The sequence below is a fragment of the Triticum aestivum genome, chromosome 6D (assembly GCF_018294505.1).
Source record: "Triticum aestivum cultivar Chinese Spring chromosome 6D, IWGSC CS RefSeq v2.1, whole genome shotgun sequence".
Lineage (NCBI taxonomy): Eukaryota > Viridiplantae > Streptophyta > Magnoliopsida > Poales > Poaceae > Triticum > Triticum aestivum.
This window is the reverse complement of record NC_057811.1, coordinates 48,737,748-48,809,836: the sequence shown is the minus strand read 5'-3', so window position 1 is coordinate 48,809,836 and position 72,089 is coordinate 48,737,748. Positions and strand designations below refer to the sequence as shown.

The 72,089-nt window shown below is 44.9% G+C and overlaps 3 protein-coding genes and 1 pseudogene across 6 annotated transcripts; 1 reads left to right on the top strand and 3 right to left on the bottom strand.

The window, feature by feature from the left end:
* Positions 1 to 17,691: 17,691 nt before the first annotated feature.
* LOC123143453 (uncharacterized) lies at positions 17,692 to 22,757 on the bottom strand. Of its 4 annotated transcripts, none has more exons than XR_006470844.1 (4): positions 21,551 to 22,757; positions 21,039 to 21,144; positions 19,390 to 19,488; positions 17,692 to 18,143 (listed from the first exon to the last, which is right to left on the bottom strand). XR_006470844.1 is itself a non-coding variant. In XM_044562383.1 (3 exons), exons 1-2 carry the CDS (start codon positions 22,686 to 22,688, stop codon positions 19,436 to 19,438), a joined length of 1,191 nt encoding a protein of 396 aa, XP_044418318.1. In that variant the 5' UTR covers positions 22,689 to 22,757; the 3' UTR covers positions 17,692 to 18,143; positions 19,390 to 19,435. The 4 variants fall into 4 exon arrangements, 1 of the variants encoding a protein (XP_044418318.1); XR_006470845.1 differs by having other exon boundaries at positions 21,039 to 21,138; XR_006470846.1 differs by lacking the exon at positions 21,551 to 22,757 and having other exon boundaries at positions 21,039 to 21,539.
* Positions 22,758 to 40,003: 17,246 nt separating this feature from the next.
* On the bottom strand, positions 40,004 to 42,235 carry LOC123141025 (beta-1,4-mannosyl-glycoprotein 4-beta-N-acetylglucosaminyltransferase-like). Its single transcript, XM_044560274.1, has 2 exons — positions 42,000 to 42,235; positions 40,004 to 41,491 (listed from the first exon to the last, which is right to left on the bottom strand). Exon 2 carries the CDS (start codon positions 41,357 to 41,359, stop codon positions 40,223 to 40,225), a length of 1,137 nt encoding a protein of 378 aa, XP_044416209.1. The 5' UTR covers positions 41,360 to 41,491; positions 42,000 to 42,235; the 3' UTR covers positions 40,004 to 40,222.
* A 6,525-nt stretch (positions 42,236 to 48,760) lies between these two features.
* LOC123141024 (xylanase inhibitor protein 1-like) lies at positions 48,761 to 49,927 on the top strand. Its single transcript, XM_044560273.1, has one exon. The coding sequence runs from the start codon at positions 48,856 to 48,858 to the stop codon at positions 49,771 to 49,773; it is 918 nt and encodes a 305-aa protein (XP_044416208.1). The 5' UTR covers positions 48,761 to 48,855; the 3' UTR covers positions 49,774 to 49,927.
* Positions 49,928 to 66,948: 17,021 nt separating this feature from the next.
* LOC123141023 (uncharacterized) lies at positions 66,949 to 69,069 on the bottom strand (annotated as a pseudogene).
* Between the last annotated feature and the right edge of the window lie 3,020 nt (positions 69,070 to 72,089).

The window sequence follows — 72,089 nt, the reverse complement described above, 5'->3', positions numbered from 1 at the left end:
TATATATAATTTTTGGCCTCGCGAAGGAGAAAGCATCGCTCAAGCTTAGTGGAGGCTTAAATCAATGTTATATTCATGCCCCAATCATGAGCTCTCAAGAGAAATGATTATTCAAAAAATTTATGCTCGGCTTTCTGATAACAATCGCACCATGCTCGATACTTCTTGTGCTGGCTCTTTTATGATGAAGACTATTGAATTCAAATGGGATTTATTGGATAGAATTAAACGCAACTCTGAAGATTGGGATCTCGACGAAGGTAAGGAGTCAGGTATGACACCTAAGTTTGATTGTGTTAAATCTTTTATGGATACCGATGTTTTCCGTAAATTTAGCACTAAATATGGACTTGACTCTGAGATAGTAGCTTCTTTCTGTGAATCTTTTGCTGCTCATGTTGACCTCCCTAAGGAGAAGTGGTTTAAATATCATCCTCCCATAGATGTAAAAGTAGCTGCACCTATTAAAGTTGAAGAAAAGACTATCACTTATAATGATCCTATTGTTCCAACTACTTATGTTGAGAAACCACATTTCCCTGTTAGAATAAAGGATCATGCTAAAGCTTCAACTGTGGTCCGAAAAAGCAATATTAGAACTTATACACCTCCTGAGCAAATTAAAGTTGAACCTAATATTGCTATTGTTAAAGATCTCTTGTCTGATAATATTGATGGGCATGTTATTTATTTCTGTGATGAAACTGCTAGAATTGCTAAACCTTGTGCTAAAGATAAACATAGACCTGTGGTAGGCATGCCTGTTATTTCTGTTAAAATAGGAGATCATTGTTATCATGGATTATGCGATATGGGTGCCAGTGCTAGTGCTAGACCTCATGACTTATACAAAGAAATTATGCATGAAATTGCACCTGCTGAGATAGAAGGTATTGATGTTACCATCAAACTTGCTAATAGAGATACAATATCACCCATTGGAATTGTTAGAGATGTTGAAGTATTGTGTGGGAAAACTAAATATCCTGCTGATTTTCTTGTTCTTGGCTCCCCACAAGATAGCTTTTGTCCCATTATGTTTGGTAGACCCTTCTTGAACACAGTTAATGCTAGGATAGACTGCGAAAAGGATGTCGTTACTATTGGCTTGGGTGATATGTCTCATGAGTTTAATTTCTCTAAATTTAGTAGACAACACCGTGAAGAGGAATTGCCTAGTAAGGATGAAATAATTGGTCTTGCTTCTATTGCCGTACCTCCTAGTGATCCTTTAGAACAATATTTGCTAGACCATGAAAATGATATGTTTATGAACGAAAGAAGGGAAATAGATGATGTATTCTTTAAACAGGAACCTATCCTGAAACACAATTTGCATCTTGAAATCCTAGGGGATCCTCCTCCACCCAAGGGTGATCCCGTGTTTGAGCTTAAACCGTTACCTGATACTCTTAAATATGCTTATCTTGATGAGAAGAAGATATATCATGTTATTCTTAGTGCTAACCTTTCAGAGCATGAAGAAGAGAGATTATCGAAAACTCTGAAGAAGCACCGTGCTGCTATTGGATATACTCTTGATGATCTTAAGGGCATTAGTCCCACTCTATGTCAACACAAAATAAATTTGGAGAAAGATGCCAAACCAGTTCGTGATCATCAACGACGGCTGAATCTTAAGATGAAAGAAGTGGTAAGAAAGGAAATACTAAAGCTCCTTGAGGCAGGTATAATTTACCATGTTGCTGATAGTCAGTGGGTAAGTCCTGTCCATTGTGTTCCTAAGAAGGGAGGTATTACTGTTGTTCCTAATGATAAAGATGAATTGATCCCGCAAAGAATTATTACAGGTTATAGGATGGTAATTGATTTCCGCGAATTAAATAAAGCTACTAAAAAGGATCATTGCCCCTTACCTTTTATCGATCAAATGCTAGAAAGATTATCCAAACATACACATTTTTGCTTTCTAGATGGTTATTCTGGTTTCTCTCAAATACCTGTGTCGGCTGATGATCAATCAAAGGCCACTTTTACTTGCCCTTTCGGTACTTTTGCTTATAGATGTATGCCTTTTGGTTTATGTAATGCACCTGCTACCTTTCAAAGATGCATGATGGCTATATTCTCTGACTTTTGTGAAAAGATTTGTGAGGTTTTCATGGACGATTTTTCCGTCTACGGATCCTCTTTTGATGATTGCTTGAGCAACCTTGATCGAGTTTTGCAGAGATGTGAAGAAAGTAACCTTGTCTTGAATTGGGAGAAGTGCCACTTTATGGTTAATGAAGGTATTGTCTTGGGGCATAAAGTTTCTGAAAGAGGTATTGAAGTTGATAAAGCCAAGGTTGATGCTATTGAAAAGATGCCATGTCCCAAGGACATCAAAGGTATAAGAAGTTTCCTTGGTCACGCCGGTTTTTATAGGAGGTTCATTAAGGACTTCTCAAAAATTTCTCGGCCTCTGACTAATTTATTACAAAAAGATATACCATTTGTCTTTGATGATGATTGTGTAGAAGCATTTGAAATACTTAAGAAAGCATTGATCTCTGCACCTATTGTTCAGCCACCTGATTGGAATTTACCTTTTGAAATTATGTGTGATGCTAGTGATTACGCTGTAGGTGCTGTTCTAGGGCAAAGAGTTGATAAGAAATTAAATATTATCCAATATGCTAGCAAAACTCTAGACAATGCTCAAAGAAATTATGCTACTACTGAAAAAGAGTTCTTAGCAATTGTATTTGCTTGTGATAAGTTCAGACCTTATATTGTTGATTCTAAAGTAACTATTCACACTGATCATGCTGCTATTAAATATCTTATGGAAAAGAAATATGTTAAACCTAGACTTATTAGATGGGTTCTCTTGTTACAAGAATTTGATTTGCATATTATTGATAAAAAGGTTGCTGAGAACCCCGTTGCAGACAACTTGTCTAGGTTAGAAAATGTTCTTGATGACCCACTACCTATCGATGATAGCTTTCCTGATGAGCAATTAAATGTCATAAATACCTCTCGTACTGCTCCATGGTATGCTGATTATGCTAATTACATTGTTGCTAAATTCATACCACCTAGTTTCACATACCAGCAAAAGAAAAAGTTTTCTATGATTTGAGACATTACTTCTGGGATGACCCACATCTTTATAAAGAAGGAGTAGATGGTGTTATTAGACATTGTGTACCTGAGCATGAACAGGAAGAGATCGTACGCAAGTGTCACTCCGAGGCTTATGGAGGACACCACGCTGGAGACAGAACTGCACATAAGGTACTGCAATCCGGTTTTTATTGGCCTACTCTCTTCAAGGATGCCTGTAAGTTTGTCTTTTCTTGTGATGAATGTCAAAGAATAGGTAATATTAGTAGACGTCAAGAAATGCCTATGAATTATTCACTTGTTATTGAACCATTTGATGTTTGGGGCTTTGATTATATGGGACCTTTTCCTGCCTCTAATGGATACACACATATTTTAGTTGCTGTTGATTACGTTACTAAGTGGGTAGAAGCTATTCCAACTAGCAGTGCTGATCATAACACTTCTATTAAAATGCTTAAAGAAGTTATTTTTCCGAGGTTTGGAGTCCCTAGATATTTAATGACTGATGGTGGTTCACACTTTATTCATGGTGCTTTCCGTAAAATGCTTGCTAAATATGATGTTAATCATAGAATTGCATCTCCTTATCACCCACAGTCTAGTGGTCAAGTAGAATTGAGTAATAGAGAGCTCAAATTAATTTTGCAAAAGACTGTTAATAGATCTAGAAAGAATTGGTCCAAGAAACTGGATGATGCATTATGGGCTTATAGAACTGCATATAAAAATCCTATGGGTATGTCTCCGTATAAAATGGTTTATGGAAAAGCATGTCACTTACCTCTCGAACTAGAACATAAGGCTTATTGGGCTATTAAAGAGCTCAACTATGATTTCAAACTTGCCGGTGAGAAGAGGTTATTTGACATTAGCTCACTTGATGAATGGAGAACCCAAGCCTATGAGAATGCCAAATTGTTTAAAGAAAAAGTTAAAAGATGGCACGACAAAAGGATACAAAAGCGTGAGTTTAATGTAGGTGATTATGTATTGCTATACAACTCTCGTTTAAGATTTTTTGCAGGAAAACTTCTCTCTAAATGGGAAGGTCCTTACGTTATCGAGGAGGTCTATCGTTCCGGTGCCATAAAAATCAACAAATTCGAAGGCACAAATCCGAAGGTGGTAAACGATCAAAGAATTAAACACTATATCTCAGGTAATCCTATAAATGTTGAAACCAATGTTATTGAAACCGTAACCCCGGAGGAATACATAAGGGACACTTTCCGGAACGTTTCAGACTCCGAAAAGGAATAGGTATGTGGTACAGTAAGTAAACCGACTCCAAAACAGTTCTAAAGGCAATTTTTCTCCGTTTTGGAATATTTAGAAAAATAGAAAAATAAGAAGCAGCCCGGGAAGGACACGAGGGCTCCACGAGGGTGGAGGGCGCGCCCTACCCTACTGGGCGCGCCCCCTGCCTCGTGGGCACCTCGTGCGCTCTCCGGACTCCGTTTTCTTGCACGTTACGTATTTTGGTCGGTAAAAATTCATTATATAATCTCCCGAAGGTTTTGACTCCTGTATCACGCAATTGTCCTCTGTTCTTGTTTCGAGCTGTTTTCTGTTAGGGTTGTCAAGGCCAGGCATCATGTCGTCCCCCTCCTCCAACATTGGTGACAATGATGCATGGCTAATGAAGATAGAGCTGAAGAGGGAAGAACCCGTGGAGATCAACAAGGATTAAGGGATCAAGAAGGCCACGGAGGACCAAGTTTCGGCCGCAGGAGACACCCTTCAACTTGATCACAATCTTCTTTCCCCAACTGAGATCGAAGCTTTCAAGATGATTGAGTTAGCTCGTATACAAAACAAGTATCTCACCCGTGAAAATATTTTGTTGAAGGAGCATATCGTCGCACTCAAAGGCATTATCCGCAAGTTGGAGGATCTCTTACGCTCGATGTGCGATTACCCATCATCAACAACTCCATCCTCTTCACCAACAAAGGAGACATAATCACATGGGTATGGGCACTCCCCTTGGCAACTGCCAAGCTTGGGGGAGGTGCCCCGGTATCGTATCACCACCACATCTCCTATCTTTACCCTTTTTTTAGTTCGATCCTATTAGTAGTATCTTGATCTAGTAGAATAAAGTTTTGGTATGATCTAGTTTTGAGTTTTGCTTTATGATCCTTCTATGTAATCGAGTCCATGAGCTATATATAATAAAGATTAGTGTGGAGTCAAGGGCTTGATTATCTTGCTATGATCTTGAGGGAATAGAAGAAAAAGAAAATAATAAAAAGAAACAAAGAGATCATATTGATCTTATTGAGAGTAATGACTTCACATAGAAAGAGTATGATGATTAAAAATTGTTGAGAGTTGACAAACATAGCTTTGGTCATGCTGCAATTAATAGGAAGTAACAAAGAAAGAGAGGTTTCACATATAAATATACTATCTTGGACATCTTTTATGATTGGGAGCACTCATTAAAATATGACATGCTAAAGAGTTGATGTTGGACAAGGAAGACAACGTAATGGGTTATGTTTTCTTATATCTGAAATAAAGTATATTGTCATGGATCATCCAACATGTTGAGCTTGCCTTTCCCCCTCATGCTAGCCAAATTCTTTGCACCAAGTAGAGATACTACTTGTGCTTCCTAAAACCCATAAACCATTTTTGCCATGAGAGTCCACCATATCTACCTATGGATTGAGTAAGATCCTTCAAGTAAGTTGTCATCGGTGCAAGCAATAAAAATTGCTCTCTAAATATGTATGATTGATTGGTGTGGAGGAAATAAGCTTACGATCTTGTGATGTGGAAGAAATAAAAGCGATGGACTGCATAATAAAGGTTCATATCACAAGTGGCAATATAAAGTGACGATCGTTCGCATTAAGATTTTGTGCATCCAACCCTGAAAGCGCATGGCAACCTCTGCTTCCCTCTGCGAAGGGCCTATCTTTTATTATTATCTTCTACCTTATGCAAGAGTCATGGTGATCTTCACCTTTCCTTTTTATATTTTATCCTTTGGCAAGCACAGGATGTTGGAAAGATCCTGATATATATATATATATATATATATATATATATATATATATATATATATAATTGGATGTGGGTTAGCATGAACTATTATTGTTGACATTACCCTTGAGGTAAAAGGTTGGGAGGCGAAACTATAAGCCCCTATCTTTCTCTGTGTCCGATTAAAACTCCATAACCACAAGTATTGCGTGAGTGTTAGCAATTATGAAAGACTAAATGATAGTTGAGTATGTGGACTTGCTAGAAAGCTCTGACATAGACTCTTTCTGATGTTATGATAAATTGCAATTGCTCCAATGACTGAGATTATAGTTTGTTAGTTCTCAATAAAGTTTCTGATTCATACTTTGCATTGTGAATAGATTATTACTTGAGCATAAGAAATCATATGACAATATCCATATATGTTGCTGTTATGAGAATGATCATGATGCCCTCATGTCCGTATTTTATTTTATCGACACCTCTACCTCTAAACATGTGGACATATTTATCGTTATCGGCTTTCGCTTGAGGACAAGCGAGGTCTAAGCTTGGGGGAGTTGATACGTCCATTTTGCATCATGCTTTTATATCGATATTTATTGCATTATGGGCTGTCATTACACATTATGTCACAATACTTATGCCTATTCTCTCTTATTTTACAAGGTTTACATAAGGAGGGAGAATGCCGGCAGCTAGAATTCTGGGCTGGAAAAGGAGCAAATATTAGAGACCTATTCTGCACAACTCCAAAAGTCCTGAAACTCCACGAAATTTATTTTTGGAAATAATAAAAAATAATGAGCGGAAGAAATACGTCAGGGGGGCCTCCACCTGTCCACGAGGGTGGGGGCGCGCCCTACCCCCCTAGGCGCGCCCCCTGCCTCGTGGGCCCCCTGTTGGCTCTCCGGTGCCCATCTTCTGCTATATGAAGTCTTTCGTCCGAAGAAAAATCATAAGCAAGATTTTGGGACGAGACTCCCCCGCCACGAGGCGGAACCTTGGCGGAACCAATCTAGGGCTCCGGCAGAGCTGTTCTGCCGGGGACACTTCCCTCCGGGAGGGGGAAATCATCGCCATCGTCATCACCAACGCTCCTCTCATCGGGAGAGGGCAATCTCCATCAACATCTTCACCGGCACCATCTCCTCTCAAACCCTAGTTCATCTCTTTTATCCAATTCTTGTCTCATAGTCCGGGATTGGTACCTATAGGTTGCTAGTAGTGTTGATTACTCCTTGTAGTTGATGCTAGTTGGTTTATTTGGTGGAAGATCATATGTTCAGATCCTTTATGCATATTAATACTCCTCTGATTATGAACATGAATATGCTTTGTGAGTAGTTACGTTTGTTCCTGAGGACATGGGAGAAGTCTTGCTATTAGTAGTCATGTGAATTTGGTATTCGTTCGATATTTTGATGAGATGTATGTTGTCTCTCCTCTAGTGGTGTTATGTGAACGTCGACTACATGACACTTCACCATTATTTGGGCCTAGAGGAAGGCATTGGGAAGTAATAAGTAGATGATGGGTTGCTAGAGTGACAGAAGCTTAAACCCTAGTTTATGCGTTGCTTCGTAAGGGGTTGATTTGGATCCATGTGTTTCATGCTATGGTTAGGTTTACCTTAATACTTTTGTTGTAGTTGCGGATGCTTGCAATAGAGGTTAATCATAAGTGGGATGCTTGTCCAAGTAAGGACAGCACCCAAGCACCGGTCCACCCACATATCAAATTATCAAAGTACCGAACGCGAATCATATGATCGTGATGAAAACTAGCTTGATGATAATTCCCATGTGTCCTCGGGAGCGCTTTTCTTTATATAAGAGTTTGTCCAGGCTTGTCCTTTGCTACAAAAAGGATTGGGCCACCTTGCTGCACTTTATTTACTTTTGTTACTTGTCACTCGTTACCAATTATCTTATCACAAAACTATCTGTTACCTATAATTTCAGTGCTTGCAGAGAATACCTTGTTGAAAACCGCTTATCATTTCCTTCTGCTCCTCGTTGGATTCGACACTCTTACTTATCGAAAGGACTACGATAGATCCCCTATACTTGTGGGCCATCAACCACTAAGGGAATCACAACATACATACTATCAAAATATCAAACACATATCAAGTTCACATGGTTACTTGCAACATGATTTCTCCCGTGACATCAAGAACAAAGGTACCTACTCACAAATGATAAAAATGCTCATGATCAGAGGAGTATTAAATAGCATATTGGATCTGAACATATAATCTTCCACCAAATAAACCATATAGTAATCAACTACAAGATGTAATCAACACTACTAGTCACCCACAAGCACCAATCTATAGACCCGGTAACAAGATTGAACACAAGAGATGAACTAGGGTTTGAGATGAGATGGTGTTGTTGAAGATGTTGATGGAGATTGCCCTCCCCAAGATGGGAGAGTTGTTGGTGATGATGATGACAATGATTTCCCCCTCCGGGAGGGAAGTTCCCCCGGCATAATCGCTCCGCCGGAGGGCAAAAGTGCTCCTGCCCAAGTTCCGCCTCGAGGCGGCAGCGCTCCGTCCCGAAAGTCCTCTCCTTATTTTTTATAGGTCAAAATGACATATATACCAGAAGATGGGCACCGGAGGTGGGCCTGGGTGAGCACAACCCACCAGGGCGTGCCCAGGTGGGTTGTGCCCACCTGGTGGGCCCCCTCTGGTAGTTATTTGCTACAACAATTCTCAAATATTCCATAAAAATTCCTCGTGAAGTTTCCGCTCATTTGGAGTTGTGCAGAATAGGTAGCCCGACGTAGCTTTTTCAGGTCCAGATTTCCAGCTGCCGGAATTCTCCCTCTTTGTGTATACCTTGCATATTATGAGAGAAAGGGCATTAGAATTACTCCAAAAAGCCTTATTATGGATAAAAACATTACAAATAACAGTAAGAAAACATGAGGCAAAATGGATGTATCAGGTGTCCCTTTGCGCCGTAACCATGGACAATCTTCATCATTTAACTGGATGCTCGGGTCAATATTCACTGTGAAGGGAGCAATTTCATCAAACTTTTCATAATCTTCTCACATGTCTGTCTTATCATCCACTCCCACGATGTTTCTTTTCCTTGAAAGAACTATGTGGTGCTTTGGCTCATCATATGATGTATTCGCTTCCTTATCTTTTCTTGTTCTTGGCTTGGTAGACATGTCCTTCACATAGAAAACCTGCGCCACATCATTGGCTAGGACGAATGGTTCGTCTGTGTACGCAAGATTGTTGAGATCCACCATTGTCATTCCGTACTGCGGGTTTTTCGTTACCCCGCCTCGTGTCATATTGACCCATTTGCACCGAAACAAAGGGACCTTCAGACCACGTCCATAGTCAAGTTCCCATATGTCCTCTATGTAACCATAATATGTATCCTTTCCCCTGTTGGTTGCTGCATCAAAGCGGACACCACTGTTTTGGTTGGTGCTCTTCTTATCTTGGGCGATCGTGTAAAATGTATTCCCGTTTATCTCGTACCCTTTGAAAGTCATTATATTCGAAGATGGTAACTGGGACAGCCAGTACAAGTCATCTTCAACAGTGGCGTCATGCATGGCACGTGTCTCCAACCAACCGGTGAAAGTCCCCGTTTGTTCACGTGTAATCCAGTCGTCAGACTGCTCCGGGTGTTTGGAGCGTAGAATATTCTTGTGTTCCTCCATATACGGAGGCACCAAGGCGGAATTTTGTAGAATTGTGTAGTGTGCTTGAGTGAGATAATGCCCGTCCATACATATTATTTGTTCCGGTCCTAGCGTACCATTTCCACCCAGTCTGCCCTTTGCCGTGATTCAGGAACACCAATCGGCTTAAGGTCAGGAATAAAGTCAATACAAAACTCAATGACCTCCTCATTTTCATGGCCCTTGGAGATGCTTCCTTCTGGCCTAGCATGGTTATGAACATATTTCTTTAAGACTCCCATGAACCTCTCAAAGGGGGAACATATTGTGTAGAAATACAGGACCCAGAACGTTAATCTCTTCGCATAGGTGAACTAGGACGTGCGTCCTGATGTTGAAGAAGGATGGTGGGAACACCAACTCGAAACTGACAAGACATTGCACCAAATCATTCTTTAACCTTGGTATGATTTCATTGAGGAATGCACATAGCTTCACAATGGCTAATCAAACGTTTTCCGGTAGAAGCCCCCTCAATGCAACCGGAAGCAATTGCGTCATAATCACGTGGCAGTCATGAGACTTTAGGTTCTAAAACTTTTTCTCTGCCATATTTATTATTCCCTTTATATTCGACGAGAAGCCAAACGGTACCTTCATACTGAGCAGGCATTCAAAGAAGATTTCCTTCTCTTCTTTGGTAAGAGCGTAGCTCGCATGACCCTAATGTATGCCGTCTTTTCCGTGCATACGTTGCTTGTCCTCCTGTGCCTCCGGTGTATCTTTTGACTTCCCATACATGCCCAAGAAGCCAAGCAGGGTCATGCAAAAATTCTTCGTCACGTGCATCACGTCGATTGCAGAGTGGACCTCTAGGTCTTTCCAATAGGGCAGGTCCCAAAATATAGATTTCTTCTTCCACATGGGTTCACGTCCGTCAACGTCATTCGGAACAGATTGTCCGCCAGGACCCTTTCCAAAGATTACCTTCGAATCCTTGACCATATCATGTACATCATCACCAGTATGGTGGTGAGGCTTCGTATGGTGATCTGCCTCACCTTTGAAATGCTTGCCTTTCTTTTGTACGGGATGCCTGCTCAGAAGAAATCGACGATGTCCCAGGTACACATTCTTCCTACAATTATCCAAATATATACTGTCGGTATCATCCAAACAGTGCGTGCGTGCACGGTATCCCTTGTTTGTCTGTCCTGAAAGGTTACTGAGAGCAGGCCAATCATTGATGGTCACAAACAGCAAAGCATGTAGGTCAAATCCTTCCTGTTTGTGCTCATCCCATGCACGTACACCTTTTCCATTCCACAGCTGTAAGAGTTCTTCAACTAATGGCCTTAGGTAGACTTCAATGTCGTTGTCGGGTTGCTTAGGGCCTTGGATGAGCACTGGCATCATAATGAACTCCCGCTTCATGCACAACCAAGGAGGAAGGTTATACATACATAGAGTCACAGGCCAGGTGCTATGGCTGCTGCTCTGCTCCCCAAAAGGATTAATGCCATATGCGCTTAGACCAAACCAGATGTTCCTTGCGTCAACTGCAAAGTCCTCCCAGTACTTTCTCTCAATTTTTCTCCACTGCGACCCGTCAGCGGGTACTCTCAACTTCCCGTCTTTCTTACGGTCTTCTCTGTGCCATCGCATCGACTTGGCATGCTCTTTGTTTTGGAACAAACATTTCAACCGTGGTATTATAGGAGCATACCACATCACCTTGGCAGGAATCTTCTTCCTGGGGCGCTCGCTGTAAGTGCATCTAGTGCCACCCCTAGTTGGTTTTGGAGTATTGACGACAAACTTGGTTGGGGGACTAATGTGTTTGTGAGAATTGCAGGATAACACAGGTAGTAGTCCCTTATTGATTCGTTTTACCTACCAGAGATGACCCCTAAAAATGTGTGAAGACATTGAAGACAATGGTGGTTCGTGAAGACATTCACAGTGAAGATTATGACATGAGAAGACATTCATGTGAAGACTATGGAGTGCGAAGACATAGTTGTTTCGTAGTTTCCTTTTCTTCTTTGTTGAGTCATAGGAACCACCGTACTGTTAAGTGGGGTCCAAGTGAACAAAGTCAGAGTGACTGAAGTGATGCTCAACCAAAATCCTCTGTCTTCGAGCGAAGACAATGAGAGCAAATCTTATCCAGAGCTCGATGAGTTAGCTTTACTTGTAGCCCAAGTCAAGCCGTCGCGTGTGTTTGAAATCCGACCGTTGGACACGTGTCGGTTCCTTAATGACCCAGGATCATTTCGGACAAATCAGGTCGGGTTGCCTCCTGGCTATAAATAGCCCACCCCCTACACCATAAATTAGTGGCTGCTCAGTGTTAGTGCACGACTTTTGTCGTTTGAGAGCAACCCACCTCCGAAGCATTTGAGCGAGAGAGATCCTTGCGAGGACAAAGCCCAAAACACCCAGAGCCAAAGAGGGTTAGGCATCACTGAAGTCTTTCTGTCCGCGTGACCTGAAGACTTGTTACACTTGAGGACTGTGTATCCTCCAACCGGTTAGGCATTACGTTCTGAGCATCCAAGAGCCATTGTGGATCACCGGTGAACAAAGTCTGTGAAGGTTTGGAAGTCTACCTTGAAGACTTACCAGAGTGATTGGGCGAGGACTGGGTGTCCTTAGCTCAACGGGAATAAGGTGAAGACGCAGTCTTCTGAGTTAAATCTCAGCCTCCCTAACCAGACGTACAGTTGTCACAGCAACTGGAACTGGTCTACCAAATCCTTGTCTTCACCAAGCAACTGGTTCTATCCTCCACTACTCTTTTACTTTACAGTTTGTCTTCGTGAAGTCATTGCCTGCCTATCTGATCTGATTGACTTCACTGAGTGAAGAATGTTTACTGTTTGGCTTCATATTGTCTTCCATCCTCATCCATACTACCTAGCTGCTGATAGTCCTCATGCTTTCACTTCATTGCTTACTTGACTATGGCTTGTCTAGTGTAGTCTACCTTCCGCTGCATATCAATAGGTTCATTTCTACTGTTTGTCTTCAAAGACCTTGTGTTTTGAAGACTTTCATAAAAATCGCCTATTCACCCCCCTCTAGTCGATAACTAGCACTTTCACCCTCGACATCACCAGGGTCATCGCGACTGATCTTATAGCGCAATGCACCGCATACCGGGCACGCGTTCAAATCCTCGTACTCACTGCGGTAGAGGATGCAGTCATTAGGGCATGCATGTATCTTCTGCACCTCTAATCCTAGAGGGCAGACAACCTTCTTTGCTTCGTACGTACTCTCGGGCAATTCGTTGTCATATGGAAGCATCTTCTTTAACATTATCAGCAACTTTCCAAATCCCTTATCAGATACACCATTCTCTGCCTTCCATTGCAGCAATTCCAGTGTGGTGCCCAGCTTTTTCTTGCCAGCTTCGCAATTTGGGTACAACAATTTCTTGTGATCCTCTAACATGCGCTGCAACTTCTTCTTCTCCTTTTCACTTGCGCAGTTTCTCTTTGCATCGGCAATGGCCCAATCTAGATCATCAGCGGGCTCATCTGATGCCTCTTCTTCAGCTTCTTCCCGCATTCCCGGCTCAGCTTCTTCCCCATTGTTGTACCATCGTATTCAGGGAACCCATGGCCTGGATAGCTATCGTCATCCTCTTCTTCTTCATTGTCTTCCATCATAACCCCTCTTTCTCCATGCTTGGTCCAAACATTATAGTGGGGCATGAAACCGGACTCAAACAGGTGGACGTGAATGGTTCTTGACTTAGAGTAATTCTGATCATTCTTACAACCAGCACATGGACAAGGCATAAAACCATCTGCATGCTTGTTTGCCTCAGCCGCAAGCAGAAAAGTTTGCACGCCATTAATGAACTAGGGAGAGCATCGGTCATCATACATCCATTGCCGGCTCATCTTCATTACACAGCACCGAATAGAACAAATTAATACAAGTTCATACATAAAGTTCATACAACACTTAAATGCAACATACAAATAACTCACTAGCTAAAGCATTTAAATGCAACAACAAATGTGATCAAGATCGCAACTAAGGTAACAATTGATCCAACAGCATAATGATACCAAGCCTCACTATCAATGGCATATTTTCTAATCTTTCTAATCTTCAAGTGCATTTTCTCCATCTTGATCTTGTGATCATCGACGACATCGGCAACATGCAACTCCAATTCCTTCTTCTTCCCCTCAATTCTTTTCAATTTTTCTTTCAAATACTCGTTTTCTCTTTCAACTAAATTTAACCCCTCGACAATAGGGTCGGTTGGAATTTCCAGTTCACATAACTCCTAGATAAAAATATCTATGTCAGCTTGATGGGCATAATTTGTCATAAACACGAAATGCAACAAATAGTTATAAAAGAGAATATACCACATCCGAATCATAACCCGGATGAGGGCCGACGGGGACGAATATCAAAACCATGGCACTATGTATAACAAACAACGTACGGGTAAGATAATTATACGAGTAACTATATATCTAAATCACACAAACATGATTTTTTTATACAAAAAAATAAGAACAAGAGGCTCACCACAAGGTGGTGCCGGCGACGGGACAGTGCGGGCGATCGACGGTGGTTAGGACGGAGATGGGAAGGCACTAAGTAAACCACACCTACATATGCAAACTAAGAGTTATTTTGACCTCAAATTGCATATAAATCTAATACTACTACATATAATTCCTCCCAAAATAAAACCCACAAATCACTATACTTATAGAGCATTGCAAGAGCTAATCTAGCAAATGAGAGATGAAAGGACAAAGTTGCTAACCTTTGTGATCACTTGGATGGATGGGGTGCCTTCAAATCTTCACAAATTTTGCCAAAAATGGAGTGTGCGCTCGAGAGGAAGAGGAAGAAAACAGAGGAGAGGGGAAAGGGGAAGAACAGAGCGCTCGGACTCGACGAAGGGGTTTATATAGGATGACCTTTAGTACCGATTGGTTATACGAACCCGGACTAACCAACCGGTACTAAAGGTGCTGGTGGGGCCCCAGCCTAACACAAGCCTGCCACCACGTCTTTAGTACCGGTTCGTGGTACTAAAGGTTCGCCACGAACCGGTACTAATGATCGCCGCCGCCTAGCTGTTGGAACCGGCACTAATGAGCACATTAGTGCTAGTTCAGTTACAAACCGGGACTAATGTGCTTCACATTAGGCCCTTTTTTCTACTAGTGCAACAAAACCAGATTGGAGATGGAAGAAACCATCCATAGCCACGCATGCACGCCTCAGCAAAACCTCGCACGAGAAAAAGAAAGTGGATTTTCATCTTATGCCGAGATAAAGACATCTTAGGATTAACCACATTCAAATGTTTTGTAATTGTGCGAGCATTGAAGTCATTGTCGACAAGAGTGGGAAGGAGATAAGAAGAAACATAGATGCGATGTCATGTTGAAATAAAAGATATCTATCTATTAAGGTCTCGGATCAGACGCCCGTAGCCCCTGCCCCCGCGTCGCCTAACCTAGGCGACACGGGGGGCGAGATCCGCCGCAGGCCCAAAGGCCTCCTCCCACTTCCTCTCTCCCCTGCCGTCGCCAGAGGCCATGCCTGTAGCCTGGCCGGTGATGGCGGCGGAGGGGCTTTCCCCCTCGCTTGGTGGCTGCGTCTTCCCCTGACGGCGGCGGCACACGGAACTGCAGGGCACTGGCGGCGTGGAGCGATGGGTTCCCGGCGGCGAGTGTGACAGCGGCGTTAGCGCTGACGTGATACCGTGGCAGAGGAGCCCCTGTGGCGGCGGCCCAGATCCCGGATCTCGCCGTACCCAGATGGGTTTTGGCGGGTCGGTGGATCTGGTGAGCGTCTACAGGCAGGCATGGTGGGCCTGACGACGCCGGCCTAGGCACCATGATGGTGCCATGGCCGGTCAGGCGGCGGCGGCCTGGATTCTCCATCCAGTCCCCGGCAGCGATGGCGGCGGTTCGTGTACAAGTGGCTTGATGGAGGTCCTCTGTTCAGATCGGGGTGGAAACCTGGCCAAGGCCGGCGGTGACGGCGCTGGTATGCGGCGTTTCCTTCTTGAAGGCATCGCCATGGAGAAGTTCAAGACAACTATCTGCTACCTCTGGGGGAAACCCTAGATCAGTAGATCGGATGACGGCGGTGCGTTGGTGTCGTTTCCTCCTTGGGGGCGTCATTCTTGGAGGCGTACACGGGATCGAGGGACCAGTGGGCGGCTTTCTTGGTGGAGCTGTGCTTCATCCTACACATTGGTGACGGCAGATCTCGGCGGCGTGGTGCAGTGGAGCCTCGGCGCCCGATGTACGAGGATGGACTCGCGCAGGAGGACGACGCTGTCTGGCGTCGTGGTGGCGTCGATGGCAGAGAGACCTGGCACGGTAGATGCAACAGTACAGCTCTGAAGATGGACTGGTGGCAGGTGGCTGCGGCGGCCTCATACCCGGCAGGCGTCCTGGTTGAGAAGTGCGCCGGACTGGTGGGTGCCCCATACCCGGCAGGCGTCCTGGTTGGGACCTCAGGTCTTAGATGTTAAGTTTGGCTGCGAGATATGATTGGTATTAGGCCCAGACTATCAGCATCCCTAAATCAACTGGATAGGAGTAGCGACAGATATTGCCTAGATGATGACTTTAGGCTTACTGTTGTATGACTTTATAAGGTTTTATGTGAATTTTTAGTAAAGTGGTTGCATGCATCGTCCAGATGCAGAGGCCGGGGTCCTCATCCATTTCTAAAAAAAATCTATTAAGGTCTAGACTCATAGTTATTGGGCTACGAACGTGACGCACACTCTTTTGCGAGTATAACTGAAGCAAGTTAGCTAATAATCGTATAAAAGAAATAGATAGCAGAACGAAGGTAGGAAGCCACCAGCTCCCCCGTTGGATGCGTCCACGAACAATGACTGGTCACATCTTATATTTAGTGCTATGCATATGAATACCTCATATTTCATTCTCTTAATCCATACAAACCGTGCAAAAGATTTCCTACATAGTACGTACTCCAGGCTAGCCTAAACTAAGTCGGAGATGTCCACGACGTCCGTGTCGGGCGACGGGTATATGGGCGTGTAGGAGGGCTCTGGCTCCTCCTCCTCCCCCTCATCCATAAATGCGAGCATCACGTCAACGTCTGCGGCGTGCTCCGCCTCCGTCTCCTGCAGATGGCGGCGCTTGGCCTTCGCCCCCGATTTCGACCGGAGGGAATCGAGGATCCCCTGCTACTCCGCCTACAGATCCGCGCCCCAACGTCCCCCCACATCCTCCTCCTACTCCGTGTCCGAAGGTAGCCTCGTGGCGATCCGGGCTTCGCGCCTTGCCTGGATCTGCTCAAGGAGCTACAGTCGGCACTCCGGCGTTAGATACGGGTAGCTCCTTACTCGGCGGTGTGTGGGCATGGCTACTACTGGTGGCGGAGGGCGAGTAGAAAGTGGCGGCGACAACGGACGGGAGGAAGGAAATGTGGATGGGTAGGGTTTCAACGTAAATAGCCATCCTAGGGCACTAACGGTCTGCCGGAGCGGCGCCACGCGACGACGGAGGGAACAAGCTTCGGACTACCGGGTTTCGAAGTGTTTTCGTGTGGGACCCGACCGTCAGCCCGACATGATGAATGCGCCCGGGCGACCCCATATCTGCCCTACATTTGGGCTGGATACGAGGGAACAAGCTCGACAACGGACAACCTCAGACGACCCCATATCCGCCCTACATTTGGGATGGATATGAGAGGTGCCGGTCAGCCCGGGCGTTTGAGGCCCGTTGCTACTTTTGGATTGGATATGAGAGGTGCCGGTCAGCCCGGGCGTTTGAGGCCCGTTGAAGGCGCCCGTCTAGGTTGGTTTTTCTGTCCGCCTGAACGTATGAGGGGGGTTTAGGGTGCCTAGTTGTAGATGCTCTTGCCAACCCATCAAAGCCCTTCCGACCATCGCCAGCACCAGGTACGCACCTGCGCTTCAACATATAGGAACATCTTCCAAATCCCAGGTCAAACTGATGCTGTTCAACATTCAGTAGTCAGAACTAAGCGAACTGAGCTCGGAACCAGCAGGCAGAAATTCAGCAAAACACACACAAAATGAGCTTCTAAATACTGAGCTCGGAACCAGCAGGTAGAAATTCAGCAAAACACACACAAAATGCGACGCCATGCTTGCCTCACAAGGCAAATTAAGCGAACCACAAGTTAATCGAAGCAGGCCAATGCACCTTCATGCCAGACTGCCAGTTGATGAATGTCTACGGGAATGAGCAAATCAAGCGACGGATTCCTACAAGTTCACTTCAGAGCTGAAGAGTGTGCATGCTACATATGGGTTCAATCTCGGCGCCAAGCATAAATGTGGAATAAACTGCACTTGACAACCCATTTCTGCATCCAAGCCAACAGAATGTAACTGTAGATTCCTGCAGAGCAAGCAATATCATCAGTCAACAAACTTCTACTACTATTCAATCAGGAAATTCTATTGGAGTTGCTCTCATAATTTTCTATTACAGAAACAGAAAACATGAGCTACAGAATTGTGGAAACTGTCAAAAAACTCCAAAGTTGAAGCATCTCGGCATTATTAGACAGAACTAACATTTATGACATTATGAGTTTTTGGCTACATTTGGTCTGCCTAGAGGCTCATGGAGTAAGATAGCATAGCCGTCTGGTTTCTAGCTCATAGGCATAGCCGTCTGGCTACTAACAAATCAAATTTCATCAAATTCCTGCAGTACAAGCCTTCTTTTTACTATACAAGAAACTTCTTTCGATCCAAAATCACTTTTTTTACACTATACAGTATCAATCAATACTTTCACCACTATTTTAATGATAACATGCTAGTAAAAAATGGCATTATTGATAACAGGCAGTTTTTAGGGTGAATTAGTCATTTTATTTTGATCATGTGTTTCTTATGAAGTACTCACAATACTTGAAGTATTAATTATTAAACATCAGTAGTGGCCAAAATTGGAAAAAAAAAATACTCCACACAAAGCGCACTACCTATAGTGGTATAGTTTAAAGCTGCCAAATTATAATACTAGTAGCTAATGGCCAGTTACATGTTTACGCAAGTTTGGCAGACACCAAGTGGCATGCTGAGAAAATGTTTAACGAAACAGACCAAAACTAGAATGGTCATCGATAAAACTCCTCTATAAGCAGCAGTATAAGATTTAATGAAGGTATACTCTTCAAGTATTGTGACAACTGACAATCATAGTTCTGTTGGTATCACAATGATCTAAAATAAGCAGCAACATGAAATGGCAATTCGATAAGTCCATATAAGAAAAAGTTGAAACCAGATGCTCCGGTATTGTTGGTATAAATCACTTGTGTAGACTGGACAACATTCAAATCAAACTAGGATATGACAGAACCACGGCCTCAGAAAGAGAAGTTACAGGTAATGCAGCAACGAGTAAAAACAAGCAGAAATATCTTGCGGAAGCACAGCAGAGGGTTAGTAGTTCATTTGCTACTACCTGCATGAAAGAATTCTAATCTCTGGGAAGGCATAGTTGTAGAAATCTAAGAGTCCTCTGTTGCAATTTGGTACTTGAGAAATGACAGTAAAAGACAAAGCAGCACATTTTTAAGAACCATTCAGATACCTCAACAGGTTAACATACATGCAGAAGATATGCTTACCCACTCAACCAGTACATCACATATCACATATAACTGGTCAATCATCTTATGTACTGTGCCAAAGATTAGCTCCATCATGTCCACCAGCGATGTCAGTTTCTGCAAGCATAAGAAGTCAAACAACCAATAACATGCCATGTAGTTCAAATAAAAAAGGAAACAATTTCAAAACAACATTAGGAATAAATTAAAAAAGCATATCTGCTATCATAATTAATGAATATTAAAAAAAAGGTATAAACTGATTAGTACCATAAAAATGAAGATGCACACTCAGACCATTAGCTGCTCAGAAGAGACATAATTTTTAAGATCATTCCATGCCATATAGGAAAAAATCATAAAAACATACAACAGAGGTGATCAAGCCTATTCAGATTTAGATTAATATTTGCATAAATTTAGCCTGAAAAAGATTACACTAATAAATCCTAGCAACAAAAGTGATCTAGACTATTCAGATCTAGATTATCTTCAAACAAATTCAGCCCAAAAAAAATTTAAATCAACGTATTAGTTTTCTCTAGTACAAATGGAGTTGCTACTGGCTCGTAGCAGGACTCTCCTAAAAGTGGTAAACTACAGTGGCAGGCTGGCAGCAGACACTTCAGGTCAAGCAATATGCAAGAAACTGAAGCCGAAACTGGCACCCAGATTGATTAGATCAATGTTCACACTAGCAACTCCCAGATACCCTCTCAGGAACGTAACGAGCAACAGATTTGGTGCCACCCGACCATTGTGGTTTTTTCTGCTTTTCAACTCGATATTCGACTTCTTAGATGTAGCCAAAGCCTGCACTTGATATAGGCCTTACGCACACCCTGCCAACTTGTTCTCGAAGCCTTGTCCACGTAACAACATCAGAGACCTACCAGAAATCTAAATCCCCAAATGGACGCTCATCAAAAACCAAGATGGCCATGACTTAATCAATCAATTGTTTGGGAACTTTGATCATCTAGATCCTTCAATAACCAACTAAGACTCATCGAACAAAAAAAGGTGATCCAGCAACGTTGATCACCTAGATCCTGCAGCAAGCAACTAGGACTCACTGAACAAAAAAAAGGTGATCCAGCCGCTGTATGTCCTGGCACGGAACATGTTCGAACAAAAAGAAAAGAAGAACAGCTGGGACTCTCCAACTACAACGACACAATCCGAATGACACGTCTCCTACCAGGATCTATCGGCAAGGTGCCCGGAAGGTAGGATCCACCTCTTTTGCAGGTAGAACTATAATCTTGATTGGAATTGTACCTACCAAAAAAGTTATAGACTCGTTTCTCTTTCAGTTCGAGTATCAGTAAACATGCTATTTATCACTGGTTTCAGAACAATAGAACGTTGGCAATTGTCACAAGCGAACATCCTGACTTGATTAGTAGCTAAGGCATGTCTAGCTGCATCATGTTTGCAGATATCAAAATGAAGCAACAGCGAAATTTAGTTAAACTATCACAGATTCTTTCCAACCAAGTAGTTATTATGGAATTTTTTTTATTTGTTTTGCCAATCAACAGCGAGTACCAGGTGTCCATTTTTTTTCTCGAACACGCACAAAATATAAAATCAAGTAGTTATTATTGATTTAAGACCATAAACAACGCCAGCAGAGATAATAATACTGAATGAAAGAAATATACCTAGCTGGTTCAAACTGAATGAAAGAAATATAGGTGGTTTTTCATGTAGTCGACTTCCAAGTTCCAACTGTTGTGCATCACATCAGTGAAAAAAATGGGACTGCAGCTATGCACAAACACAGTTAACGATATGTCAATATCACTTAGTTCAGTTATTCTACAAAAAATTGCCAATTTTGCTAATCATTGTTCATTTTCTCAAACACAGGTAATGATTGTTTTATTGTATGGATATCCTCATATTCATATGATAGGAACTGCCAGGTTACAGAACATAAATTAAATTAGATACCACTATAATAGACTTTCTAGATCATAATCATTACATTAAAAACCACCACGCAAGCATCAGAACATAACACTGCAGGTCATGAAGCAGCAAAATAAACAAATGGCATGACACTACTTAAAACTGTCAGCTTAACACAAAATGATATGAACATAATTTCATCAGCCACTTATCGAAACAAAACTTGGTCTTGTCCTAACGGCAACTTAAGACACGGTATTACCTGCAGCAGTGTAGACACCTTCGAAAGCATGATACTGAAAAAACGTATTAGTTCTGAAAAGCTTCTTGAACTTCAACGACTCAAGATGGATCACGACGAGGCCGGTAATTGTCCAAAGCAACAACAAATTATTGTCTTCTGCAAGCCCTAATATTGCAGTGGCCCCTGCAAAGGTCCCTTTCAGCTCTGGTTTCACGGAAAGTATCCTGTCCAGATCAATAGTCCTTCCTAGCACCCATGGAGCAACACCATCACAATTGGACTCCCTCTTCCATAACTGGGTCATGCAGTTTGTGACTGACCTCCCGAGGAGACCAAGCCCACCACCCTCTGCCCGCACAAGCTTCAAGCAGTTGACCTCCTCTGGCAGCCGTATCACAGCTAGCCTCTGCTTCTCCAAATCGAACTCGAGAATGCCATTGAAATTCCCAGCAAGCAGCCAGTGAAGGGAATCTCCAGCCAGCACAGCGTCATCCGCAAAAACGAGAGTAGGAACACTGATTGCATCAGCCTGGACTGCCCGGTATGGAAGGGGTGTTGAGATGGGATCTCCCCATAAGCCGGTCTTCGACGAGTAAACGCAGGCGAGCGCTCGTCTATGTTGATGGTCATCACCATATGCCATTACCGAGACCACCTGGAAGTGCTGGACGTCTCCCGCAGCGCGAAACACCGCCCCGTTGATCCGAGCCTTCCCCGGGCATGCCGCAACCGCAGGGGGAATGGCGATGTAGTGCTGGTCGGCGGTGACGGGGTCCCACACCAGGATCTGAAGACGCGCAGGAATGTAGATGAGCACGAGGCCATGGCGGCATCCAAGGGGCACAAAGCGGTCGTCGTCGTCGTCGTCGCGCTGCAAGGAGAAGCGGCCGGGAGGGACACGGTTGGGGGCCTCCAGAGTAGGTGAGAAGGAGAGGTCCCTGTCGAAGAAGCCGAGGAGAGGAGGGTTGCGGCGGTGGCGGAGGCGGAAGCGGCGGGAGAATCCGGTGTCGGAGACGAGGCGGCGCCAGCGCTTGCAGACGAGGGAGGCGCGCGGGAGGGAGGAGGGCTGCGGGGGGAGGCGTAGGAGGATCTCGCAGAGCAGGTCGTCGTCGTCCAGCGGGGACGCCGCCGGCGAGCGGCGGAGGCGGGCCGTCATCTCGCTCTCCTCGCTCACTGATGCGGCGGCGGAGGCTGGAGTGGAAGTGAAGTACAGGTGCAGACCGTAGCGTGACAATGAAGATATGGATCGAGAGCCCAAACAGTTAGGGTTAGGTGTAGTGGGCTGGACGATTCAAAGCCCACGCTGGGTGCTAAATAAAAATGATGCTGAAACTACTGTGATTCTAGAATCTCTCAACAGCGACAAAAGTAAGTCATTTGTTATTTGCAGATCATAGCTTAGTTTTTATGAAAGCTAATGTACAGGCAGCCCAGAAAATAGTTTCAGCATTGGAGTTACTCACTTCGTCTCACACACGTACATCTATATCTAAATAAATTTAAGACAAATAATTTGGAACGGAGGTAATATATTACAGAGCCTCAAGGCAAAAAAAAAATTTAGACAAGTCCTCAGTTTATTTCAGCAAGGGGTGTCCGAATGAGTTGAAAGGACAAGTTAAGTAAGTACTGAATCTCTTTGATGAAGCTCTGGCAGATAAGTATCTGGGTTTGTCAAATGAAGCGGGGAAATAAAAAATGAAGTGTGTTTTTGATTTGTTTGCATGTTGTTTATCTCTTAAAACGCTCTAGGGGGATAAAATTTCAGTTTAAAGGAATAAACCGGACCTTTCCTATCCTTTCAAGGCTATAGTGGAGTATATTTTTTACTCCACGTGTCGGCAACCCTTCCCCTCCCCCACACCACAGCCGCTTCGATGGTACTCAAATCCACCCCTTGCACCACTTCCTCTCCGTTGTTGCCCAAATCTACCCCCACCTCCGACAATGCTTCCAATCGGCCGGCGCCACCCCGAAATGGCAGGATCGAACAATCATAGGTCGTCATGGTTGATTCAAAGCACATACCTACGCCAACACAGCCGACCCGAGGCTGACACGGCGCCCCTCCCCCCAATTCTGTTCCTTCGGAGTCGACCTGTCAATGCTGCCACCGCCAAAGAAGTAGTACCACGGCGTGCGGCAGCGGCCATGTGGGACATGGGTGCCCGAATCAAAGACATTGACACCGGCGTCCGGTACTAGCTTGGCTCCCACTAGTCGGTGGAGCTCGCGGCGAAGGCGTACGACATCAGGCAGTAGCGCTCTATGGCTGCAAAGCGAAGCTCAACTTCCCCCTTGACACACGCAACGTCCCGGCGTCCATCCAAATCAACCCCCGAGTGGTCTGCAGCCGCCAAGTACGGGAGAACCTGGAGGCGTTCGAGCAGCTCGAGGTAGCGCATTCCGATGAAGAGTACATGACCGACCTCCATCAGATGCATCCGGAGCTCGTGACCGGGGAACACCGGTGGATCAAGCTATACCAGAAGGGAGCCCAAGGCGGAAGTGATCGAGCTTTCGTCAGACGTTTAAATTCGTAATGTGCAATGTATTCTGAACTTAATTATGCTATCTATAGTTATACGCGTGTTTGCAATGTAGTCTGAATCAAACTGAGCTATCGATCGATGTTCAAATTTGTGTCCATACAAGGGATGAGGGTCCATATAACACCAGTTGCCTGCAAAGGTTAGAGGCAGGAACAGAAAAAAGTATTGTAGTACTGAGCGCCGCACTATTTAATTGAAGCAAGTTGGCTAATCGTGCCAGAAATTAGATAACAGATCAAAGTTACATGGGAGCTCACCCATGAATGCATCAAAAACATCTTCAGGCTTTTAGGCCGCTACTCACTTTTGAAGAGCTGTTTCTTCAAAAAAAAAAATGGTAGCCATTTCTGTTTCCGTGAGCAAACAAGCCCTTCCCAGCATCGCCAGCACCAGCTGTGTTTCATTCGCAAAAAAAGAAAAAAAAAACACCAGCTGCGTTTCGACATACAGGAGCTCGGAACTAATTAAGCTTCTAGATACTGAGCTCGGAACCAGGTAGAGATTAGGTAAAAGAAAAGAAGAACAGACAAATCGGACGTCGAAATCTCTCCCTGCTGATACAACACAGAAGATAATAAAATGCAAGCAAGATCAGTTGATAGTTAAGCTCACGACAACATGCTTGCCTCACAAGGCAAATTAAGCAAACCACGAGGCAAGTACCAGTCGACGAATGTCTACGGAAATTAGCAAATCACAAGCGATTAATTCCTACAGGTTCACTCCAGAGCTGTAAGAGTGCATGCTACATAGAGGCTCAATCTCGGCGTCAAGCATACAGATGGAAGAAACTACACTTGACAACCAACTTCTGCATCTCAGCCAACAAAATGTAACTGTAGATTCCTGCAGAGCAAGCAATATCATCAGTCAAACAAAATGTATCATTCAATCAGGAAAAACTATTGGAGTTGATCTCATAATTTTCTATGGCTAGAAACAGAAAAACATCAGCTTCAGAATTTTGGAAACCATGTCAAAAAGCCCCAAAGTAGAACCCTCAGCATTATTAGATAGAAGCAACAATTGAACCAGAGAACAGGTAATCTGTAGTGCAGTAGCACACCTTAGATGTGACTTGTGAGATAGCATAGATGTCTGGTTTTTGGCTACATTTGGTCTGCGTAGAGGCTCATGTAGCACTAGTAGAAAAAGGGTCATCTGTCCCGGTTGGTAAGGGCCTTTTGTCCCGGTTGTTGAACCAGGATTAAAGGATCGTTACTAATGCCCTAACCCTTTAGTCCCGGTTCTTACACCAACTGGGACAGATGGGCCTCCACGCGGCCGCTACGGCCAGCCCAGGCAGGAGGGCCTTTGGTCCCGGTTGGTGACACCAACCGGGACCAAAAGGCATCCACGCGTCAGCATTTCAGTGGCTGGGGTTTTTGTTTTTTTTAAAGGGGGAGGGTTTAGGGGGTAATTTAGGGTGTGTAAGCTAGTTAGGAGAGAGAACTGTCCTCTCTTATTTCCGTGCTTGATTTACCAACGCTACTGCTATGCCTAAACATGGCTTAGATTAAAGTGAAGGCACCATGTGGTGCATGTCGAAAGTAATATTAATCCTAACTTGATCAAGTTTGGATTAGTACTACTTTCGACATGCACCACATGCTTGTTGCCTTCACTTCATTCCAATCCATGTTCATTTCACCCACTGATATATAATAACTCTTCATGCCCACATCATGCATCATCATAATAACAAGTCCTACTAATCATCATCATACAACTTCTACTCGTTATTAATAACAAGTCATACGATCATCGTCCTCATAGTCATCGAACCAACCCTACTTAATTGTTCTTAGCACATGATCATCAGTATTAGGTAGGACCTAAATACCCTCTTTAAGGTAAAATAGCATAAAACAATATAGACCCCGACTCTCCATTATGGAGAATGGAGATCATCCTGTCTCCAATTTTTGCGCTTCGCTTCCTTTTGCTTCCAAGAACCTCCTTGCGACTGTCCATACATTTTTTCCATTCTTTGATTTTCATGTCTCCACTTCTTTTAGAAATTCGGTATGGACAGTTGAGATTCGTAGGATGACCTGGTTGTATGTTCAAAACATCAAGCCTACCATTCTGATACATCAAATGAGGCACACAATCTTTGGGATTATCTGTTGAAAAACATAGTAATAACTTCATAGTTAGCAATGATGTACTAGTTTAGAAGTATGCAAAAGATGTACGGATGTCGTAATAGTAAGAAATCTTACCAGGGTATCTCCATAGTAGTTACCGTAGTTCAACACGTGCACTAGTGGCACGTATTGACCATAATGTGGAGGAGTTTTACAATAGATATTGTAATTCTCAAGATCAGTACAAAATCCGACCAGATGAGTTTTCTCCTTATAAGTTAACTCAGAGCCATCGGTGTAGTAGGTTCTGTCTACCATGTTTCGCACATTGTTTGAACAATCAAAATAAGCTATCAATGAAAATAAGATGTCAACTATTTTGAAATGAACAATATAAATTAGCTAATAACTATGTTTGAGAAACTCACATAGCGGTAGAATTGGAGACGTATCAACAAGGACCCAAATGTCCATATTGTCTTGCTTGATGTCAGGATCACCAAGATCCATGGTGACAAGCATACCCTCATCAAAACCATACATCTTGCAAAATGCTTCCCAATTTTTGCAACCAAAATGGGTTACGCTCTCAGAATTATACAGATTTACTTCAAAATCTATATCATGATGGGTCCTTAGGTGAATTTTCTCTGTGTTCATACTTTCATGGTCTTCAAAACCCATCCTCTCCAAGATGTAGCGTCTTGCATTGATTTGGATTTTGGAATCATTTCAAATGGACTTGTCACTTGGGCATACCCTTGAATTTCACCCAAGTGGCCCATCTACTTCTCATTCAACTTTATTTCTCTGTTAAATCCCCAAAATAATCAAATGAATATTTTTCATAAAAGAAAAATATTCATTTTCCTCTCTGAAACTCTATTCAGAAACTTGTGCTCCAAAGCAACCCTTATTTTTATTGCTCCCAAAAATCTGAGATAATTCCCGAATATTCTTTGGACCTTGGCACACCTTCCCAAGCAAAAATATTGCATGACTTTTTGCAATATTTTTGCTATAGAAAATAATTTCTCTTCTGGCCCAAAATTCCAGTTTGTACAACAAGTACATTTTGTCTTGATCTTTTGGCCCTGAGCTTTCTTGAGCTTAACTACTCTCCTAAGAAAACGTAAACCCCAGGAGATCAGCCCTAATGGCCATCTGGAAGCTAGCCAAACTTGGCGACCAAGTTTCTGGTCAGAAACTTGCCAACTTGGTTGCGTCAAGTCTGGTCGGCCTGGCTATGTATTCTCAACGTTCCTAGACTAAACACTACATGGACTAAAGCGTAGACAAGGTTTGACAGCGTTTGGACGTCGACTTGACCATGCCAGGGCGGTGACCGCGTGAGCACATGGCGCCTGGCATCCGTTCGACGCGCTCTGGGTAGCGCCAATGCTTCTGTTTGGCGCGTGCTCGAGCCAGCGCTCGCCGACGACTGCCGCGCCGCGCCACCAGCCCCGACCCATCGCCCTTGACCTCTCCCTGCCGCTCGCCGACGCCGGAGACGCCGCAGCGAGCACGGGCACGTCGCGGCCAAAAGCCACAGTGCGCGCGTGCCCTTGTCCTCTTTCCCCCCTGCGTCCTGTGCTCGTCCCCGAGCGTGGGCAGCTCCCACAGTGACGCTGCACGCTTGCCCCCTCGCACTGGAGCGCTTCGTCGCCGTTCGCCGGCTTCCAGAGAGCTCCGGCGGCGACACGATACCCCCCTCGCTCCGGCTATATATAGGGCCTCCCTCCTCATTTCCTAGCCACGCACCACTGCTCACCACCTCCACGAACACGTAGAAGAGCCACAGCCCGGTCGGGCAGGCCTCTGGCCGTCTGCCCCGACCGAAGAACTCCGCAGCTCGGCCACCTCGCTCCGGTGCCTCTCGAGCTCGACCAACTGCTCGGGCGTGGCATTGGAGGTCCCTTGGTGCTGTTTGATGCTGTTGAGCCCCCGGAGCCGGCTCTAGCCGTCGTCTTCTTCCACTCCGGCGAATCCCGTCCGCCACCACAGCTTGCGAGCTTGACCGCGAGCAGCTCCGGCCATCCCACGGCAAGCCACAGGTACGGGCAGGTGCGCCGTGAACCCCGCTTCATTTCTATCCCTCTCATCTAGCCCCAAACCCCCTCCTCGCCGGCGTGAGCTCCGGCGAAGCGCCGTCGCCCTCTGATCTCGCTCCCCCTCCCTCTCTCCTGACGTGCGGGGCCCGCCCGTCAGCCTCACCACTCCCGCCCGAAGCGGTACGAGTGGAGTCGTATTTCTCTTTTACGCCTTCGACGTCACCCCCCAGGATTTTCTGTTTAATTCAAATTTATTCAGAAATTGACCCATACTTTGACCAGCCACCATTTCTAAACCATAAGTCCAAATGATTTGATTCTTTTTGCATTGTCTTTGTTTCAGAAAGCTCTAGCAGCACACCAAAAGGTGGATTTTTCCTTGCTGCCTAAAATTTCTGGTGATATTCAGATTGGTTTTTGATATTTGTTTTTGTGGTTTTAAATTATTTTCAGAAGGAGAAGCTTGTCTTGAAGCAAACCAAGAGGGTGTGATCCTCCTCTACACTAAGGCAAGCCACACCAGCATTTGGATGGTGTTATTTCAATTAAATATGAGTTTTTAATTGCATTTAAAATTTGAAAAATAAATTTTGTTAATTGATAGTTACTTTATCATGCTTGATATGCTTGTTTTAGTTACTGGTAAATTGCATGAACTTGTTTGATCAAGTAGAAAATTTTGCATTAGTTATATTGCTATGGTAGAAAATGATAGTTCTTTTATTAAGTGATATTTTTCATATAAGTGATGATTTAATAAAAATATTGCTTGATAATAAAAAATGAACTAGAACCAGTGAAGTTTTTGACCCTTAGTATTGCAAGATAATTATGTTGATAAGTTTGATCCATATCCATGTGTTGTTTGCTTTGCATGTCGATTAGTTTCTTGATTATGGCAAAGTATCATTGTTATTTATAAAAAGTTTTTTTTGTCCAAGTTAAACATGATTAAGTTCAACTTGAATATGATGTTGATCACATCATGGTGCCACTGAATCGGGTTTTTATTCAGTGCGACCACATTTACCTTATGGGAAGGTCTTGATTCGGTCCTTTGTTGTGCCTCTCACTGGTGCCTCCCGCGAGGGAAGGTTATGGGCGTGCATACCCTGGCCCGGTAGGCAGACATAACCTTGTGTGCTCGTTTTTGTTTTTATGGTACCTTGTCCCCGTTTGGGACCGTTTTGCCACGACGGTGGCCGTTGGTGCCTTTGGTAGGCACGGGGCCACCCAAGACCTAGCCCTGAGAGGGAGTTGGTCGGAGTGGCCGGGAGAGTGCCAAGACAAAGGGAGGGTTTTGTCGGAACGCTTTGGTCCACCCGAATGGGAGTGCGAGGCCAGGTGTTCCGTAGTGTGGGTAAGTGCGCTACCTCTGCAGAGTGTATTTAATCTGTCGATAGCCGCGTCCTCGGTTATGGGCATAGCTCGGAAGTAAGTCACACCATGGATCAACTTTTATAATTAATCTTGTAAACTAAATGATTGTTGCGATGCTTTGTGTTTCATGAACTCTCGAGTTGTTCATGAGCGGTTGGTTTTCAGTTGTGACCCCGGTATGGTCACCGCTTGGTTACGAGGTAACCGTCTGGTAAGCGAGTCTGTGAGACTCGGTGCGCGTATTGGTTTCATTGCATCTTTAGTAGTTCTTGCTTTGCATTAATTTGATTAATTATCATGATATTGTCTGTCATCGTGCTTATGTTTGTTGTGAGCTTGCAAGTACATTCAATGTACTGACCCGGCGTGTCATGCCAGCTTTCAGGCAAGTCGGTTCGCATCGGAGCGCATCTCGCGTCTAGGCCGTGTCCACGTCGGTGTCCATGTGCTATGGAGTTCCACTTCGTCGTTCTTCCGCTGCCGCGTAGTTCGTCTGATCGAGGCCCTCGTCATGTTCATTAAATAATGTACATATTGTTCAGCAGCACCGTGTGTGCCGCTTGGCCTCGTATCTCGATGTAATGTTAGACTTATATAATCCGCTAGCATCAATAAAATGGTTGTTTTTTGTATCATGTTGTTGTGTATTGCCAGAAGACTTGATCTGTGGGCTGGCAATGCAAAGTAAACCGGTTGCTCTGAGCCGGGGTGCCCCATATAATATTGACAAAAGATCTTTAATAAACATGTTGTTGATGAGAAACTCTTCCTAAAGCCCGGTGTTGCCTTAAGGCGCCACGGGTGGACAGACCCTAGTGCCGACCAACCTCCACCTCCTACATCACCGTTGTTGGCCAACACCGCCTCTTGTGGACAATGCATGGTGATGCACTAGTAGGAAAAGGGGCTTTTACCCCGGTTTGTAAGGGCCTTTTGTCCCGGTTTTCGAACTGGGACTAAAGGGTCGTTACTAAAGCCCTAACCCTTTAGTCCCGGTTCTTACACGAACCGGGACAGAAGGTCCTCCACGTGGCCGCTGCTGCCAGCCCAGGCAGGGGGGCCTTTGGTCCCGGTTGGTGCCACCAACCGGGACTAATAGGCATGGCCTTTTGTCCCGGTTGGTGGCACCAACCGGGACCAATAGGCATCCACGCGTCAGCATTTCAGGGGCTGGGGTTTTTGTTTTTTTTGAAAGGGGGGAGGTTGGGGGGTTTTGGGGGTTAATTTAGGTGTTTCATATATTGTGTTAGCTAGCTAATTAATAGAGAGAAGTGCCCTCTCTTATCTTCGTGCTTGGTCGACGCTACGTACTATATACGTATGGAGAGGACTAGACACGCTAGCTAGTAAGCAAATGAAGGAAACAGAAGATCGTCATGAACATATGGATACAGAGAGAAGTGATATCGACCACCTCTCCTTCTCCGAGAGATTGGTCGAACAACAAGTTCTCGTATATCTATCTGACACTACCGGCTACATATATACAATAATTATCTCTTACAATATAATCTCCTAATTAAATTGTAAGAACACAGGGTCCACATAGTATTCTCCGTTTTCAGCGATCACGTGGTCAAGGAAGAATGCTGCCAATTCCTCTTGAATTCCTCGCATACGATCTGGTGCTAGGAGTTCATCACGCATCTGAAAGATCTAATTTGAAGAAGGGGGTCAATACATATATATATGAATAAATGAAACTCGACACAAATGATGGTAATAAAATAAAATTGTGAATATTATTGCTTACGCACTTCATATTGTTCGTCAGTGTAGCCCCGCTCTCAGGTCGTGTGGCGGATAGACTCGCAAACGTAGTATCCACAGAAATCATTCCCTCGTTCCTGCCACAACCACTTTACAAGAAATAGAGGTCAATCTAACTGATAAGCAAGCATGCTAAATGGTATTGATGAAACTAGCGCTTGAATCACTAGGAGATGTGCGGAACATGCTACTATAGTACTTACTTTCGGGTGTCTAAATTGCAGCTTTTTCGGCAGTCCCGGAGCTTTTGTGGTGAATTTTCTCCAAACCCTGCCAGACAAAGAAAACAATTACTTGATATCAGGAAATGAACAAAGTTGCTAATATGGTGGATAATGATCGATTTAACTTACTTCTCGAGCATTTGAGTCATGTTCGCATAGTCCTCGGGATCTTTTCGTCTCGAGTCTAAGACGGTTACTACTCCCTGCTCAAGCTTAATCTCTAGGAGAATATAGTGGAAGCTGCGCATGCATGCATAAGTCATCAATTACATTACCATAACCTGGACTAATAAGGGAAACCGAATATGCACAAGACAGTAACACTCACTTGAAGTTGTAAGGAAAGAGTATTATATCTTTGTTTTGATTTAATACCAACGATCGTAGCAAGTTGGCCTCGCCTTCTTTGGCATGTTTTTCAACCGTATATGCATCTATGAGATTTGTGTTAATGAACCTAATATCACCGATTTGTCTTTTCTTCAATTCGGCGATCTTCAATCTGCATAATATAGTGAAGATAATTATAAATACATGCAATGAAAGAGCTGACCTATATAGAGAGACTTAATGACAGAAGTAGTACTACTTACAGACAGTAGCAAGTGATCGTTGTTTTATCGAGGGCCTTTTGATTGAAAAACTGGAAGAAGTCCTCAAATGGAACATTCAGCAGTTCAATTCCAACGAGGTCATGCTCCGGTTTAACTCTCAGCGTCAAAGTATTCATCCCATCAGACTCTCTGCAGGTTTTCATGTACCAATCATGTAATCTTCACATCATCGTTGTTAGAGATCTTTCATCTTTGACGAGAGGCTTCCCGTAATGGTATTTGTGTTCGTCCACCTCCATGATTTCATAATGTACATCGTCGGGCAGGTAATCTCCAAGATTGCTACAACCGGCCACCATCCTCGGATCATTAGCGACGATGTCTTTTGACACCTTGAGCGGGGGGCACGATTGGTTCGCTTGTTCGTCGAGCTGGGCAATTTTTTTCCCAGCTCGTCGTTCTTTTAACCTTTGATCACTGACAGTACTTCCCGACCGCTCCGCTTTGGCATATGTCTTTGCAAGAATGCGCTCATAGTTGCCTCTCGGCGGAGACTATGGTGGTTTTGTCACGGCAGCCAGAGTGCGCTTTGCTTTCACCGGATCTACCTTCTCCTCCGGAGGTGGATGTTTCTTTGCTTTCACCCCTTCAAAGAAGTTTGTCACTTCGGCTCGCACGATCTTCCTGGTTTCCTCCTCGGTCCTCTCGTATGGTAACTTCTCTGGAGTCTTCAGAGAAGGACCGAATCTGTATTGCCTCCCGCCTCTGGCAGCTGTACTGCTAGACGCCGGCAGAGCAGACGGAGCGGTTGCGGCTGTCTTCTTTCCTTGCTTACGAGGCGGAGGAGAAGGACTACGACGCGCCGGAGCAGCCGGAGCGGCGGCGGGTCTCTTCCGCCCTTGCTGACGAGGCGGAGAAGGAGGAGGTTGGCTGCTCTGGCGCGCCGGCGCAGGCGGAGAAGGAGGCGGAGTGCCGCCACGCGTCGGAGAAGGAGGCTGAGTGCCCTGATCACTCGCCGGAGGAGGAGACGGAGGAGGAGGCGGAGTGCCCTTACTCGCCGGAGCCGTCCAGTTCGGAAGGTTGATGAGCTCCTTCCGCCATAGGCATGGAGTCTTCAGAGCAGAACCCAGCCGAGTCTCCCCTTCACCGGTAGGGTGGTCAAGCTGGAGGTCCTCAAATCCCTCCGTTATTTCATCCACCATCACCCTAGCATATCCTTCTGGAATCGGCCGGCAGTGGTAGGTTGCGCCGGGTTCAGGAGGTAAAACAGAGCCAACAGCCGCCTTGACTTTGAAGTTCTGCCATTGCGCCATAAGGTGGCAATGTTGAGACTCCGTGATAGCATCCACGGGGTAGCTAGCAGGAGCCGTCAAGACATGCTCCAGCTGAAGCAGCTCGGTGGAAGACACGCCGCTTCTCCGTTGAGATGGCGGTGTAGCTTTGGGGGTAGTTTCGGCATGTCGATTGCCGTCTCGTTCCTCTAGCGCTTGAACCCTTTCGTGCAGCTTCTGAATTTGGATCTGCTCCACTTTTTTCCTCCTCTCCTGGCTTTTGTAACCGCCCGCGTCCGGAAAACCAGCCTTCCACGGAACGGAGCCTGGCGTGCCTCGTGTCCGTCTAGGGTGCTCAGGATTCCCGAGGGCCATTATGAGCTCGTCGTTCTCTCTGTCTGGAACGAACGTCCCTTGCTGCGCTGCATCGATATAGTGCTGAAGCCTCTTGACTGGTATTCTCAAAAGCCCGTCCGTCCAAACGCACCTCCCTGATACAGGGTCCAATTTTCCGCCAGCCCCGAAGAACCAAGTCCGGCAACGGTCTGGCCAGTTCATTGTCTGTGGTTCGATCCCTTTATCAAGCAGACCATTCTCAGCCTTGGCCCACTTAGGCCGGGCTTTGAGGTAGCCACCTGACCCCGTGCGATGGTGAAGCTTCTTCTTCGCAGCATTCTTCTTGTTTGTCGCTGACATCTTCTTACTCTTTTCCGATGTCTTGTGGGCCACAAATGCGGGCCAGTGATCTCTGATCTTCTCATACCGGCCGATGAATTCTGGTGTCTCTTCTTTGTCGACAAACGTTTTCAGCTCATTCTTCCACCTCCTGAATAGGTCTGCCATCTTCTTAAGAGCATGAGACTTGATTAATTGCTCTTTAACTGGCTTCTCCGGATCCTCCTCTGGCGGTAGGGTGAAATTTGCCTTCAGCTCAGTCCAAAGATCATCTTTCTGCATATCATTGACATAAGACACCTCAGGGTCTTCCTTCTTAGGCTTATACCATTGCTGGATGCTGATCGGGATCTTGTCCCTAACTAGAACCGCACACTGAGCAGCAAATGCATCCTTTGTCCGGATGGGTTCAATCGGTTGGCCATCGCGCGCGATTGCTGTGATCTCAAACCTTTCATCCGAGCGCAACTTTCTCTTCGGGCCTCGTCTCTTTACCGAAGTTGTGCTTGATCCGGAGGGCTAGAAAAAAGAAGAAAGACGAGTGTTAATTAATATGTGTACATACCAAAACAATGAATGCATCAATTAGCTAGTCAGCACAGGCTTAACTAATATATTTACCTATCCGGACTCTGTTCGGTCACCGGAGCCGTCACCTCGGGCTCCTTCTTGCACCAGCATTGGGTCACCGGAGCCATCATAATCATGTCTTTCCTCCTCCACTCTTCGATCACCGTAGCCTGCTTCTTCACCCTGTTCTTCTAGACCATCATTGTCGTTAAGATACGACAAGATATCACCTCCGGCTAAGATTATGTCCCCCAACACCTCTTCTGCTTGCTCGTCTCGTCCGTGCTCCATTGTTTATGCAAATATTACAACATGGCAATTATTACACAAACATGACAGCAGGTGGATATATTAGTGCAAACGTAGACCTAGCTTATTCCGGGTTTGGGGTGGCCTCGGCAACGCTTCAAGGGTAGGGGCGCGGCAGGAGGGGGTAGGATACCGACATCGTTTTTTTCTAGGGTTTGGGTGTCCTCGAGAGTTTTGGTCGAGCGAGAGGGCCGGGGGGGTGCTCCCGTGGTATAAGTTATCATGGTCGAGAGGGGGTATAAATATCGACCGTCCATCATGTCGAAGTTATCTGGGAGGGAGTTATATATATCGACAACGACGACATACATACATGGCAAAATAATGTTATCGGGGAGGGGGTATATCGACCCCCCCCCCCACGTGTTGAAGTTATCGGCAGGGGGTTATATCGACAACGACAATGAACGTACATGGGAAAATAATATTATCGGGGAGGGGGTATATCGACCCCCCCTCGTGTTGAAGTTATCGGGAGAGGCCTAGCAGGTTCACGCAAAGGTTCTTCGTCACGTGCATCACGTCGATTGAAGAGCGGACCTCTAGCTCTTTCCAGCAGGGTAGGTCCCAAAATATAGATTTCTTCTTCCGCATGGGTGCGTGTCCCTCAGCTTCATTCAGAACAGCTAGTCCACCGGGACCCTTTCCAAAGATTACGTGTAAATCATTGACCATAGCAAGTACGTGATCACCGGTACGCATGGCGGGCTTCTTCCGGTGATCTGCCTCGCCTTTGAAATGCTTGCCTTTCTTTCGACATTGATGGTTGGTCGGAAGAAATCGATGATGGCCCAGTTACACATTCTTCCTGCATTTGTCCAGGTATATACTTTCAGTGTCATCTAAACAGTGCGTGCATGCGTGGTATCCCTTGTTTGTCTGTCCTGAAAGGTTACTGAGAGCGGGCCAATCGTTGATGGTTACAAACAGCAACGCGTGCAGGTTAAATTCCTCCTGTTTGTGCTCATCCCACGTACGTACACCGTTTTCATTCCACAGCTGTAAAAGTTCTTCAACTAATGGCCTTAGGTACACATCAATGTCGTTGCCGGGTTGCTTAGGGCCTTGCATGAGAACTGGCATCATAATGAACTTCCGCTTCATGCACATCCAAGGAGGAAGGTTATACATACATAGAGTCACGGGCCAGGTGCTGTGATTGCTGCTCTGCTCCCCGAAAGGATTAATGCCATCCGCGCTTAAACCAAACCATACGTTCCTTGGGTCAGCTGCAAACTCAGCCCGGTACTTTCTCTAGATTTTTCTCCACTGCGACCCGTCAGCGGGTGCTCTCAACTTCCCGTCTTTCTTACGGTCCTCACTGTGCCATCGCATCAACTTGGCATGCTCTTCGTTTCTGAACAGACGTTTCAACCGTGGTATTATAGGAGCATACCACATCACCTTCGCAGGAACCCTCTTCCTGGGGGGCTGGCCCTCAACATCACCAGGGTCATCTCGTCTGATCTTATACCGCAATGCACCGCATACCGGGCATGCGTTCAGATCCTTGTACGCACCGCGGTAGAGGATGCAGTCATTAGGGCATGCATGTATCTTCTGCACCTCCAATCCTAGAGGGCATACGACCTTCTTTGCTGCGTATGTACTGTCGGGCAATTCGTTATCCTTTGGAAGCTTCTTCTTCAATATTTTCAATAGCTTCTCAAATCCTTTGTCAGGCACAGCATTCTCTGCCTTCCACTGCAGCAATTCTAGTACAGTACCGAGCTTTGTGTTGCCATCTTCGCAATTGGGGTACAACCCTTTTTTGTGATCCTCTAACATGCGATCGAACTTCAACTTCTCCTTTTGACTTTCGCATTGCGTCCTTGCATCGACAATGACCCGACGGAGATCATCATCATCGGGCACTGGTTCCTCTTGATCTTCAGCAGCTTCCCCCCTTGCAGCATCATTGGGCACATCGTCTGGTTCCTCTTGATCTTCAGCAGCTTCCCCCGTTGCAGCATCACCGTATTCAGGGGGCACATAGTTGTCATCGTCCTCTTCTTCTTCGTCGTCTTCCATCATAACCCCTATTTCTCCGTGCCTCGTCCAAACATTATAGTGTGGCATGAAACCCTTGTAAAGCAGGTGGGTGTGAAGGATTTTCCGGTCAGAGTAAGACTTCGTATTCCCACATATAGGGCATGGACAACACATAAAACCATTCTGCTTGTTTGCCTCGGCCACTTCGAGAAAATCATGCACGCCCTTAATGTACTCGGAGGTGTGTCTGTCATCGTACATCCATTGCCGGTTCATCTGCGTGCATTATATATAATTAAGTGTGTCAAAAACCATTACAGAACATCATGAATAGATAATTAAGTGACCAAATTAATAGAAGTTCATCATCACATTAAAACCAAAGTACATACATAGTTCTCATCTAACAACATATATATAGCTCTCCAGAGCATCTAATTAATTAAACCATACATTGAAACTATGTAAAACATTTCAATGCGAAAACAAATGCGATCATAATCGCAACCAAGGTAACAATTGATCCAACGGCATAATGATACCAAGCCTCGGTATGAATGGCATATTTTCTAATCTTTCTAATCTTCAAGCGCATTGCATCCATCTTGATCTTGTGATCATCGACGACATCCGCAACATGCAACTCCAATATCATCTTCTCCTCCTCAATTTTTTTTTATTTTTTCCTTCAAGTAATTGTTTTCTTCTTCAAATAAATTTAACCTCTCGATAATAGGGTCGGTTAGAATTTCCGGTTCAACCACCTCCTGGATAAATAAAATCTATGTCACGTTGGTCGGTATATTTGTCATAAACAATAAATGAACCAAATAGTTATAAAAAGATAATATATACCATATCCGAATCATAGACAGGACGAGGGCCGACGGGGGCGGATACCAAAACCATCGCACTATGTAATAAGAAGGAATAATAAAAGTAACAAAATTAGACAAGTATCTATCTAAAGTAAGAATTTTTTTCTTTCAGAAAGAAGATAAGAACAAGAGGCTCACCACGGTGGTGCTGGCGACGAGATCGGCGCGGGCGATCGACGGCGGTGAAGACGGGGACGGGACGTGACGGACCGCTAAACCTAGACAAATCTCGGGGAAAATGGAGCTCGGAGGTCGAGTTTCGAGAGGAGAAAGATTAACTAGTGTGGCTCAGACATTTCATCGAACACCTCATGTGCATAGGAGGTGAGCTAGAGCACCCAAATGCCCTCCCCTCGTCGGCCAGAAAAAACAGAGCACTGTGGAGTGCTCTGCTGTGGCGATGGGGTATATATAGGGAACTCATTGGTCCCGGTTCGTGGCACCAACCGGGACTAAAGGCCTTTGGTCCCGGTTGGTGCCACGAACCGGGACCAATGACCCCCTTTAGTCCCGGTTGATGGCACCAACCGGGACCAAAGGCCTTGTGCTTCCCCGCGTCAAAAGTTTAGTCCCACCTCGCTAGTTGAGAGGGCTCGAGAGTGGTTTATAAGTGCTGCTGCGCCCACCCTCTCGAGCTCCTCTCAACCGCAGGCTTTCGGGCCTAACCGTTCTCTTTGCCTGTGGGGCCTACTGGGCCTTATGCGGGCCTGAATCCTGGCCCATGGATGGGTTTCAAGTCGTATTCAGGCCGTGGTGGCCCAGTAGGTGGCATATTTTTTTTTCTCTGTTTTTTGTTTTCTCTTTTGCTTTATTTGTTTTGTTTTATTTCTACTTACAACAAAAAACTTATTTATTTTATTTCTAATTACTTATGTATTTTACTTTAATTATTTTATTTTTATTTATTTTACTGCTGCTATTTTTATTTAATTTATTAAGGTTTATTTATTTTAGTTACTATACTTTATTTTATTTTATTTTATTAAGGTTTATTTATTTTTATTTATTTTATTAAGGTTTATTTATTTATTTACTATAAAAAAATGAACATAGATGCGCCTATAGAGAAAATTCAGCCTAAATTCATAATAAATTTCTATGAAATTCAAAGAAATTTACTGTGAATTTAGGTCAAGTTCCCTGTATAAGGGCATCTATTTTCACTTTGAGAGGAGCTCAACAAGGCAGAGAGGGACGGGCTTATAAACTGGTGTGAGCGCCCTTCGGTTGGCGAGGTGGGACTAAACACTGGCCGCAACTAGGACCAGCCCTTTAGTCCCGGTTTGTGGTATGAACCAGGACTAAAGGGTTGTGGGCCAGGAGCGTGGCCCATTGGTCCCGGTTTGTCCCACCAACCGGGACCAAAGGGTCCGGACGAACCGGGACCAATGCCCCCACGAGGCCCGGCAGGCCCCTGGCCGCACGAACCGGGACCAATGCTCACATTAGTCCCGGTTCGTGACTGAACCGGGACTAATGTGAATATTGCCCTGTGACCAAACCCCAGTTTTCTACTAGTGATGGGTTCTCATCCTCCTCTTGTTGGTTTTGGTCGTTATCTACGAATGCTAGCAGGGACCTCACTGATCGGCGGCTTTGGCAGATGTGGCGGTGGCGGTGCACAAGCTATTTGAATCTTTCACGAATTTTGAATTCGCACATGTTGATTCTAGACATAATACATGTGCAACCCGAGGCCGAAGACATGGGCGACATGATGAGCGGTAGCAAGGAGTGTCGACCTACCCAAGACCTCGTCGTAGACAAGGATGACGCTGCGAGTGATAGCGAGTTGCGACATCAGCGGTGGAAGCAGGGAAGAGGCTTGATTGGTGCGAGTGGGGGTGTGCGGGCTCGTTGGTGTAATCTGGCGCCTAGGGAGGTTTAGAGAGATGGTCAGGGGCACCAGTAGCATGACAGTGGGGAGGGCGTTGCAACAACGCGAGTGCAGTAGCTCCGCCGGTCGCGGGTGGCAACAGCATGCAGCCCGACATGTAATAGATCGGGCTGCTCATGTGGAAGAAGAAGAAACACAACAGTTACTCCCATAAAGATCCGATGGCGGAAAAAATGACTTTTTTCCAAGTGCCAAAAAAATTGACTTACGCCCAAAAAAAAAATTTAGGCGACTTACAAATACTTGCCCCATTTATCATCGATAGAATAGACTGCAATCTTACCCATTCAGTTCCTCAAACTAAACAAAAATGTATTGCCTAAAAAAATGTAAACTGTATATCATGTCTAGATTAATACTGTTTCACATCAAACGAGATACACTTTGCACATTTAGAAACAACAGCATATCGGTGACATCTATCAGTGAGTAAGGTTTGCCGGGTGACAGAAACTCACAAACAAAACAGTGATTGTTTTAACCTGATCTCAAGCATCCACCAGGAAGCAAGAAGCTGAACCTGTGTGCGTTCTTGATCAAATAGGAAGGCAGATGCATGGCCGACGCCGACCTGGGTATTGGCCCCATCTTCTTCAAGAGATCCCTGAAGGTGTACTCCTCCGGGAGCATGTCGAACAGGTCGTCGCCGGCGCAGACGACCCGCTGGATCCTCGCCGGGTCCAGGAAGCTCTGCCGCCTCACCCGGTCCGCGTGGCTGTACGCCTTCATCTTGAACGCGAACTCCGCGATCTCCCTGAAGCAGAAGCTGCAGTGCCACCCGGCGTCCGCCAGCATTAGGTCGCTCTGCCGGGAGTGCTGGTACGCCGTGCGCTCGCTGAAGACGTGCGCCGTCGCCCTCCAGCTGCCGCGGTCCACGGGGAACTCGAAGGAGTAGACGTAGTTCTCCAGCTGCAGGTGCATCACCGGCGGCACCCCCTCGCACCACCGCAGCAGCTGCACCGTCTCCGGGCTCGGGATCTCGTCCGCGTCCGCCATGATCACCACGTCCCCGCCCGCGACGCCCGACCGCCGCAGCAGCGCGTTCAGCGCGCGCCGGTGCCCGGCCTCCACGTCGAACGGCTCTTCCCGCCGACCTGGTGACCCCGGTGTGGCGATGGGGAGCCTGTCGTAGACGATCTTGGACCTCGCAAACGCGAAGCGCTCCAGGTTCTCGGCGAAGGAGAGCGGCTTGGGGATGCCGGTGAAGGTGGCGTTGGCCTCCAGGATGACCAGCTTGTGGACGTAGGGGAGCAGCTCGCGGTAGCGGATCTCCAGGATGTCGAGCTCGTTGTTGAAGAGGACGGCGTCGAAGACGCGGCGAGGGGAGGCGCGGGCGCGCCAGCCGTGGAGCGCGCACAGCTCCGCCATGGAGGTGTTGGGGGCGTAGTAGTGCGGGATGACGGTGAATGGCTTGGGCGGCGTGTCCCACAGTGGGCGCAGGAAGTAGGTGATCCGGTGGTGCTGGGTTATGACACCAACAATGGTCACGGCCGACAGAACCAGAGCAATGGCGGGTATCGCTGACTTCAACTTGGCAGGTAGTATGAGTCGTCGTCTCTTTCCTACGACTCTTGCTGCCAGGTTAAAAGGCCGATAATCCGAGCTTCCGGCCATGATGATGATGATGACACAAATACTCCACAACAAAAGGAAATGAAATTAAGTTTCTTTCAGTAGCATAATATGACAGTTGTCCAATTCATGAAGCAATCTCCCCCTCTCACTCTCTTACTCCTGTGGAGTAACCTGCATGATTTGATGCAATAAGAGAGCAGGAATGAGCAATAAAGTGGTACAATTAATTAAGAAGGGCTGCCATGCAGCATTAGTCTGTTAGACAAAAATGGAAAGCACATATACAGGTAAGATTTGTTTTTGTTTTTGTTTGGGAAGGCAGCTTATTAGAAAGCCAGATTCAGAAAAAGAGATCATGTTCCTGGTCGCGTTAGATGGAGGAAAAGAAGCAGATATGTACAAGCAAGCAAGAAAGCAGAAAAGTAAAGCAAAAGAGGAAAACCGAAGCAATACAACTTGAGGAGATAAACAGAAGCAGATATGTGGCCTATCTCTATTATTCAGAAGGAGAGATTCTTCAGACCACAAAACCTTACGGAGAATCGGAGATAACCAACCTTGAAATTCGACCACGCAACACACAAGCAGTCAGGCAAGATTGAGGCTGGGGAAGCACAGGCAGAGAGGGAGGGGGGAACGATTGGCACCAATTCAAAACTCGCAAAGTACAGGTACGTACCTGATGCCCAAGGAAGAATTCCCCAACGCCAACGGAGGACCGGACCGCCGGACGGGAGGAAGACGAAGAAGATATCTGGAGTAGAATGGAGTACTACTCCACTCCACGCCTTGGCTTTGGAGGATCCGTCAGCTCTTTCAGGTTTGAACCGACCGAAATGCTCTGACTTGATCTCCCGGCCCGGGACCGGCACCTATTTTATTTTCGTTCTTTCTCGTCGTCCATGCAAAATTCCAAGCTCGCTTCGACAGGGACTGCCCGGCCAGCACACGTCATTTACTTCTTCCTATGTATGCACTCTCACGTGTGGGACTGTGGGCACCAATTTCTCACGGTCACGGTGGAGTGCAAAACAGCCGCGTCAGCCAGCCGGCCGTTTCTGCTGCTGATTGGTTCCGCCGGCCCACTCGAAACGGCGGATAAGACAAATTCTGTTTTTTGAGGGGGAAAGACGAGACAAATTCAGCCAGGGCCTCTTTACGAATCTAATCATCGTTCCTTCTCGTTCATTGCCCGGGTTTAGAGCACCTGCAGCCCGACATACTCCCTCCGATTCCGTTCCTAAATATAAGTCTTTTTACACATTTCAATATAGACATACGGATGTATATAAACGTATTTTAAAGCGTAAATTCACCCATTTTACCCCGTATGTAGTCATATTGGAATCTCTAAAAATATTTATATTTAGGAACGGATGGGGTAGCAAATTCAGGCTCTTAAATGTTTGTGGACGCGTCCGGACATTGACCGCTTACCCCTCAAATGTCCTCTTCCACAATCGAATACCTCATTAGCAAATCCTCAAATTCAAAGTTACATGCAACGTAAAATCTAGTCTACTCTTCGCCGGCGTCCGTCCTTGTTCCCTTCTGTGCCCATGTCCGATGGCCGTGAGACCCGCAAAGTGAAGGCCCAGTCACCAGTGAGGAAGAGTATAACATAGGACACGGGCTGGCCCACAAGGAACAGGAGGCACCGCCATCTCCTATGCCCCACTCTTCCTCGTCGAAGGTCGCGCCCTGGCCGTCGCTCGTGGAGGTGAGATCAATGATAGACCCTTGGTGCTCGGAGGTCGACACCCCCAACACATGGTTGCGTCGCCAAGGGGTGCCTGTCACCTGTTGCGACACCGCGGCGGCGTGCAACTCCGTCTCCGTGGCCTCGGCCGCAAGGTTTGTCGTAGCATCCCTCGCCCTCTGCCTTGCACGACGGGTACATCGCTCCATAACACCGAACAGCCCATAATGCATGTCATTGTGTACCTCCGACTCGAAGCCCGACGCAACGGGAAAGACGCGCCAGCGAAGTGGTTGCGCCGCCACCCCGGTGTCGGGGCGCCAGACGGACCGCACAGCGTCCGACAAGGCCGCCAAGACGCGCATCCCACCACCAGGCCCGACAGATCCAAGCGCCATTTGCGCAAACACAATGGATTCCTGGCTTCCTGCCAGATCGAGCCTGTCCTTGATTGTGCGCGGAAAGCGAATAACTAGGGAGTATTTTTAGAGAAAGTTGATTATAAATAGGTCAATGAACCGCCTAACTTTGGTCCCTAGCTTTGTTGTTAGGTAAAACCAGACATAACTGTTACTTAAGTTCAAAAAAAATTAACTGTTACTTGATGGTAATGAAGTAACAAAGGCTTATTACATAACAGGCTTTCTGATATGCAGTAAAAAAACATATGTTACTACAATAGTACTACATGTCACTGATAATCTCACCTTGAAAAGGGGCAACTGATGATCCATACCATAGAACAGATGGCAACTGGAGCTCTCCTTTTTTCCGGACCATGGGATTAGGCAGCCATCGATGTGTAAATGCAAATATTGTTCTGGCTTCGATTTACCTATCCCTGTCCTGATCACAGCAAACATACATTTTATGACTAAACTCATAAAACCCCAAAATTTACACAATTCATCCTAGCCTTCGCAGCATCTCAACAAGAGCAAAGTAGCACCGATTGACCTATTTATGCATTAGCAAATACTAGTAGTGCCAGATAAGCAAGTGGAATTCAACGAACAGGAGCTTCTCCAAGCATTCATTAGCCAGAACTAAGATTTGAAATACTCAAACTTCAAACCAGACAGAAATTAAACAAAAACACACACAGAGAATGTGACATCATGGGATATAACTACATAAGCAGAAATCGGACGTAGAAACACCCCAACCCCCCTGCCTGATACTACACGGAAGATAACCAAAAGCTTGCACACATGCGCACACCCTGAAATGCAAGCAGGATCGATTGACAAGCGAGCCTGCCACAACATGCTTGCTTGAAAAATAAAGCAAAACAAATTGAATGAAACACAAGTCGAGTACTCATTAACCAGTGCAAGTCAATGTGCATTCATCATTCATGCCAGGAGTTACCAAAGTAAGCGACTAATTCTTACAAGTCCATTTAACAGCTGATCAGTGCATATGCTACATAGATGGTCAATCTCCTTGGTTGAACACACAAAATGCAAATACCTACACCCAACAAGCCCTTTCAGCATTTCAGTCGCAAGAATATGTAAAGAGACCTGTGGAGCAAGCAATATCATCAACCAAACAATTTTCTACTATTCATTCAGGAGTATCCGTTGGGAATTATTCTCATGACTTCTGTATGACTCGAATAAAAAAGTTAGCTTCGCCACTGTGGAAGTTAAATCATCTCAGCGTTATTAGGAAATAACAACATTAGAAAAAGAAAACAATACATAATTTGTAGCGTAGTATCACACATTCAACCTCAAATTTAGCAGTTTTTTTGCTACATTTGATATAAGTAGAAGCTAAAAGAACAATGGGCATCTGAGGGGCTCATGGTCTTATGGAGTAGAAAAGAAGGGGCAGGTTTCTAGCTAAAGGGATACTTTTTAGAAATGCAAGACCCAGCTAGACACTAACAAATCGAAGCAAGGGATCATGTGTCTCGTCTTATTAACTGAAATTTCCTTAGATCCAAAATGACTGCCTTTACTTTTTTGTACTCTTCACAGCATCAAGCAATAATTTCAACACTACACCAAAGATAATATGCTAGTGAAAGTAAAAATTAGGGATGAAGCAGTTTTATCTGACGAATCTAGTCATGATTATGAAGTGCTATTAAATATCCATGATGGCCAAAATTGAAGAACTTAACTCCAGATAAAGCACGGCCAATGTATGTCGAACCAACCAAATTATTTAAGTGGCCAATGGCCAATTACATATATACGCAAGTTTAGCGGACACTGAGTGACGTGCTGAGAAAATGTTTAACAAAACCGTCTGAAACTATGATAATTGCCCAAAACTATACTACTACAATAACTCAAAGCAAAACGATGATTAGCAATATAAGATTTAACAAAACCGCCTACAGTAACACCTTCCAGGAATGAACAATCATTAGTTCACTAGGTATCACAATGACCCAAAATAAGCATCAATGTAAAATGGCATACCTATACAACCGTATAAATAAAGGAAATCTGAAACCAGATACACGGGTATTGTTCGCTATCAATTACTTATTGATAGACCCACAACCACAGGAAAAAAATGTAGAAGGCAGCCGCGACAAGTAAAACAAAAACAAAACTATAACCCTAAAGCAATAAGGGTTAGTGCTTCATTTGCTACTACTTAGTATAACAACATGCACATTTCCAAGCAGGCACAAACATAAGCACAATATAGAAAGAGGAAGGTCCTAAGCCATTAGTCATCGGAGGGGCTAGAGGGAGAAGAACCCACACTACCAGAAGAAACTTGGGAGTACTAAGGAGGAGGTAAACTGAAAGCAGGGAAGCTGGATGGAAGGGAGGGCAACCAAAGGAGCATATCCAGTAGAGGAGGTAGAAACTAGAACATCAGTTGGAGATAAGCTTACCTGCTCAACCAGCAGGTCTAATAGCATGTCCAACCGGACAATCATCTTACATATCAACCAAAAGCTCAGCCCCATCGTGTCCAACATCAACACATGTTCCTACAAACATAAAAAGTCAAACAATGTGTCATGTGGGCAGAGAATATCGCCACCACAACAAGGATAAGGTGAAGGAGCTCAAAGCTTGATCCTCAAGTAAGTCCCCCTGATTTCCATATCAAGTAGTATATTAGATTGTTACTGCACCATATCCATATGATACATCTGAAGCTTTCACATTTACTAACTCACTATATAATGGGAGCTCTACTCTGTAACCAATATCAGCGATCAATAAACCAGAAACGTGAGTTTAGGCTCAAAACCCTAAGCACACGACGCCACGACATTCCAACAAAAGATAAATAGAAACGAGGACATGTCAAGTAGGTATTAGATAAATCCATTGCTGTAAATTCAAGGAAAGCAACTCAATTTTGATTCAGTAATACTCTACTTTCTCTAACAGATAAACATTAACACACCTATGTCAAATATTTTATTCTTCCTCTATCTCTTCTACTTACAAAGGTTGGAGTTGGTAGTGAGTTCACATGTAGGACCAGCAAACTTCACAAATAAGCAAATGCACTTCTACCCACATGCTGGACCAGCAAACTTCAGAAATAAACAAATGCACTGCTTGCTACCCCCACGCAGGACGAGCGGCCTTCCAAGAAAAAATGCACTTTTACTCACATGTGGGGCCTAACACAAAATGTTGGATCATGATTTAAATCATCTTTAAGTAAATTTTAGCACGAAAAGATGAAAATGAACTCCGCTTATTAGCGTTTCCTGGTACAAATAGACTTGCCACATGGAGGGCAATCCTACAAATGATAAATGAATAATTACTCATAATTCAAATGAAGTGGTTATTTTTCATTTGAACTCTGTTAGAAATATCAGCAGAGGTAACATACAGAACAAAATAAATATAAGTATATAACTAAGCTTAAGCTTCAAAAGGGTTCAAGCCAGTTTTCATGTAGTCAACTTCCAGCTGTTGTGTATCTCCTCTTCAGAAAAAAAAATGGCATGTGAGATATGCACTAACACTAACATTAGAGAGTTATATCATCCTTCAATAGGCAGGAAACAATAAAATGGTTAAATTATTCTATAAAGGATTTGCCCATCTTGTTAATCATTGTTTATTTTCTCGAACACATACACAGGTAAGCATTATTTTATTGTATGGATATTCATATAGTAAACCGATGATGAAAGTTTGCTAGTTCTAACTTAAACCACAAAACATAAATAGAAGAGGCTAACCAATTGTAGCCCAGTGCCTGGCTACAGAACATAAAGAAGATGAAATACCACAAACATATTTTTGTTAGTCAATCATAATCATTACATAAAAGCCACCACATACACATCATAACAGAACATGGCAGAACATCATCGATGTACATGAGGGCATGAAGCAGCAAAAGAAACAAATGATATGATAGTAATTCAAATTATTAGCTAACACGAAATGACGTGAGCATAATTTCATCAGCCAATTGTTGAATAATAATTTGTTTTTTGTATTGACAATGTAATCCATGCTATTACCTGCAGTGTAGACACTTTCGAATGGATGATAGTGAGAACGGGTTATGGTGGTTTCAGCAAGCTTCTTGAAATTCAACGACTCAAGGTGGATCATGAAGATGCCATTAACTATCCAAATTAACACAGCATTATTCTGCTCGGCAAACCCTAGTATCAATAGGGCTATGGGGGTTTTATCCTCCGAGTTCAGAGAAAGTAGCTTGTCCAGTTCAGTAGTTCTTCCAAGCTCCCATGAAGCAACACCATCACAATCTGTCTTCCTCTTCCATAATTGGGCGGTGTAGTCTGACACTGACATGAAGAGGAAACCCAGCCCACCGCCCTTGGCCCTCATAACCTGGAAGTAGTTGCCTTTGCCATACATATCCCCTGGCACTCGTATCACAGCTAGGCTCTGCTTCTCCAAATCAAACTCAAGAATTCCAACATTCCCAGAAAGCATCCAGTAAGGGGAATCTCCGACCAGCACAGCATCGGGCTTATAAAGCAGGGTGGAATAACTACTTCTATGAGCGTGGTATGGAAGCGGTGTTGAGATAAGATCTTCCCATAAGCCGGTCTTTGAGGAGTAAACACAGACGAGCGCTCGTCTGTGTTGCTCCTCATCCTTATCCCAAACTGCCACTGCCAAGACCACCTGGAAGTGTTGGACCTCTCCTGCAATGTGAAGCACCGCCCCGTGTGTCCCCTCGAACTCCGGGGGGCGGCAATGCGGTGCTGGTCGTCGGTGACGGGGTCCCACACCACGACCTGGAAAGGCTTCAAAGACCGGAAGAGTAAGAGACCATGACGGCATCCAAGGGAAAAGCAGTAATCGTTGACGTCGAACGGCAAGGAGAAGTGCCCAGGAGGGACACGGTTGGGGGCCTCCAGAGTAGGTAGGAAGTTGAGATACTCGTCGAAGAAACAGAGGAGAGGAGGGTTGCGGCGGTGGCGGAGGAGGAAGCGGTGGCGGAATCGGGGGTCGGATACGAATTGGCGCCGGCGCCAGCACTTGCAGCCAAAACTTAGTGGAGTATCTATACCCCGCTAAGCCTTTTAGTCCCTTAGCTTTTAGGGGAGTTAGAAATGCCCTTAGGATTCACTCCTGCGTGCGACACGCCGAAGCGAGCAACCAAAAGCAACCTGAAATGTTACTCTTGCTTGCCCAACTCAAGTCAACCATAGCTAGCTAAAATGGTGCTCCACTCAGCTATAGCTGCCTAGCAAGCTCAGTTCCACGTCTCGATCTACCTCTCTATATTTAATTTGCCTCCAAAATCCATCTATATATATATCGTTTTCGAGCTAAACAACACTTCATCCAAACAAGCAAAGGCAAATACCCAAGCGGAGCTGCGAATAGAAGGCTAGAAGCCAACAATGGCGCCGCTCGCACCCGGGAGGCCACCAGCCTGCCTCCTAACCCTTCTCTCCGTCGTCGCGGCCCTATCCCTGGCCGCGCCGGGCCTGGCGGCGGGGAAGACCGGCCAGGTGACGGTGTTCTGGGGACGGAACAAGGCCGAGGGGTCCCTGCGCGAGGCCTGCGACTCCGGCATGTACACCATGGTCACCATCTCTTTCCTCGACGTCTTCGGCGCCAACGGAAAGTACCACCTTGACCTCTCCGGCCACGACCTCTCCGCCGTCGGCGCCGACATCAAGCACTGCCAGTCCAAGGGCGTCCCCGTCTCCCTCTCCATCGGCGGCTACGGCGCCCGCTACTCGCTCCCGTCCAACCGCTCCGCGCTCGACCTCTTCGACCACCTCTGGGACTCCTACTTCGGCGGGTCCAAGCCGGGCGTGCCCCGCCCCTTGGGCGACGCGTGGCTCGACGGCGTCGACCTCTTCCTGGAGCACGGCACGCCGGCGGACCGCTACGACGTGCTGGCGCTGGAGCTGGCGAAGCACAACATCCGCGGCGGCCCGGGGAAGCCGCTGCACCTGACGGCGACGGTCCGGTGCGGGTACCCGCCGGCGGCGCACGTGGGGCGAGCGCTGGCGACGGGGATCTTCGAGCGCGTCCACGTGAGGATCTACGAGGAGAGCGACAAGGCGTGCAACCAGTACGGGGCGTGGGAGGAGGCGTGGGACAGGTGGACGGCGGCGTACCCGGCCACCCGGTTCTTCATCGGGCTCACGGCGGACGACAAGTCGTACCAGTGGATACACCCCAAGAACGTCTACTACGGCATCACGCCGGTGGTGCAGAAGAAGGAGAACTATGGCGGGGTCATGCTCTGGGACCGATACTTCGACAAGCAGAGCGACTACAGTAGCTACATCAAGTACTACGCCTGATCGGAGCTATACTTCCACAAGCCACGCTGCATGTTGCATCACCGTCGATTTGATTTTGATGTGTTGTTGCATACTTGCAAGCGAGAATAAAGTGAGGCTTGTACTTGGATAAATAATTGAACAGATTGGTCGCACAGTTATGGTTTAGTTATCAGCTCCATGACTCTCTTTTTTTTTTGAGAATCGCTCCATGACTTTAATGTTTGTGCTTTTATCTGTACTTAGGTAGTCTTTCAACAAACATGATAGTTGCACAGCAGCAAATGCAAGACAAGATTTGAAGAGATTGGATCACCAAGAATTCCTCTAGTCAGTTTAAAATTCTCAAACTGATCATCATTGAAGAGAACTGAGAACTAGAAAAGACAAACATCGCCACCGATAAAATCCAAGCAGAACAAAAAACTCAGTTTCATCATGGTAGCCTCCAGGGCAGATAATCCCAATCCAAACGGTCATTCAATTTTCAACGCATAACGCATGTTCTTTTTTGCTTTACTAGTGTATAAGCACTCAAAAAAAGAATAACATTAAGTTTGCCCGAGACAAAAACAGACTGTTCCACAGAATTGACCTCCAGTAATAAGACTTTGAGCCCATTAGCACGCACCTTTGTGACACCAGCTTATAAATCACATCACACAAGCTAATGGGTCTCAATTGCGACAAAAGAGTTGGTTAGTAACCTTCGGGGTGAGTACAGTAATATTTGTTTTAATTACCTTCAAACTATCCTCTCCCCTTAGTATCTTTTAAGGCCAAAATCACTATTTTGACCCTTTAATCAAAGATAGCGTGATTTGACCCTAACTCAAACTATGGCGTCTCGGGTGCAACACAAACACCACGGTGAATAGCATAAGCAAAAGGGTTAAATCCTGAAAAAGATTTCTTATTAGGAACAAATTATGCTATGATAAACAGATGGTTAAAACGGTGGTTTTTGCCACCGTATCTTTTCGTATCTCTGAAAAAAATGCGGCGCCGTGCGTAGGTCAACCAAGGCTGCTGCGCGCGGGTGGGCCGGTCCAAGCTGGTGGGCTAGTGCGGTCCATGTGCGGGCAGGCTGGCTCAGGCGTGTGGGGTGTGGGGTTGCGGAACAAGCACCTCCGACTCAAGCGGCACATGCAGATTTGTTGATTTTTTTTTTACAAAAAATCCCAATAGGAAAGGAGCACACATGCACGAGAACTTTGAGGCTTCGGCAAGAAACATATGCATGTGTGTCATGCCTGACGTGTGCTTTCGCTTGGAAGATGATATTTGCGTTATTTGCTAGCGAACACAAGAAAGGCTGCACGGTTTAATTTGCTATGTGCTTGTTCAATGTTTTGTTGCAATGAAGTGATCTGGGAGCAGAGCAGGTGCGTATGTGGCTGATTCTGCACATGGCCAATGCCAGCTGGCTTGGGGCTTTTTTTTCCTGATACCAGGTTTCTGGGTGAAGGAGTGGGTTTTGCAAAATTTGGACCAAACCATCACAGGCCGAATAAGTTTGTGTGCCTCTGATGCATTTACCTCTCAGCAAATCAGTGAATGTTACAAAAAAAAGGTAATCATTGAATGATCGATCAATTATTATTATTATTTCATATTCTTGGAAAAAAATTGTTATTTCATATGCATCCCAGCTCACATCTACTACTATAAAAATCTGAGTTGGTGGTGATGGTGTGTCTGCCATCGTGCATTCACAACCGTCCGATCGATCTGATCTAACGGACATGGTGAAATCTGGTCAATTTTGCAAACAGACGCCCGCCACTTCCATCACATATTTGCAGGTAACCCCCTGCCTTTCCGTTCAGCCCCATGGCCCCCATCTCTTCCCCACGCCCACCTTATCCAATCATCTCAGGAAAGGCATGCCGCCGGTAGCGCTGGAACCGATCTGGCGCGGTGGCTGCCGTCGACACCGTGTGCCCCCGGAACCTCTCATGCATCCTCTCAGCCACACGGCCCACCAACACCATGGCCCTCTCGTCCATCTCTTCCACCCCATCCCCATCTTCTCCGATGCCGACCTCGGCAAGCATGCCGGCGACGCATCTCCTGCCCCTCCTCTGCGCATTAGTCCCAGCGCCCAACATCTCCACACCCCCTCCTCCTCGCCATCTCCTCCACCCCCTTCCCCGTCTCCTGCCGCTGACCGCCGCCGGCTATGTGTTGCTTCCTTGGCGGCGGCGCTTCCGCATAGTCCTCCTCCTCCTTCCCCACTGTTACTGAAGCGCCCCATGTGGAGGTGCTATGCTTCGCTACTGCCTCTCCTTCCCAATCCTCATCCCTCCCACCCGTGCCGCCTCCAAAATTCATTTTTTTTGTTACCCAGAGTTCAATTCGTTTGTTACCCAGAGTTCAATTCGTGCGCCCAAGTCGAACTCTCTAGAAGGGACGAGGATCTAGAAGCCAGTCTTGCAGAGTTGCAGTCCAATATAAATCAAATGGGTAGGCAGATGGGACTCAAGCTGCTTGCACTACACCTCAAGAGCCACACGCTCGTCACGCCTATCTGGAGGTGAATCTAGCTGCTTGGCTACCCGTTTTCCCATGGGATTGGTATACTACAGGCCGTTATGTTTAAGTAGTGATTGTCTAAGCAAATATTGTTTTTCACATATGTTCTAAGCAAACAACTAAAAGAAGGGCATACTATGAATAAAAGGATGGATATTGAAGGAAATATGCCCTAGAGGCAATAATAAAGTTATTATTTATTTCCTTATATCATGATAAATGTTTATTATTCATGCTAGAATTGTATTAACCGGAAACATAATACATGTGTGAATACATAGACAAACAGAGTGTCACTAGTATGCCTCTACTTGACTAGCTCGTTGATCAAAGATGGTTATGTTTCCTAGCCATAGACATGAGTTGTCATTTGATTAACGGGATCACATCATTAGGAGAATGATGTGATTGACTTGACCCATTCCGTTAGCTTAGCACTCGATCGTTTAGTATGTTGCTATTGCTTTCTTCATGACTTATACATGTTCCTATGACTATGAGATTATGCAACTCCCGTTTACCGGAGAAACACTTTGTGTGCTACCAAACGTCACAATGTAACTGGGGATTATAAAGGTGCTCTACAGGTGCCTCCGAAGGTACTTGTTGGGTTGGCGTATTTCGAGATTAGGATTTGTCACTCCGATTGTCGGAGAGGTATCTCTGGGCCCTCTCGGTAATGCACATCACTTAAGCCTTGCAAGCATTGCAACTAATGAGTTTGTTGCGAGATGATGTATTACGGAACGAGTAAAGAGACTTGCCGGTAATGAGATTGAACTAGGTATTGAGATACCGACGATCGAATCTCGGGCACGTAACATACCGATGACAAAGGGAACAACGTATGTTGTTATGCGGTCTGACCGATAAAGATCTTCGTAGAATATGTAGGAACCAATATGAGCATCCAGGTTCCGCTATTGGTTATTGACCGGAGAGGTGTCTCGGTCATGTCTACATAGTTCTCGAACCCGTAGGGTCCGCACGCTTAACGTTACGATGACAGTTATATTATGAGTTTATATGTTTTGATGTACCGAAGGTTGTTCGGAGTCCCGGATGTGATCACTGACATGACGAGGAGTCTCGAAATGGTCGAGACATAAAGATTGATATATTGGAAGCCTATGTTTGGACATCGGAAGTGTTCCGGGTGAAATCCGGATTTTTCCGGAGTACCGGGAGGTTACCGGAACCCCCCCGGTAACTTAATGGGCCTTAGTGGGCCTAGGTGGAAGAGAGGAGAGGAGGCCAGGGCAGGGCCGCGCACCCCTCCCCCCCAGTCCGAATAGGACAAGGAGAGGGGGGCGGTGCCCCCCCTTCCTTCCTCCCCTCCACCTTTTCCCCCTTTCTCTCCTAGTCCAACATGGAAAAGGGGGGAGTCCTACTCCCGGTAGGAGTAGGACTCCTCCTGGCGCGCCTCTCCCTTAGGCCAGCCGAAACCCCCCTTGCACCTTTATATACGGGGGCAGGAGGGCACCTCTAGACACACAATTGATCAACGATCTTTTAGCCGTGTGCGGTGCCCCCTCCACCATATTACACCTCGATAATATCGTAGCGGTGCTTAGGCGAAGCCCTGCGTCGGTAGAACATCATCATTGTCACCACTCCGTCGTGCTGACGAAACACTCCCTCAACACTCGGCTGGATCGGAGTTCGAGGGACGTCATCGAGCTGAACGTGTGCTGAACTCGAAGGTGCCGTACGTTCGGTACTTGATCGGTCGGATCGTGAAGACGTACGACTACATCAACCGCGTTGTGTTAACGCTTCCGCTTTCGGTCTACGAGGGTACGTGGACAACACTCTCCCCTCTCGTTGCTATGCATCACCATGTTCTTGCGTGTGCGTAGGAAATTTTTTGAAATTACTACGTTCCCCAACAGTGGCATCCGAGCCAGGTTTTATGCGTTGATGTTATATGCACGAGTAGAACACAAGTGAGTTGTGGGCGATATAAGTCATACTGCTTACCACCATGTCATATTTTGGTTCAGCGGTATTGTGAGATGAAGCGGCCCGGACTGACATTACGCGTATGCTTACGCGAGACTGGTTTCACCGTTGCGAGCACTCGTTGCTTAAAGGTGACTGGCGGGTGTCTGTCTCTCTCACTTTAGTTGGACCGAGTGTGGCTACGCCCGGTCCTTGCGAAGGTTAAAACAGCACCAACTTGACAAACTATCGTTGTGGTTTTGATGCGTAGGTAAAAACGGTTCTTGCTAAGCCCGTAGCAGCCACGTAAAACTTGCAACAACAAAGTAGAGGACGTCCAACTTGTTTTTGCAGGGCATGTTGTGATGTGATATGGTCTAGACATGATGCTATATTTTATTGTATGAGGTGATCATGTTTTGTAACCGAGTTATCGGCAACTGGTAGGAGCCATATGGTTGTCGCTTTATTGTATGAAATGCAATCGCCATGTAATCGTTTTACTTTATCACTAAGCGGTAGCGATAGTCGTAAAAGCAATAGTTGGCGAGACGACAACGATGCTACGATGGAGATCAAGGTGTCGCGCCGGTGACGATGGTGATCATGACGGTGCTTCGGAGATGGAGATCACAAGCATAAGATGATGATGGCCATATCATATCACTTATATTGATTGCATGTGTTGTTTATCTTTTATGCATCTTATCTTGCTTTGATTGACGGTAGCATTATAAGATGATCTCTCACTAAAATTTCAAGATAAAAGTGTTCTCCCTGAGTATGAACCGTTGCGAAAGTTTTTCGTGCTGAGACACCACATGATGATCGGGTGTGATAGGCTCTACGTTTAAATACAACGGGTGCAAAACAGTTGCACATGCGGAATACTCAGGTTAAACTTGACGAGCCTAGCATATGCAGATATGGCCTCGGAACACTGAGACCGAAAGGTCGAGCGTGAATCATATAGTAGATATGATCAACATAGTGATGTTCACCATTGAAAACTACTCCATTTCACGTGATGGTCGGTTATGGTTTAGTTGATATGGATCACGTGATCACTTAGAGGATTAGAGGGATGTCTATCTAAGTGGGAGTTCTTAAGTAATATGATTAATTGAACTTAAATTTATCATGAATTTAGTCCCGATAGTATTTTTCAGATTATGTTGTAGATCAATACCTCGCGTTGTTGCTTCCCTGTGTTTATTTTTTGATATGTTCCTAGAGAAAAATTATGTTGAAAGTTGTTAGTAGCAAAGATGCGGATTGGACCCGTGATCTAAGGATTATCCTCATTGCTGCACAGAAGAATTATGTCCTTGATGCACCGCTAGGTGACAGACCTATTGCAGGAGCAGATGCAGACGTTATGAACGTTTGGCTAGCTCAATATGATGACTACTTGATAGTTTAGTGCACCATGCTTAACGGCTTAGAATCGGGACTTCAAAGACGTTTTGAACGTCATGGACCATATGAGATGTTCCAGGAGTTGAAGTTAATATTTCAAGCAAATACACGAGTTGAGATATATGAAGTCTCCAACAAGTTCTATAGCTAAAAGATGGAGGAGAATAGCTCAAGCAGTGAGCATGTGCTCAGATTGTCTGGGTACTACAATCGCTTGAATCAAGTGGGAGTTAATCTTCCAGATAAAATAGTGATTGACAGAATTCTCTAGTCACCATCACCAAGTTAGTAGAACTTCGTGATGAACTATAGTATAAAAGGGATGACGAAAGTAATTCCCGAGCTCTTCGTGATGCTGAAATCGACGAAGGTAGAAATCAAGAAAAACATCAAGTGTTGATGGTTGACGAGACCACTAGTTTCAAGAAAAGGACAAAGGGAAGAAGGGGAACTTCAAGAAGAACGGCAAGCAAGTTGCTGCTCAAGTGAAGAAGCCTAAATCTGGTCCTAAGCCTGAGACTAAGTGCTTCTACTGCAAAGGGACTGGTCACTGGAAGCGGAACTACCCCAACTATTTGATGGATAAGAAGGATGGCAAAGTGAACAAAGGTATATTGGATATACATGTTATTGATGTGTACTTTACTAGTGTTTATAGCAACCCCTCCGTATTTGATACTGGTTCGGTTGCTAAGAGTAGTAACTCAAAACGGGAGTTGCAGAATAAACAGAGACTAGTAAAAGGCGAGGTGACGATGTGTGTTAGAAGTAGTTCCAAGATTGATATGATCATCATCGCACACTCCCTATACTTTCGGGATTAGTGTTGAAACTAAATAAGTGTTATTTGGTGTTTGCATTAAGCATGAATATGATTTGATCATGTTTGTTGCAATACGGTTATTCATTTAAATTAGAGAATAATTGTTGTTCTGTTTACATGAATAAAACCTTCTATGGTCATACACCCAATAAAATGGTTTGTTGGATCTCGATCGTAGTGATACACATATTCATAATAATGAAGCCAAAAGATGCAAAGTTAATAATGATAGTGCAACTTATTTGTGGCATTGCCGTTTAGGTCATATTGGTGTAAAGCGCATGAAGAAACTCCATACTGATGGGATTTTGGAATCACTTGATTATGAATCACTTGATACTTGCGAACCGTGCCTCATGGGCAAGATGACTAAAACGCCGTTCTCCGGACCTATGGAGAGAGCAACAGATTTGTTGGAAATCATACATACATATGTATGTGGTCCGATGAATATTGAGGCTCGTAGCAGGTATCATTATTTTCTGACCTTCACAGATGATTTGAGCAGATATGGGTATATCTACTTAATGAAACAGAAGTCTGAAACATTTGAAAAGTTCATATAATTTCAGAGTGAAGCGGATAATCATCGTAACAAGAAAATAAAGTTTCTACGATCTGATCGTGGAGAAGAGTATTTGAGTTACGAGTTTGGCCTTCAGTTAAAACAATGTGAAATAGTTTCACTACTCACGCCACCTGGAATACCACGGTGTAATGGTGTGTCCGAACATCGTAACCGTACTTTATTAGATATGGTGCGATATATGATGTCTCTTACCGATCTACCACTATCGTTTTGGGGTTATGCATTAGAGACAGCTGCATTCACGTTAAATAGGGTACCATCTAAATCCATTGAGACGACATCTTATGAACTGTGGTTTGGCAAGAAACCAAAGTTGTCATTTCTTAAAGTTTGGGGTTGCGATGCTTATGTAAAAAGGTTTCATCCTGATAAGCTCAAACCCAAATCGGAGAAATGTGTCTTCATAGGATACCCAAAGGAGACTGTTGGGTACACCCTCTATCACAGATCCGAAGGCAAGACATTCGTTGCTAAGAATGGATCCTTTCTAGAGAAGGAGTTTCTCTCGAAAGAAGTGAGTGGGAGGAAAGTAGAACTTGATGAGGTAACTGTACCTGCTCCCTTATTGGAAAGTAGATCATCACAGAAATCAGTTTCTGCGACACCTACACCAATTAGTGAGGAAGTTAATGATAATGATCATGAAACTTCAGATCAAGTTATTACTGAACCTCGTAGGTCAACCAGATTAAGATCCGCACCAGAGTGGTACGGTAATCCTGTTCTGGAGATTATGTTACTAGACCATGACGAACCTACGAACTATGAAGAAGCGATGGTGAGCCCAGATTCCGCAAAATGGCTTGAGGCCATGAAATCTGAGATGGGATCCATGTATGAGAACAAAGTATGGACTTTGATTGACTTGCCCAATGATCGGCGAGCCATAAAAAAAATGGATCTTCAAGAGGAAGACAGACAGTGATAGTAGTGTTACTGTCTACAAAGCTAGAATTGTCGCAAAAAAGGTTTTCGACAAGTTCAAGGTGTTGACTACGATGAGAGTTTCTCACTCGTATCTATGCTTAAGTCTGTCCGAATCATGTTAGCAATTGCCGCATTTTATGAAATCTGGCAAAACAAAACTACATTCCTTCATGGATTCATTAAAGAAGAGTTGTATATGATGCAACCAGAAGGTTTTGTCAATCATAAAGGTGCTAACAAAATATGCAAGCTCCAGCAATCCATCTATGGACTGGTGCAAGCATCTCGGAGTTGGAATATACGCTTTGATAAGTTGATCAAAGGATATAGTTTTATACAGACTTGCGGTGAAGCCTGTATTTACAAGAAAGTGAGTGGGAGCACTACAACATTTCTGATAAGTATATGTGAATGACATATTGTTGATCGGAAATAATGTAGAATTATTCTGGAAAGCATAAAGGAGTGTTTGAAAGGAGTTTTTCAAAGAAAGACCTCGGTGAAGCTGCTTACATATTGAGCATCAAGATCTATAGAGATAGATCAAGACGCTTGATAAGTTTTTTCAATGAGTACATACCTTAACAAGATTTTGAAGTAGTTCAAAAATGGAACAGTCAAAGAAAGAGTTTCTTGCCTGTGTTACAAGGTGTGAAATTGAGTAAGACTCAAAGCCCGACCACGGCAGAAGATAGAAAAAGAATGAAAGTCATTCCCTATGCCACGGCCACAGGTTCTATAAAGTATGCCATGCTGTGTACCAGATCTATTGTATACCCTACACTGATTTTGGCAAGGGAGTACAATAGTGATCTAGGAGTAGATCACTGGACAGCGGTCAAAATTATCCTTAGTGGAATAAGGATATGTTTCTCGATTATGGAAGTGACAAAAGGTTCGTCGTAAAGGGTTACGTCGATGCAAGTTTTGACACTGATCCAGATGACTCTAAGTCTCAATCTGGATACATATTGAAAGTGGGAGCAATTAGCTAGAGTAGCTCCGTGCAGAGCATTGTAGACATAGAAATTTGCAAAATACTTACGGATCTGAATGTGATAGACCCGTTGACTAAAATTATCTCACAAGCAAAACATGATCACACCTTAGTACTCTTTGGGTGTTAATCACATAAGCGATGTGAACTAGATTACTGACTCTAGTAAACCCTTTGGGTGTTGGTCACATGACGATGTGAACTATGGGTGTTAATCACATGGTGATGTGAACTATTGATGTTAAATCACATGGCGATGTGAACTAGATTATTGACTCTAGTGCAAGTGGGAGACTGAAGGAAATATGCCCTAGAGGCAATAATAAAGTTATTATTTATTTCCGTATATCATGATAAATGTTTATTATTCATGCTAGAATTGTATTATCCGGAAACATAATACATGTGTGAATACATAGACAAACAGAGTGTCACTAGTATGCCTCTACTTGACTAGCTCGTTGATCAAAGATGGTTATGTTTCCTAGCCATAGACATGAGTTGTTATTTGATTAACGGGATCACATCATTAGGAGAATGATGTGATTGACTTGACCCATTCCGTTAGCTTAGCACTCGATCGTTTAGTATGTTGCTATTGCTTTCTTCATGACTTATACATGTTCCTATGACTATGAGATTATGCAACTCCCGTTTACCGGAGGAACACTTTGTGTGCTACCAAACGTCACAACGTAACTGGGTGATTATAAAGGTGCTCTACAGGTGTCTCCGAAGGTACTTGTTGGGTTGGCATATTTCGAGATTAAGATTTGTCACTCCGATTGTCGGAGAGGTATCTCTGGGCCCTCTCGGTAATGCACATCACTTAAGCCTTGCAAGCATTGCAACTAATGAGTTTGTTCCGAGATGATGTATTACGGAACGAGTAAAGAGACTTGTCCGTAACGAGATTGAACTAGGTATTGAGATACCGACGATCGAATCTCGGGCAAGTAACATACCGATGACAAAGGGAACAACGTATGTTGTTATGCGGTCTGACCGATAAAGATCTTCGTAGAATATGTAGGAACCAATATGAGCATCCAGGTTCCGCTATTGGTTATTGACCGGAGAGGTGTCTCGGTCATGTCTACATAGTTCTCGAACCCGTAGGGTCCGCACGCTTAACGTTACGATGACAGTTATATTATGAGTTTATATGTTTTGATGTACCGAAGGTTGTTCGGAGTCCCGGATATGATCACGGACATGACGAGGAGTCTCGAAATGGTCGAGACATAAAGATTGATATATTGGAAGCCTATGTTTGGACATCGGAAGTGTTCCGGGTGAAATCGGGATTTTTCCGGAGTACCGGGAGGTTACCGGAACCCCCCCCCCCCCCCCCCCCGGTAACTTAATGGGCCTTAGTGGGCCTAGGTGGAAGAGAGGAGAGGAGGCCAGGGCAGGGCCGCGCGCCCCCTCCCCCCCCCAGTCCGAATAGGACAAGGAGAGGGGGGCGGCGCCCCCCCTTCCTTCCTCCCCTCCACCTTTTCCCCCTTTCTCTCCTAGTCCAACATGGAAAAGGGGGGGGAGTCCTACTCCCGGTAGGAGTAGGACTCCTCCTGGCGCGCCTCTCCCTTAGGCCGGCCGAAACCCCCCCTTGCACCTTTATATACGGGGGCAGGGGGCACCTCTAGACACACAATTGATCAACGATCTTTTCGCCGTGTGCGGTGCCCCCCTCCACCATATTACACCTCGATAATATCGTAGCGGTGCTTAGGCGAAGCCTTGCGTCGGTAGAACATCATCATTGTCACCACGCCGTCGTGCTGACGAAACTCTCCCTCAACACTCGGCTGGATCGGAGTTCGAGGGACGTCATCAAGCTGAACGTGTGCTGAACTCGGAGGTGCCGTACGTTCGGTACTTGATCGGTCGGATCGTGAAGACGTACGACTACATCAACCGCGTTGTGTTAACGCTTCCGCTTTCGGTCTACGAGGGTACGTGGACAACACTCTCCCCTCTCGCTATGCATCACCATGTTCTTGCGTGTGCGTAGGAAATTTTTTGAAATTACTACGTTCCCCAACAGATATGATAATATGTATTGGAGAATGCTCGTCGTCCTGGTAATTTCGGAGATCTGGCATCAGCACAATCGCCTTATCTTTCAAATTTTGTAGTTATCGGCTCCAACGCTCACATGTCTTGCGATTGCGAAGCCAATGTAAGGAGTCTGATGCGCCCGCTGGCGTGCATTCCTTCAGTGCCTCTCCTCTGGCATCAACCTGAATGACCACGACAATCGCTGAATGTCAGGTGATCATTGCTTTCAATTCATTTTTGTGTTTATACTGAAGTGATTTGGTGTCTGTTTTGCAGGATAGTTTAACTTGCGAGAAAATACTATTGCATTTAAAAAAAGCGATTATGCTTGATCTTACAAGCAATATTGCATTTAAAGAAGTGTTTCTCACTAAGGAAGGTAATTATAATAAGCATAAGAATCAGCATGTGATTGTTTTTAGGATAACCGAAATATGCACACACACAAAATTGCCAGAAGATCCTGATCTTACTAAGCACAGAGTTCTTGGCTTAAGTACCAGGCAGTAGGTGACTGGTTTTCATGGCGTTACAGCCAAATCTTGCTTTATGTAATGTAAGAAGAGGCTGAAAGTTTGTTCTATTAAGCAGCAATCTAATGATATATATATATACAGCAAAGGTTGCCTGCAAGAAGCATTGCCTTCTGTACGTTGAGCATTTGTTTGTATATCTAAGCTCAGTAAATTGCGTTTCACAATGACAATTCAGATATGTTGTTAGTCGTTCGGCTTAGCAACTCCAGAAGTTGTAGTTCCAGCCAAACATCTAAATACTGAGCTCAAATTGCAGAAAATACTGGGTGTTCAGTACTTGATTTTGGACTATATGTTCACCTATCTCTAGGGTGCCATGATCTCATCTAAAGGATCTTTTTTACTAACACATACCTTGATGTCGACATCGACAGCAGCAGAGATAATATACGCCATATAATCTTGTAAACATATGTGTAGATCAGTACAAGTACTTTCAGTCTTCCTCCTTGTGAATTAGCCTTTCAAGCTGTAGATGGTCAGGAGCCGCCTGAGCCCTGCAAAGATAATGTTCAAGCTACAACTTGAGTCAGAATTTGTACGGATACATGAAAACGTGATGTATGCCAAGAAAAGGTCTGTTTGCTATACAATTCAATTTTTAGCTTGCAATTGCAGTTAGAAGTTCAAACCGCAACTCAAGTATGTTGTTAATTTACGATGAGCATCCACTTGCAGAAGATTTGTGCCTGGATGTGCTAATTGACAGTGAAATGTAGAAATAAGTCGCAACTTTGTAATATCCATCTGATATGTGAAACAAGAATTGTTACTAATTCACAACATGTATCTACGATTGTGAGATGGGACACCATGTGCACAGGGGAGGCAACACAAGGTCGAGAGAAAATCCCATGTGGAAAGAGATGCAACATATGGCAATCATTACAAATGTTATATTTTTGTATATGTTGTAATTATTCATGCAAAGGTTACAGGCTTGATGCACAATTATAAGTATGTGGAGGAGTTGACGAAGCGTGGAGTTTTTTCTTTACAATACAAAGAGTATGAGTTAGGAGACGTTGAAGTGCAACTACAGAGCAAACATGACAGAGGTGAAGCTTTTACTGGAGAAAGTCGCGCAAAGTCTTTTTTAAGGAAAAGTTGTGTTTTCTTACAGCCGTGGAGTAGGATCCAGATAGGGAAGGGAAGGGGCTAGAGCAACAATAGTGTCCTTACCCATTAGACTTTAATTCTATGTACCTCCTAATCATTTACCCGATTACTGCCGAAATAGAAGAAGAAAGATGAGATATGAACTTGGCTCCTGAGCTCAAATAATTGCAATAAAATTCAATGAAGTCTTAATGTTTTGGAAACAAACATGTTGGACTGTTCTAGCTGTGTGCTACATTTCATGAATTTTGCATACAGATAAAACACTTGAACGTGCTTGCCTATTTTCATTTGTATTCACTATACCCCTGATACTTATGAGCTCAGCAACATAACTGAATATCTGAATAAGATATGGATATTTTTAATAGTTGAGAGGACCCTCCACATTTTTTACCAAATAAACTACTCCTGTATCAATGCATCCTGGTGTTCGGTGCAACGCACGGGCATCTTACTAGTTACTTAAAAACCTTTGGAATAACCAATCCAAACAAATCACACTGTACTTTTGAAACCAAACAAATCATCCCTCTATGCAAGTACTCTAGGACCTCATTCGTACTTTTTTCTATGTGTGTGTGCACCGCCTGAGCGTGTGTGTGTGTGTGTGTGTGTGAAGGGGCAATTTTTCTGGCCAGGTATGTACACACATACACGGGTTTTTTAGAAACACCTGTAACTTTATTCATACTCATAACAATTACAGGTGCACTAATATGGACCTAAGATACAAGAAAATACAAAATAACTCCTCAGCCTAAAATTTGCAATGAAATCTCTTGAAAACACCTTCGTGATATCAATCTTTGCTCGAAGAAATACTTCGAAGACTTCGGTAAAGAGGCTGCAATTGGACTGGAGCAACAATGTTGTCACTCTTTCACCCACACGAATATTATCAATAATGGTTTTTAAAAGCGCCTTGAGTCACTCATCCAAAAGGATGGAAAGCTTTGATCGATGAACGTACTTTGGCTGGGGAAGATCCCCTAGAGGGCAGGCCGTCGAATCACTATATCTTCATTATGGTGTCGATGAAAGATTTCACCTCCACAAAGAATCAGACCAACAAAAAAAGCTTGACGCAACAACATTAATTCATCAGATCCGAATAACCGGATCTGCGAGGACGGAAAACTCTCTAACCTCATGGCACCGCCAAAAGAACGAGAGAAAATTTATTTTCACAAAACTACGATGATCACTAGACGTTGATAAAGAACATAGAGGTCTTGAAGATCCGACCCCCCCCCCCCCTAGCCGGAGGCGAGGGAACCTAAATTTCTCAGATGGTGGCGGGGCACGAGAAAACGGTAGCTCCTACGAAGGACATGTTAGACAAAGCATCTACACACATATACGTATGTGCTTGAACCCAGTAAAATATCAGGATTGAACCCATCAACTTGAAAGCAACACTTGATGAGAAGCCTAAAAGCCCACAAAGTAAAACCCTCCCGCAGCTTCCTAGGGAGTATTTTCAGCGAAAGTTGATTATAAATAGGTCGATGAACCGCATAGCTTTGTTCAGTAAAACCAGACATAACTGTTACTTGATGGTAATGAAGTAACAAAGGCTTATCACATAATTGTTTGGAATAGACTTTCTGATATGCTGTAAAAAAATATATTACTACAATAGTACTACTCCTACATGTCACTGATAATCCCACCCTGAAAAGGGGCAACTGATGAACCATATCGTACAACAGATGGCAACTGATGATCAATAAGTAGAATATGTGTAGTTTATGGGCTTAATCTGTGAATATCCGCACACATCGAAATCAAAGGCTTTGATCTGGCGAGCATTGATCGATCGATCTCGGTTTGAGATCACACTCCTGGATCCAGATCTAGATTAGAATTGGGGGCTAGAGAACGAACAGAAGAAGCTGGGATTTGGGGTTCAGCGTGTATGAAGACAGTTCATACTACTCTCGTTGTGTCACGCTGTACATCACACATTCCTCTCCACCTACTGTCTCACGCTGTACTTATACATCGGCTGAGAGGAAACCCACGCGCGATCTGGTCACACCTAACACGGACGCACGCACGCGCATGCCAATTGACGATTTTTTTAATATGGCGAAATATATTTGGAATTGTTTGAAACCACGTGTTATAACACGTAATTATACAGCTAATACCGTAATACAAACATTTAGCAATAATATGTTCATCCTAAAAAGATAGTTTTAGATTTATCTAGATACATGTATCTAGATTGTCTAGATACAGATGACCATACAAGTTTTCTTGGCTAAGCTAGCTCATAGATAAGCTTTGAGAGATGAAGTAACTTGGTGACCAAGGAGTGTAGCAAACTTATGAAGCAAGATTTCTTATAGGCTAAGGAATGGATGGCTATATATGGTCTCCTTTTGGGAGAGTTTGATAAATAAATAAAAACACAAGGGTGTCGAGTAGCTCACTTGATCTTGTACACAAATCCACTAAAGATTAATGACCAAGAGCTTCGAAGTTTCTCCCCATACATGTTGTGTTTGTTGGTCTGCTAATCATGATTGTGCAATGAGTTCTTCTGTGTTATTGAATGTCTTGATTAGCAAGTGTGATCAAGCGACTCTGGTGTCAACCCCAAAGTTTCACAACTGGAATGAGGTGTGAACCTCGGATAATGTATAACTCAGACGATATATTGTATTTTGGCTCATCTATTTTTGTTTGCTTTTTTGTTGCGGAAATTGAGAGCATTTATTAAATAAAAATGGTCATGGAGTCATCACCCATGAGGCTAGTGACCAAGAAGGAAGGAGCTAAGTTAGGTCAACCCCCACTCGGCTGAAGCGAGCAAGAATGCTCCGCACACAATTGGGCTGGGAGATTGGCAGCTCTGTTAACATGTTGAATTACAAACGAATTAGCTGCAAGAGGGGCCTGCGACAATACGACCGATCCTTCCCTACCTCTTCCTTCTCGTCACAGACATTCTCCATCGGTTCATTGCGCAGGATCCACTACCCCGACAGCACCTAGCCGACGATGCCTCATGTCCCCTGAGTCAATACGCGGATGACACGCTCATCATCACGAGAGCTAGCGTCGAGGCAACGACTTGGATGAAGGCGATCATGGACATATTCTCCAACGCCATCATGCCCATGATCAATTTCAGCAAGTACGGTGCCATGGTCCAGGGGTGCCACTGGACACCGTAACTCAACCCATCAGGCCGACGTAGGCCCCCCATGCTAATATTGGGCTACAGACTCTAGCCTGGCTTATGGGCTCTCCAAGAAGAAGGATATCGGCATTTGTGTCATACAAGTCAAGGAGACCGGACCGACATTGGACTCCTCCAATCGCCATAGATTGCTTAGGACTCTATAGCCCTAATCATGTTGCTGATAGCCGAGCAAAGGCTACTTTCCATTCTAGAACATCAGCCTTTTGCAATTCAAATCCCCGAACTTTATTTCATCACAACTTGTAAATGACGTTGCTATTATACAGTGAATAAAATCCTATTCCTATAAACGAAAATAGCTAATTGACACCATTTACACGTGTTGTACAACATTATTTATTTATTATTGGGAAAGACCACGGATTTTTTTTAACAGATGAAAGACCATGAATTGACTATTATTTATTTGCGTCATTGGAAGAATCTGTTGTGCCCAAGGTTTTGCAAGCGTTCGAGAAAAAGAAAGAACCGAACATAATACAGGAAGAGTTTTCAAAATTTCTATTGCCGTTTAGTTAAACCTTTTTTCACTCACTGGATGTGAATGCTCGCGCTGAGTTACCCACGAGAGCCATCATCACTAGTTCACTACGTACAAAAACAAGGTGAAAGTTCCCATATACAGTTAGCTGCTCAAACAAACATGGGTAAACTATATATCCTATCCAAAGTAACACTGTTTCACATCGGTAAATACACCGGCTCATTTGCACATTTTTGTTGAAACTATCATGAGGGAAAGGCTCCCCATCTGAATAAATTTTTATTTTTTGTTTTTGTTTTTACAAACTAGACAAGGCGAGAAGTAAAGAAGTCTCGCTAGAGACCGGCGTGAATTTTGTCTTCCACCTTCCTAAGGCGGTGAGACCACAAAGTGAGGCGCCGCAAAGATATTTTATTTTTTATGTATGTGTATATCAGTATATATGCATACATATACGCTGAGGGATCCTTCAAAATTACTGGTGCACATTGTTAGCCTTCTTTGCCTTGTTTCAAAAAAAAAATTGGGAATGATAAAGTCACATAGGATAAAGTCACATAGACGGGAATAACAAAGTCCATAGTCTACAAGGCAAACCGAATTGTGCGGAGTACCAAGACAAGGCTCCGACACTGAGCACAAATAGATTAAGGCATAATAAATGAACCTGGCGACGATTAGGGCATCTAATTTGCAAGTACCTACTCATCTTTGTTTCCAGGAAACTAATCAAGTAGGTAGGATCCAACTATGGCAGTGACTAGATCTATGGTGGCCTTGCCAAGGTTGAACTTTGTTTCCCCGGTGAGAATCGCCTTGCACTTCACGATGGTGACCGTGGGTTCCTACCGAGCCGCGATGTGGCGTCTGCGACGAACCTTGGCAGCAAAGTCCTTGACCCTCTTGGCGCGCCCACAGTGCTTGCGCAGCTCGTACTCGCCCATGTAGGTACAGTTGGATTCCTCCTTAAGTTGAGCTTCTTGTTCCAACTTTTCCCTATATAGCTTCTCGTCTTCAAATAGAGATTCTAATTCATTTCCAGGAAACTCGCCCATCCAGCAAGGCGTGTATGGGAAAAAAGATGTGTCTGTCTTTCCATATGGTGGTTCATCGTAAACTGCTCCCATCCATGGCCTTGAACTGCCCAAGTCCTGAAATTTTGAGATATTCCAGTCATAGGCCAGTCCTCTGGTTGTTATTGCAGATGAAATCAAGAAGACAACCTCCTTGTAAGGATGAAACCCAAGGAGGAAATAATCTCCATCGACGTCTTCAGCCTCTTCAACGACGTTTTCAGTGTCAATAACGTTATCCTCATCAAAGTTCCAATCATATTTCTCTTCCACGGTCGCTTTGTGATTCTCGGGATCTTCAGAGCACCACTTACGGTAGTTAACATCTTGTAAGATCCATTGTCTGCCCACTTGTTGAGCATAGTCATCATGTTCAAAGGTCTTAAGACATGTATCATGTTTTAATATCCATTCTATTCGACCGCATGATTCACTGAGATACCAAACCTGAAGTCGACTCCGGTCATCAAGTATTGCATAATACACCCCTCTCAACGATCTCCCGAGATGGTGGTTATTGGGATATCCCATGAATTCACTGGCACCTGGTAGTTTAATTACTCTGTATGTGTGATTTGACAAGGACATTCTACAAACATAAACATTAGGATAAATAAAGTAGATTAATAACAGCACGAGTGGATCACAGTGGTATATACTGTATTTGTTTAAGGAGAATGACAATTGAGGAGGGAGCTACTACGATACCTGGTAAGATAGCCATGCCGGCAATGGATGTAGAGCGCGCTTTGCTGGTGCTGGTAGATGGCATGATAACTATACTGATAACGATAGTGACCATACCACAAATTCCACTGCATGTTGGCGACGATCCTTGCAGCCTCCCCTTCCCGAAGGAAGGTTGTCTTCTCCCATCGCTGAGTCACCGACGAGAACACATGGATGAAGTATGACGCAGGGGGCCACTCCGATTCGAGCAACGGCCGGGTTGTCGTCGTCGGTTTCGCCGTCGCAGGGCAGTGGGGCGCGTGGGATCAGAAAGACCTGGTAGTGCATCGAGACGGCGGGCTCGAACGTGAGGTAGGCGGTCTGCTCGAATCCTGGCATGTGCGGCGGGGGTCGTTTGGGCAGACGCACCCACCGACGCGTGGCCGGGTTGACGACGTAGTCGCGCGGCAGTGCATTGTCGCCCGACTCGCGGCAAAGCAAAAGGCCGTGGCAGTGGTCCGTGACCTTGACGCCCATGCAGGGCAGGAAATCGAGCCCTCCGTCGATCGCCGGGCACGTCGAGGGGCGCGAGAAGAACTCCGAGAAGAAAGTCTGAGTGAAGTTGATGAAGATGCCGCACACCGAGCGCGGAAGCAGGTTGCCGCGCAGGCGGCCGTCGACGGCGTCGCGCCACGCCTTGCAGACCCGCCGGGCCTCGGCCAGGACGTGCGGCGGGAGACGCCGGAGGACCTCCGCGAGCGCGTCGTCGGGTAGCGCGGCCGGCTCCGGTTCCATCGTCGGTCGATCTCCTTTCGAGATCGCGCACGGGGCGCTGTGTCTTGCGCCGCAAAGACGTTGTCACGCTCTTCCTGGATCCAGATCTAGAGGTTCAGGGGAGGAATTGGGAACGAATAGACCAAGCGGCCGGGGATTTGGGATCGATGGTTTCTCTAGAGTGAAGGAGGACAGTGAGAGAAACACACAACACACGCGACCATGCAGCCTAACACGACGCACGCTTACAATGCCCCCTGGCCCATGGGCAGCCTGCCTCCTTCCGTCCAGAATCATTGGTCGTGACAGGGAGCTCCTATTTGACGGGCAGTTACACCTCAAAAAAAAAAATTTGACGGGCAGTCTTTGCTAAACAAAAAACTAATTGACGGGCAGTGATATGCATTGCCTATGCGTACATTCAAAATAATTCATCACTTCAGAAACATTCGTGAATTCGAAAAATGTCCGCCAATTCCAAAAATGTTTGTGAATTCTAAAAATGTTCACGTATTCAAAAAAAAATGGTGGGTTCGAAAAATGTTCACAGATTCAAAAGATGTTCATGCAAATTTAAAAAGAATCACAGATTAAAAACATGTTCATGTATTCCAAAAATGTCCACGAATTCAAAAAATGTTCATGGTGAATTCAAAAACTGTACATGAATTCAAAAAATGTTCACGTGTTCAAAAATTCTTTGTGAATTCAAAAAAATCACGTATTTAAAAAATCTTCACGTCTTCAAATATTATTCATGAATTTAAAAAAATCTTGAACTCAAAAATATATTCGTGAATTTGGGAAAATGTTTGCAAAATTAAAAATATTCATGAATTTGAAAAACCATTCACAAGTTTGAAAGATCTTCAAAATTTTGGAAAAATAATTACGGATTCAAAAAGTATTCAACATATATTTGAAAGAATATACTGAATATTTCACATTGTGTGTTCAAAAAATACATCACATAGATGGAATATGGTCATGTTTTTAAAAGAAACTAGAAAATAGAAAATAAATTGAAAAGGTGGAAAAGGAAATGTGTAATAGAAGAAAAGAAAAAAACAAATAAGGTGATAAAAGGATAATAGAATCAATGAAAAAGGAAAACCAAAAGAAAAAAAACATGACTCTAGACTAATCTAGATAGGAAATGTTTGCTTTAAACCGGTTGATTTTCTGGCTCTGTAAGCCGCCTCGTACGCGCGCCACGTGCCCCACTCAGCCACCGCTTCCATCCCCACCTTATCCCCTCGGACGCTCTCTCCTCCGCTCATTCCACTTTTCATCTTCTTCCTTCTTTTTTCCCCTTTTCTCGTTCAATGGCAGAGGAGAGGCAACAGGAGCAGCCTGATTCATCCTCACCCCGTCCGGGCTGCAGTAGAGCGCGAGCGAGGATTGTCGAAGGTCTGCCGTGGCTGCGTTGAAGCGCCACCGGAGCTGCATCGCAGCTTCCGCCGTCATCGCCGTGCGTTACGTCGTAGCGCCCGCCATGGCCGCCGCAAGGGAGCGAGGTTGTTGAAGCTCCGCCGCGGTTGCATTGAAGTTCCAGCGGAGCTGCATCGCAGCTCCCGCCGCCGCCGGCCGGGTTGCAATGGAGCGTGCCAGGGGGCTGCAACGGACCACGCCAGCTGCAATGGAGCTCCGCCGCGGCTGCAGTGGAGCGCGGCCGGGGATGCAATGGAGCTCCGCCGCGGCGGCAATGGAGCGCGGCCGGGGATGCAATGGAGCTTCGTCGGAACGCCGCGCGCCGGTGGCTGCAATGGAGCTCCGCATTGGCTGCAATGGAGCTTCGTCGGAACGCCGCGCGCCGGTGGCTGCAATGAAGCTCCGCCGCGGCTGCAATGGAGCACGGCGGGGGCGGCAATGGAGCTTCGTCGGGACGCCGGCGGTGCTGCGTCGAAGCTTTTTTTTCGTGCCGCGGTGCTGCAATGGATCTGCAGTGGAGCTTCCCCGGTGGTCGTCGGCGTTGCGTTGAGCTCGGTTGTACAGCGCCTAATCCGACAGCTCGCAAGGCGGTTTAGAATTCGTTGGAATCATCCGACCTACGCCTAGCACCGGCCAACAAGATATCCTAAATGGCGCTCTCAGCACCGGTTTAGGATCCTGCCTCTAGAAAAAGAACTAGACTCTAGACCAGTCTAGAAACGAGAGCTCGTAAACGGCGCTCTCAGCTCATGACGCACTTTCCCTCAAATACAATTCTCATGACGCACACGCGGAGTCCAACTGGATCGGCCCATTGGTGGATATTGTAGCGAGCTCACTGTAGCAACACCGTTTCCTGTAACGACCTGGAGCACTGTAGCTACACCGTTTCCTGTAATGATCTGTTGTACTGTAGCGAGCACTTATTAAAATTACGAGAACAATTTTTAAAATGCAAAAAAAACATGAAATTTTTAACACATTTTAAAAACGTGGGCATTTTTTAAAATTAGAAACATCTTTTGAAAAACTTGAATATTTATGGAATTCTTTTGAACATTTTTTGAAAATCTTGAATTATTTTTTAATTTATAATGATTTTATAAAAAACTCAAATAATTTTTTAAAAGTGTGAAAAAAATCATTCCAAATATTTTCTGAAAAATATTTTTTTAATAACAAACAATTTTTAAAATTGTGAACTCTTTTTTGAATACCAAATATTTTTTTAACAAACAGAACGACTTTTAAAATTCTAAATATTTTTTAATTAAAAAAACTGAAAATGACTTTTAAATGAGAAACAACCAAATAGAGTAAAGAAAACAATATAAAATTTTGGTTTAGGAACTACTCCCTCCATTCCTAAATATTTGTCTTTTTAGAGATTTCAAATGGACTACCACATACGGATGTATATAGACACCTTTTAGTGTAGATTCACTCATTTTGCTCCGTATGTAGTCACTTTTTAAAATCTCTAAAAAGACAAATATTTAGGAACGGAGGGAGTACAACAAAAACTGAAATCCCTACACTAGGCTATCTACGTGGGTTGGCCCACCCAGAGTGCTCGCCTCGTCTGTCTGTGCTAAAGGGCACTTATTTGATGCAAAATGCGTCAAATAGGATTTGATCGAGGTGCAAACCTCAAATTATGTAGTATAACTCAGGTCATGGATTATGTTTTGGACTGCTTGCCAACCCGGCCGAAGTAGTAAACATATTGGACATGGAGTGGG

Excerpts from the sequence above, each read along its gene's own strand:
- LOC123143453 (XM_044562383.1), bottom strand. The coding sequence starts at position 22,688 with ATGACGGCCCGCCTCCGCCGCTCGCCGGCGGCGTCCCCGCTGGACGAC. Across the intron at positions 19,489-21,550 it reads AGGTGTCTACACTGCTGCAG|AAACTGACATCGCTGGTGGA; the intron begins GTAATACCGTGT and ends TTATGCTTGCAG.
- LOC123141025 (XM_044560274.1), bottom strand. The coding sequence starts at position 41,359 with ATGGCCGGAAGCTCGGATTATCGGCCTTTTAACCTGGCAGCAAGAGTC.
- LOC123141024 (XM_044560273.1), top strand. The coding sequence starts at position 48,856 with ATGGCGCCGCTCGCACCCGGGAGGCCACCAGCCTGCCTCCTAACCCTT.